General features: G+C 35.0%; 1 protein-coding gene across 2 annotated transcripts; it reads right to left on the minus strand.

Moving 5' to 3' along the window:
- Positions 1-20,813: 20,813 nt before the first annotated feature.
- scrt (scratch) lies at positions 20,814-46,444 on the minus strand. 2 transcript variants are annotated; one of them, XM_067786703.1, is made up of 3 exons: positions 45,201-46,444; positions 22,715-22,951; positions 20,814-22,633 (listed from the first exon to the last, which is right to left on the minus strand). In XM_067786703.1, exons 1-3 carry the CDS (start codon positions 45,691-45,693, stop codon positions 21,207-21,209), a joined length of 2,157 nt encoding a protein of 718 aa, XP_067642804.1. In that variant the 5' UTR covers positions 45,694-46,444; the 3' UTR covers positions 20,814-21,206. The 2 variants fall into 2 exon arrangements, with proteins under 2 accessions (XP_067642804.1, XP_067642803.1); XM_067786702.1 differs by having other exon boundaries at positions 20,814-22,951.
- Positions 46,445-72,089: the final 25,645 nt, after the last annotated feature.

Raw genomic sequence — 72,089 nt, forward strand, 5'->3', positions numbered from 1 at the left:
TTTTTCGAGATAAATCATCCTTTTAATAATAATGATAACCTCTTATACACATATACAAACATCATTAATCTCTAAATTAAAATAAGGATATTTTCATGCATTTCAGTTGTGGCCATTTTGTTGGTACGCATGGCAAATTGCTTTCTTTTTATTTCACACGTAACGTGTTCATTACTGATACCAACCGAGCAAACATTAGAGTTACGTATATAAAGGTTATGGAAAGATTAGATGACTTCCCCTGTTCTCGAGACTCTAATCGGAATTGAATGCACAATAGTTCTATTAGCATTGTCGACTCGATAAGTAATGCAGTTCCCAAACGATTTTCTCGAGTCCAGATTACACTAGCTATCTAGCGTACCTATGTATATAAAAATTCTTTTACGTTCAGAACTCTGTTTGGGAGGAATGTTTCTCGTATTGCAGTTACTGCTGTACATTTTTCAAACTTAATCGATGTGGTTGGTTGATGTCATGATGAGCTGGCTATGTGGATATTAAATCATAAGTTGTGATGTATAGTCATTTTTAAAGCACTTCTTAATTTTTATTTACAAGAAAGGACTATTGATATTTTTGAGAAATAACAGAAATCTGTTTCAAAATTTTCAAAATCAATTTTTTGCCTTAGGTTTTGTTTCTTGATGTATATTGAAACGATTTTACATTATCATTTGTCAAACCGAGACAAACCGTTTTCGTGGTGACGAAAAATCGTTTCTATATACACCAATTATTCTCCAGGTCAAAAAATCAACAAAACGAAGTTAATCAATTTAATTTTTTGTTTTACTTATTTGCAAACAGTTCAAAATTGGCAATATTCCCTAATTTGGGCTGAGCATTTTAAACATTTCAAGGATGCTCAAAAATTTAAACTACATTATTTCGCTTTATTAAACATCAAAATGAACTTAAAGAAATGATAAAATTTCGTTTCTTATTAATGCGATGATAAAACCCTGTTTATTTGTGGGAGCTTATACTTTATCGCTGCATAATATAATGTAGTTTTCAAACAAATAAATTTTTTTTTTCTTTAAAACACTGCATAACAACTTGCCTGATTATTGGGTTATGTTCTTTTCTATTATATTATTCTTCAAAGACTATTTAGAACCTAAGTTTGAAATTTCGATCTCCGCACTAGACCACAAGCTATTGATTATGGACTGTTGAAAAACTAAATCCATTTGGAAGTTGGTTATTTTTTACTAAGTTCGCGTTCAAATTAAAAAGGGTTTCCATAGTGCAGTCCAGAAAGGTTAACAGCGTCCTAGTCCAATAAATCTTGAGGATTATCTACAAAGAGTCCTCAATAATTGAAAAGATTGCGTAAGGTGCTCTTCACGTTACATTCAAGCGTTCTCAGATGTTGATTAACTATTCTGAAAATATTTACAATATTTCACCTATTCAAACAAATTTAAGAAAAGCCAATCAATTTCTTCAGGACTTCTACGACAATTGCTTTAAAATTTTAGTCTTTTATTAATCATTCTATGTGAAAACAATTTTCATAGAAAAAGGAATAAATATTTAAATCTACCAAAGCCTATAATAAATTGTTTTATCTCCGCAGATCATAAGCAGGTAATTTCTCTTTCGACATCAATTGTTTACCTCGTCTTGGTGGCTCATGTCTTAATTCCAGACAATAGTTATTCGCACCCAGGCTTTTAGTCCTGTGTGTCAAGCTATTCGACTATTAAAAGTCTTATCGAATACCGTGAACGATTGCCATTATACGTGCAGTTTGCCAATTTATAGAAACAGTTAAAAACTCACGCCTCACTCATTATAAAAGAAGCTCGTCCTTAAACTCTTAGGAGGAAAATCGCACCAACTTTTTGTCAAACTATTATTTTAATTATTATTATGATACATATCTAAACTTTTCAGTTTGACCTTGTAGAATATTAAATGGATTGTTTCTTTTAATTATAAACTTAATCATTGTAGCTTCCGACATTTGTGGTTGCGTGATTGACTTTATTTACCTTTTTCTCTAATGAGTTTCAAAATTTTATTGAAACTCCCACAAACATACAAATGGATAAATAAATAAATGGAAAAGAAAAACATCGTCACATAGATGATAATTGATAATTATGGCTTCGTCTAGAACAGATAGGCAGAGGTTGATATACCGAATCTTACACTTAGTTTACATATAACGGGATTATCTTCATTTACGCACTTAACTCCTCATCGGTAATTAAATGACTAGATTTCCCATATAAACATTCCCTTCTGCAATCATAAACAATTTTTAGAGATATGCGATTTTTTCCATTTGTAATACTAGGTTCAAACACACACCAAATTGGCAATTTATACTATTTGGGCAATTTATTACGCAATTTGTCATATAATAAATTGTAATAATAAATTGCCAATTTAAAAAAAATTACGTAGTAAATTGTTTCAAACTGCAAATGCAACATTGTATAGTGTGTTTATTGAGTATATTTAAACGTCACTTACGCATGGCTGAACTATATGGTTGGCTCATCTCATCAGCTGATTTTATGTCTTTCGTTTCACTGGAGTAGGAATTGTCAACATAAGATGGCAAACTCAAAATGAAACCAAAACATTGAACACATTTGCTTACAACACACAAAAATTTCAAAGTTTTATGTTTTTATTCCATTTCATTCGCCTAATACCAACACGCACATTTTGACAGTCTGAACAAAGGTATGCTCTTGCTGTAGAGATGAGCCAACCAGCTATCAAATTACTATTGTGTAAGGTAAATCGAGTTGTATGAACACCACTCAATTTAAATTGAAATTGCCTCAATTTATTTTTCTGTTTGAACATAGTATAAGGTGTTATCTCCAAATAGGAGCACCAAATAAAGAGAAACTTGAAGATTTGGCAGGTTATCATTAGTTCCTGGGGATTTATGGTTTGAGCTTTCTTTGCGGTGGAGTGTCGATATGATATTTACTTTATAGTTCTATTGACAATTTCGCCGTTTGCTGCTTTCCTTGAGTTTAAACGTTTTTTCATATAAAAATTTCATTGATCGCGGGATATATGTACATACATAGGTGCAAGTATAGTAATACCTGTATGTACTGGGTATGTACATACATTACAATATACCTGAAACATCGCAACGGGCATCTCCCAAAAAGCATTTAGGTTTGAGAACGATTAGAAAATGAATCGAATTCTATTCTATATCTCTAAGGTAGGCGATTAGAGCACGATTTGCAAAACTGTCGAAAATTATAGCATTCTCGACAAAAAAAACTTTGTTTTCGACATCAAGAAAAAGGTTAGAATTCTAATCAAATTCTTACGTCGAGTTCTAATTGGTTTCTAATGTGAATTTTAAATTGAACCGCAATTAAATTAAATTATTTCAAATCATTTTAATTTTCATAGTTTTATTATTTTCAATACTTTGAATGGATTGTAGGCTTATAAATTTTTTATAATAATTCAAAATCAAATTTAAATGGAATTTTCGCACTTCGACATATTTCATTTATAATGCTAGTCAAATGGCAAGTCAACAGTTTGCTCATTTTCCCTCTTTAACTTTTTTATTAATTTTCATTTACTTTTCTTAATTATCACAATTGAAAAACTGACTATGCGACTACCAATATTTTCACACAACTTTTCACGCCTTTTTATTTCTTTTGTATAACACTAAGGATGATCATATCGTACAAATCATCGTTCTCAAATCGAGTTCTAACCTAGCTTTCCAACCTAGTTTTCAATTAGAGATGCGTTAGAGAACTACATAAGGACTTGAATGTAAAGTCACAATATTTCTCTAACGTTACTTCTAACTGTGTTTGCTGCTCAGTAAGCCAACTTTGCCAAGAGTCCATTTCCTGGTCAATTTTTTGACGTTCAACCAAAACTACAAAATAATTGAAAGTTCAATGTCAAAAAATCTAATAGAAAATTGTGTCGTATAAAAGCTGGCTAGTCGGTCAGAAGGCGGCAATAAAGCCAAAAAAAATTGTGTCATTTATGAACAAATAATTATAACAAACTCTCTAACACATCAAACTGCACACTGCCGTCAAAATTTTAAGCGTGCCAATATTCACAGAGGAGCGATCGCCTCGACTAAATTGCGAGTATAAATTAAACTCCAGCAAAATAGATCTGATGATTGCGATTTCTTAATTATCTAAGTATTTATTGCTTCAACCTCCGTTGATGTAGAATCGGTTATTTAACAACCCCACTCTTAGCCGGAAATAAGTTTCCTATAAATTTTTCACACGCATGTGCCAGTTCGTCTATTTTTTATAAGCAATTAATTTTCTTTGCCAAGAAGTCAATATTGATAGGCAAATTAATTAAAATCGCAGCTACCTTGCTGGGATGATGCTTTGCGACGTTTTGTCCCTTCGACATGCTCTAATGTATTTTCATATGTAAGTATACATATATATATATATAAATAACACCATTTAATCTTACTCAGCGCAATAATCGAAATCAATTGCGAACATTTACTCACACAAGGATGCCAGTCTATGTCGTCCTGCCGTTGAACGATTTTCCTAGTTTAATTTTCAAATGCACATTCATACATACATGGGTATGCATTTATATATATTTTATGTGTATAACTACTTTATATATCTTAATGTCTGTGCTGATTTACTTTAAGGTATTTTAGATTATGTATGTATGTATGTATATTCAAATCGCAGTATTCGAATTATAATATTTGTGTTTTTTAAAAAGGTACTTTATATAAACAGAACCCATTTGAATGTTATTTAACTCCGTGTTCCAATAGCCTGTGATCCAGATCCCGATAAAAATTAAACATGCAAATTCAACAACAATGTGATCCATATGAATCAATTTTTATTTAGAATTTTTATCGGGATCTGGATCACTGCCCATGGGAACGCGGGATATGATTGGTATACTTATGTATATGTATGTTAGTATTGATTAAGGCCTATCGATTATATAAACTAAAATAAATTCATTTGCCACGTAAACTAAAAAAAATTATAAAAAGTATGTAAAGTAGAGCATTAGAAACTTATTAGGCATCACGTACATGTCGTATGAGTGCAGCAGCTGAGATTCAGCAGGCCAAGCGATCAATGAGTTTTCGCTTATACTTCAAACAGTAAACATCTCGTGCGTAACTTCTATACTCTATTTCACAATTCTCCTTATACACCCATACCACTACAATAAATTTCCGTTTGTATTCGAAGCTCTTCTGTCCTAGTTCAATATAGAGACCACTTTATTCTTGTATTACACCGTCATACGAGCAGAATGTTGACCAGATTGAGCACATTTTTTTATTTAAAATTTTTAAATGCAGTTGGAAAAAACATCAGATGTATCATTAACAAATCAAAAGAGCAACTTAATTTGAGGCTAGAGGCCAGGTACACCAACTTCCGCGGTTACCAAAATATAAGAGTAATTACGAACTTGAAGGCGTGAATTTATTAAGGTGTAGGTCCCAAACCTGAAATATGTTTATAAAATTCAAAAAGAAAATAGTTTTTTTAATTAGTATTTTTTATACTCTTGGTATTCGCAAAACAGTGTCCTATTGAAAGGTGTGTATTTTTCGTGGAGTTTTATACTTCTTGATTCCTTAATCGTTGATTAACTGACTAAGCATAAATGTCTAGCAATAAAGCGCGCCAGTCACCCTAGCTAAGCTACAGCTGATCCGAATTGCAAAAACAAAGAAAGGCAGAAAATTTAACCCTTATATGTTTTTCACAACTAAGATGGTGCCTCTACCTTCCGACTCCGATATTTATATCTTGGGGACAGATCGTCGTATTCATCTATTCGCAAGAAATTACTTAACCAGAGAAGTACTTTTTAGGCTGTGTTTCGATACACTGACATAGCGGTGGGACTATAACTCTTCCGGAGAAATTTCCTCTCAAATACTCCTGGAATCTTCTTACCTACATTTCAGAGTTCACATCATCCCACCATTATGAGAGACTAATGGGGCGTGATCTTTGATCTCAGTTGCCTCATCAGTCCAAAGTAGCACGTTTTGGTAAGATTGAACATCCATTACGTTTTTGGGCTGGCATAGTTTTCACTGTTAACTGACGTGGTTGCCAAGACTAGAATGCCTCGTTCACTACAATACCTAAAAGAGACCATAGGTTTTGATATTCTTCCGGATTTGATTAATAAGTACATACATACTGGTGAAGGTCGAAACTGCAGAAGAGATTATGACAGTTTTTTCAGACAATCTATGCCTCATGTACATATAAGCATATTTTGTAATTTTAAGCTTCTACCTAATAAAACGAGGAAGAAATCACGAAACGCGTCTTGTACTTAAGATCTTTTATATGCGAGATACATGCTATATTGCTTCGATCCGGTCGGCTCCCAAATATACTCACCAAATTTTGTCATTATATCTCAAAAATTTACAGACAGACTCTCGTCATCCTGATCATTTCGGTATACTTATTGGTCTCTTTTTCTTTAAGGACTTACAATTTTCGAGATTTGGATCAAACTTAATATACCATTTCATTTTTATGAAAGGTATAAAAAGAGATAACTTCAACTGGTGGCTAAAACAAAATACGTATGTATGTGGTGTCGAAAATATGTATAAGTGCATAATTAAATTTTTATAATTAAAACAAATGTTGTGTATTTTCAAAAAGTGATTGCGTGTATTTAATATATATGTATGTATTTCTTATTTTGTGTTGTGTCAAGTCTTATTTTATGTTTAATAATAAATATTTTCATAAATTTGTTTGTACAATTTTAATAAAAAGTGTTAATTTTTTTGTCATTTTAAATGAGTTTAAATTAAATATAGATAGTACTAAATATGGGTAGGTTATAGTATATTTTTTTTTACTAACATTATTTTCAAGCAAACAATTTAATTATTCAAATATATTTATACGCCTATGTGTAAGTAAAGAAGCTTAAGAGATTAACTCTCAACCAACTACTTATTGATGTTTGCGAAATAAATAATTAAAATTTCTTTTAAACTTAAGGTTATATAAACTTTTAACAAAGTATTAACTATGTACATATATAAATATGTTATAATATATAAATATGTAAGAATAAATATGTTAATGTTTGCGTTTACAAGTGTAAACTGTGTGCTCTTTTGTCTTATCTACCGCATCTTTTTTTTTTTTTTTTTTAGTATACAACTAATTATGCATTATTGTATATGGTTGTATGAATATGTGTTTTCTGTATTGCTTAAATTATTCTAATGGCTTTTGCTTTAAAAAAAATGTTTAATTTATTTTTTTATGTGAGTATTACATTTTCACAATAGTTTAAACAATTGCTGGTTAAAAAAAAAGTGTTTATGATATTTGCCGCAAAAAGGGATATGCCTTATAAATTTAAGATATTTCACAAAACTGAGAATATATAACACTTGGGTAGAAAAATCTTTGGATTGACACTAAGATAGCGCCACTTCAATTAAATCCATATTATTGTTAGAAAATATGAAACTTCAAACGTCAAAATTGCATGTAATTTCGTTCCTTTTTTACAATGTACAACAGTTTAAGTGAAGCACGTTTTGCCAATTTTGAAAACTCAAAGCAATTTCGTGTATTAATTTATCCTTGCTTTTTGATGGAGAAAAATACCGTTCAAACTCAGCAATGGCTTAAAAGGTGTTATTATGACTCCGCTCCACCAAAATCAAGCATCTGTTATTGGTATGCTGATGATGCACTATGCTCTGGTCGTCTAAATGATGTAGTTACTCCACGAAATATATGTACATAAAATTCTGAAAATTGTTCGAAATATTGAAAAAATTAAACTAATTGATATCGTAAAGATATCAAACGATCATGTGTATCATATTTTAAACGAATGCTTGGGTGTGAGAAAGCTGTGTTCCAAATGGGTGCTGCGTTTGCTCTTTCACCAGGATAATGCACCGTGTCACAAGTCGTTCATAGCAATGGAGAAATTTTGTGAATTCAAGTTCGAATTGCTACTACATCCACCGTATTCTCCATATCCATATCCAACGACTATTATCTGTTCAAAAATCTCAAAAACTAGCTCCGTAGTCCGAAGAAGAAGTGATTGCCGAAACTGGATAGTAATTTAAGGGGCCTTGAGAATCGTACCACAGAAAATGTACTAAAATGTTAGAGAAGCATTGAACTGATTGTATCACTCTCAAAGATGACTATATTGATGAATAAAGTCATGTTTTGCCAAAAAAATTTTGTTTTCTTATTTAATCCAAAAAAATTTTTACCGTCGTCTTATGTATGCTATGACTATCATTCCCAAGAAAGCAGCTCTATCTCAAAATAAACGAATCGATGACTTAATTAAGTAACTGTTTAATAATATTTGTTTAAAATATCGATTACTAATATTTTATGTTAAGTATTGTTTGGTATTAGCTAATAATAAATTAATAATCGCATTATAAAAAAATGAGTATTGCTTTGGTACTTTAGCCGATGGCTTTGCTAAACTTTTGCCTCATAAAAACATTTGAAGCTGCAGTGGCTTCGCTTGTGGAGGTAAAAACTTTGCTAACTTAGATTTTAAATTCTTTTGTATTGCTATTCAATTTGTTTTGTATTTACTTTGCACAAAATTTTTATTATTTTAAGCTTAATACTGTCACATATTTATTGTACTATATACACCTTTTCTAATTATACAATTTATTTATTCTTACTCAATTTAATTATTTTCAATCAGTCATAAAGAATAATTTTTCAAAATTGATTTATAAATATTTTTAAAATTTACGAAAACCTATGACCGCTCAGAGCCTAGTTAGTCCAATTTTAATTAAGTATTGTTGTGCCTTTTTGGATTTTTCACTGCATATAAGCATGCATACATATGTATGTGTGCAAGTTAGTTTGCAGTATGAATGTATGCAATACAATATTTATACTAAATAACTCTTTACAATCCTTTTTGAGATCTGCTATGAAGCTGATTTTTGTTGGTTTCCTAAGACTCACTTGCAGAACGTCAAGTTATCTTTTTAACTCAGAGTTAGATTCTCATAAGTCATCAATTTTAACCAAATTTTAAAATAATCTCTGAGTTAAAGAGATGACTTTCTGTTAGACAAATGGTCATAAATATTTGTTAGTTTGTGGATTTCAATTATGGATGTCTTTATATAAGTTTAAATGTATGTTTATGATCTTACTAAATATTTAATTTACCATAACCATTTAACCATACAAATTTGTATGTTTTTTTTCATATTTACAATTTTTATTTAAAAACTAAGAAATGTAACTTTAAATGGAATTCACAACTTTACAAGAAATTATAAATATTCATGTCATGCAAACCGAAAGATTATAGCAAATTCAATTTCATAAATATTTGAAAATGTTCTCACTTTAGATATTATGTACATACATATCTATTTATCTACATATATTCGTAACAATATTTACGCATATTAATTGAATTATTGCTTTTGTTTATTTGGTTTTAGCAGTAGGCTAGGTTCTATTGACTAGAGAACACTCGATTAAATTCGTATAGGTTACATAAAAGTTCAACGGTAACTTGAAGAACCTGGACTAAGTATGTACCATTCTTTTTTATTTCGAAAACAATTCTTATTGATCATAAAAATAGTTTGGTGTTAGTTTAAGTGTGCTTATTTTGGTTGAGTATTCCTCATAGCAATTTACAAAAACTTTGACTCTTTTTTGAATCCTTTCCTTCGCGCCCTCTAAAAATAATCATAAGCGCGCTAGTTTCTTGATCATAAAAGACCCTTTCGGCGATAGTAAGTCTTGCGCTGCATGATTTTTTATTGAACCTCTTATAACTCAATTTTTTATCAGTTTTTAGTCTTCTTCAACTCGTATTTATAATCGAATTGTGTTCGCTTTATATTTTGTTATTATGTTTTCAATAAATTGTTTTGAAATGTAACTTTTGTTGAAAGCAATCACCTTCCAAATGCTATGTGGGATTTTTGAATAATACATAAAGGTTTCTGAAATATACTGTATAATAAAATCGAATTTGTAAATAAAGTTTATGTTTTGTTTAATGCATGAATACTGTGATTTATAAAAACGTCACACAGATCCTAACGCTGCTAATAACAAAAAGAATGGCGCGGGATTTATTAAATAAAATCAAATATAACTGCAATTAATATTTTTCAAGTATTAAATAAATTATGACATAGTTAAGAGTTACGAAATAATCTATAAGATTAATGGCGCTTTCCAAATCAAAATCAAAATAATCAAAGGCAAATACGATTATGAACCTACTGATTGCGCTTATTTAGTTTTGTCTGTGTACGTAAGCAGTGAAACTCGCTAATCACGATAGATGCCGCTCATTGATTGGATGGCTAGAAAAAACCGCAGTTTCCGTTTCCAAGTTTTCTACGCTAGTATCCATTTTCTGACGAGTTTTTCAGCCCTCTCGGAAACGCTCTGGCTGATATACATACTTAAGAAGCATACATCCATAAGGGGCAAATTATGTTAAATAACATTCAACATGCGTAACAGTCACCTCCACGAAGCGTGGCTCACTATATTACACCGAATAAATTATCTTTGCTACTCAGGTATACTGTCAGTCACTGAGGTGAGTTAGCGCTCTGATAATATTCAAACTTTTTTTAAGGCGTGTGAACGCTAGCCCCTTAAAAGCATTCTACATAGTTTGGACTCTAAAAGGTAAATATCGTTTTAAATCGGTTTATCAAAGGCAGTGTGTCCAAAGTAAAGATGAGAAACCAAGCAAAAAAAGAAAATCTCTTTGGATCTACATATATGGCTTAAATCGTTGCTGTTGCATTGACATGTAACAGTTTTTTTTTATAAAACTCTAGATTATTACGACGGGATTGCGAGCTATGGCCATCTACACTACAAAAATGTACGCAAGTCAACATAAACTCACATCTTAAATGGGTACAAAGGACGTCATATATTAATCCCCTAGAAAATGTTTCTTGGTTTATCATCATCGATTCACTTTATTTTTTAATTATGAGCTTGATCAGGCAGTTTAGACAGCAATGCATTTAAAGAGCAGAGCTTAAATTTTTCAAAATATGGCACCATACAACAGAAGTCTGTTATGGACTAAAGCGCTACCTCATAAATTTGATCCAATATCTTGAAATTTTGATTCCAAGATGCATTTTAAGATTAAATTTGTATAATTGACATAATTAATATGAATTTTAAATTGAAAATTTAATTCAAATTCATGATTGAAAAATATTTTTGTACATACATATGTTTTTTTGTATTTATTATTACAAAAAAATACGAGATTTTTTAAATCAAAGTGTTCACATGTTATGAATTTGAAGTTTTTAAAAAAGTTTAAGTGCAGTTTTTAACTCTAAAAATAATTATTGTTGTTTATACATACGTTAATTTTTTCTTAAATACTAGTATCTATGGTTTAATATTTAGATATTTATGTGTTAAGTTTGTATAATTGCTTTATTTTATAATTTTTTTTTTTAATTGATTCTTTTAATTGATTTCGTTTTGTTCGATGTTGAAGCACACAAGGGTATAAATAAAGGTTATATGTACCTATGTATAAAAATTAATAAGGTCGGCAGCGATTCACTTAAATAAAACCACATAACCATTTCCGTATGGCTCCAAAAAACATCCTTGTAGCTCTGGCTGACTCTCAACAACAACCATTTGGATTTCGAAAGAATAAAACAGAAAATAATCACAGCATGCATTGCATTTGTTGCTGTTTTATTGTATTTCATTGCTTTTTGTTGGTGCTTTCGCAGTGTAGTCTTGAATTTTTCTGCTTAGCTTAGTTAGTAAATGTCGTTTGGCTCCATTAGTCAAATCCCTTGAGCACCCTTGTACTACAATATACAGTAAAACGGAATGTACTTAAGCTGAATCGCAGATAAAACAAGTCAGAGGACTCATTTCACTTGGTTATGAGGGAATTGGATAAGGTGTTGAATTAGTAAATCTCTTAAACTTTTATTTTAGCGAGTAAGATTATTAATACAATTTTATTTGCCGAATAATTTATGTATGTACAAAATAAATTTATAGTAAAAATTTTGTAGGCCAAATTGTTTTGCCTTGATCAATATTTGCTAATATTTTACTAATTTATTGCACCTTTATCCCTATTTTTGTTGGTCAACCCATCTTAGAGTTACAGCAGAGAATAAACTCATTAGATAGCTCATATGGATAGCCAAACAAAAAGAAAATTAAATAAAAATGGGTAGAATAAAAAGAATATTTTGGTTTTTGTGCATTAGACTCTAGTGCCTAAAAACACACATATATCGGTATTTTCATTATACATATGTAATAGCATTTTCTTTTCTGGGTTGTTGTTCTATTCTAAAAAACAGGCAACGCCTTTACGGGGTATTTTGTTTTTTTGTGAAAGTTGTTGCCTGCTCGCAACGCAAAAGCGTTACACTTTTACCCTGTATAAAACGGCGGTGTCGCTCTTGAGTTCCACATCCCTGCAAAAATCGCGAGTACTCCATGCATGGACCATCCGAGTACTCCAAAATTAACCACAATTCATACAAAAAATATGGTCCAATTAACATTGCGATGTCCTCGGACTGAACCATATACTCCAGCTCCGCATTACATCAGAGTAATCCATGGAGTACCCACAGTCGAATAAACATTGTGTAGTGATTACAATCGTTAAAAACGAGCAATGATCGGCTTACAATGTGCTCGTGTAGAAACATGAGTTGGTCCATTGCTGCATTACAGTGGAGTATAATGGTAAGTACTCCAGTGGACCACATGATCCAACGTTTTTGCAGGGATATACTCTAGCTATCATCCGGTGGCAAAATCCTGAGCCAGATAAATAATTTTGCATGTAAATGCAACAACAACGATTTGAGCCAGATAAATCCAGATAGAAGTCTGGTTCAATTTGTGAGCCAGATAATTTGTTAATTACTTCCTTTTAGGTTGGCAACGCGGCCCTTAAAATACCTACTTTTTCAAAAATAGATGTCGCTGCTTAGCCTTTCGCCGTATGAGTTAAATGAAAAACAGCGGCGACATCTGCCTATAACATTTCACGTGTGCGAAAATTTCACGACATCTGCTTTTCAAGTCTCTCAATGATCCAGAGCATTCCTGTGAGAATTGAGCGTGAGCTGGAGCTGTGAAACTCACTGAAAGACGGCATCTGTTAATATGAGTGCACAGATCACCTACCAGATTGCGCATTCACGAGTTCAAAACTGCCTCGTTCTGCGCATCTGCGTCACAGTTGACTGTTTGAGCGAATGAAAGAAAGAGAGAAAAAAACAAGAGCTAAAGGAAAATGTCGTAAGAATTGCCCATAAAAAAAAGATGATCTAATGTTTATATGCGCAATGCGCAATCTTCTTGTGTGATTTGTGATATGAGTGGATATGGTGAGATGAAATGTTCTTTGTATGTACTATAAATGTTGACAATTTTCTGGGGTAGGAGTAACACTATTAAGGCTTTACCATTTACTTAGGCAACAATTTATTTCAGAAAAGAAAACGCTATAAGTTAATATGTTTGTGCTATTTAGAGAAGGAATTGGGGTGAATTTTAAAAGAGCAGAGTAAAAAAATAAAAAAAAAGTGTAATGCGCGATAACCTCCGAAGAGATCTAAGGCCGAGCTTCTCTTCCAATTTGCGTCGTGCTCCTATTTTTTTTCCTAAAAATTGGCGGGATGGGACATACTTCTTTCATGCCGACCCCGTACGGCATCTGCAAATCAGATGAGTATTCACTGAGAGCTTTTCATGGCAGAAATACACTCGGAGTTCTTGCCAAACACTGCCGAGGGGCGACCCCGCTTAGAAAAATTGTCTTCTAATTAAAAAAACTTGTTTCTAAAGTTTTTGATATTGCTTTTTCCGGGGCGTGAACCCAAGATCTTCGGTGCGGTGGGCGGAGCACGCTACCATCACACCATGGCGGCCGCAGAGCAGAATAGTTTAGTAAAATCAAGTTTTATTTTCTTGTGTGCACAAATGTACATATGTATGTGTGTGCACATACCTTTTAAATGATCAACTTGTGATTGGGCTAGCTTAAGGACTGGGTTTGCTTTGAATTTTTTTTTTTAATACAAATATGAAATTGACATTAGGGATAAATTACATATTTTACTTACTTTTATAACCTACTAAAAATTTAAATAAGTCTACAAATGAACTAAGAATTTTATTACTAAAGTAAGTAATAACTTGCAAACGAAATACTCCTACATACCTAATTACTATTTTGAGAAAAAATGCTGTTAAACAGCGACTAGAAGTTACACTAATTACATTAAATTATATTAATTATATTTTGTTATTTTATTTTGTTAAACTAAAAATAGAGTATACAATATTATTATACATCTTATTGTTTGGTAATTGACTAGATAATGTTCCAAACTTTTCACTAAATATGTCTGTGCAAACCTAGAACTGAGTTGTGAAACAACAAACAACTCAACAACAACAAACCCTTTTCTTGGCTTTCATACTTTGAATATATAAAAGAGTAGAAAGAAGGCAAACAGAGATTGGAAAATATAAAAATTATTTGATGAGAGTAAATTTCACAAGTTTTAGACAAGTTTATTTGCATAATTTAGGCGCAACAAAAAACGTTAGCTGAAACGTGCAAAATAATGCACTATGGGCCAATTAACATGATATTGTGGGTAAAGTGCTATACTAACCAAGGCAGAAAAATTAAATGTTTTTCTATTTTTTGCAAGTACATACATGTTTTTGAAATTTGATATATGCCAATTTTTGACATTGCTGATTCCCAATTTAAGACTTTTACTTAGGTTTGGGCACATATTGGTAGTAAAATCTTCGTAACGACGAAAACATTAGATTAATTTACTAAGATTGTATCGGTATTAAGCGCCCATTAGTCTTACATAATATAGACCTGACGAGAGAAGTGCCACTTACGGTTGTGTATAATGAGATTTGCATTTAACTTATTACCCAACACTTAACTTGACTCAGAAGTTTGTTGATTTTTTATTTTTTATGAAATGTCCAACCAACGTCTCCATTTTTAGATGCCATTTAAGCTTTATTTTGACATTTCTTTGAACATTTTGGTATTTTTTTGAGAACAAATACGTTTATCTGCCTTTTTTTATAATTTCCGGTAAAATTACGTACAATGGAGATTGTATGTGCAAAAGGAAGCATAACCGAGGCTAAGTTGCCAAGTCAAGCCAAATCACTTCAAATTATGCTATGTATGAGTAATGCTAAAGTTTTAATAGTCCGCCCTTCGGTGGGTCGTATAATTGACCTTCGCACAGATATAAAACAATTTATTTAGATTTTTATCTAGTATAAAATATTAAATAAAGATATTGCTAGAAAAAAAGTAGATACAAAATAGCTAAAAATGCTAATTTGGTCTGCCGGTAAACTGGACCAGCATTTCGTTTGAATAAAGGCTTTTACCAACTTCACACAGAAGCTTTATGAAATCATTAATACTTGTAATGAAATCATAAAAAGTTGCCTTTCACACGGCGCCACTTTCATTATTAACGAACATTTGTTACCGGCCTTAAAGATTTATTTAATTTTTTAAAGAAAATTAGTTAAAATAAAGGCAGCCTTTCGGCTTTGTAAATAATCAAAAACAAAAAAATGCAGGCGTTTTAACTCCTAAATATTAACCTCAAAGTCATGGTATGCTTTATCAAACTTTTGCATTTTGAAGGTAATATATTTTTATTGTAAATTGTGACAATTAAGTTCGTAAAGCCAAGCAAAGCTTTCTACATTATTCACTCCATTAGGCATTCAATATAGCAATAATTTTAAAAGGACATTTTTTTATTTCGTATTAGTGATTGAGCTGAATAAGCGTTTTTATATAGAAAACTGGAATAATTATTTTAGCTCTCTATGTGAAATTAGTATAAGCTAATCTCTTGATTTCTGAAATTTCATTTTGGCCATTCTACCAAGGCTTCTGGCCCATAGTGCAATGGTGTGGAGTTTGAGGCGTGAAATAGCTTACTTGACAAGCTCCCATACGTGCATACATACATATGTATGTACAACATGAGAGCCTGATTAAACGAGTATGGGTATAAATGTGTGCTTAATAGCTACATGCAAAACTATCCACACTTTCAGTCATTTAAATATTTAACTGGCCCAACCAACCAACTAAGCAACCGACCAGCCACGCCTCTGCTTGCCATGTCACGCTTGCAAATGCAAATTAGACAGTACTGCCAATTAAGTAAATCTGTTTCGACATTAAATGAGTAGCGTTGATAGCGCTTTCCTTCTCCTAATTTACTTTTTATAATTTTTTTTTTTAATATACGTACATACATATGTACATATGGTTTTTGTTGGACACTGTGTTGGCGTATAGTCGTTGGAGGAAACAGCGTATGTTTATGATATTCACTTGTACGTAGGTAAGTATGAAAACGTATGGTCAACAAATTTTTTGTTTTTGGAATTTTCTACCACTCAATGTCTGCGTACAATGTCATTTCTGTTGTTTTTGTGGTGATTTTAAGAGGCTAACAACGTGATACAAATAAATATGCTTTACGACCAAGTATGAAATACATACTTTGCCGCACTCTCGAAGTATTTGTATGTATTGCATGAACAACTTTTATGTGAAAACGACTAGCAAAGTTTATAAAATGTACATAAGGATAGTATGTTAATATCTATGTATGTATGTAAATAGATAAGTGTACATTTCCAAGTGGATGCTAATAACAATTATGTCTAATGATGATTTAAAATTAGCATTGCTATAATTTACATGCATACGCAACAGCTCACGCATACATACCTAAATTTTTACCATTAACGGCATACAACAAACACAACCAACAATAAGAGTTTTGATGCATACAGTAACTCCCATTTAAAATGGAACAGGTTACTATTTTATATATTCGCCCCTTTGGCTTAAAATATTATAGTTCCAACTTATGTACAAAATTTAGTACATTGGATTGAAAACCTGCTTACCGGCATAAAAATATTACAAACAAGTAATTTTCGGTAAAATTGGTACTTGGTTGATACTCTAAGCCGCCAATGTATCAAGCAAGCAAAATATTTAGAGAAGATAATATATATATCATATATATATATATATATATATATATCATTTATCAATAGGCCGATAAAAACAAAAACAATTGATAATATATATATATTTTCATATATACAAAAATTTGTATGCCTTCAGAAAAAAATGCAAATAACCTATGGCCACTTTTAAATTGATTCAAACTTTAAATTATTAAAAAAAGGGATTTCCCACAAAACTGTTTTATCGTTTTTTTTTTTTTTAATTTTAGAGTTTGAAATTTTTTCGAAATGTCTTTATACCAATTTTACATGCAATAATTAGGCAAGTTTTGTCCATTAAGACCCTCAAATTTTCTTGGTGTTTCGGATTTCATCAAGGCAAATCAAATAAGGTAGAAGTGACAGCTGAAATATTTTGTTGTTGCAGGAATTCTGACTTCAAAAAATTGTAAACAGGTGCATTAGCCCTTTATGGTATTTGGAATTCTTCTGGTTGTGCACCAGAGTAATCAAGGCGAAATACTTCAGCAAGGGTTGTATCGTAAACTCACGCTTGCCAACTACAACTACAATTTTGTGCTAATTTGAAATTAAGTTAAATCTTCATTTAGCGGATCATATAGATGTATATGACGACTATCATTCACAAACTCAAAGCATCCACGGGCCCAACAAAATTGTTACCACTGCAGTCGGTCTAGTACCAAAGGCGGGTTCCAGGTTCATTAACATCGTACACTGCCCATAAACGTAATATTCCCCTAAATGTTGCCGGCACGTTTTTGTAGTTAGGACTCGAAACTATTTGCGTTGACTATTAATCCTACCACCAGAAAAGTGGACAACTGCCACAGAACAACAGCGCGCTTGTCAGTGAGAAAATGTAGCTGAAATAGCACCCAACCAATAGCACTAAGCCACTGAAAAGACAGTTCATAATTAAATGGTAGTGGTGTTTATTCCCGTTAACGTTTCCGCTCTCTTCGACAAGTTCGGCATTCAAATTTTATAGGATTATCTAGTATACATAACTGCCTTTGAATTCGACTACGACCAGACATCACAAATACCGCTACCATAATATTTTAGAAAAAAAATATGTTTTTACTTTTTACTCCTCAAACGGAATATTGAACAAATTCTGCAGAAAACTTTTTCTTTGAGGAAAGTTGTGTGAAAAATGAAGCAATCAGAATTTCTTACTTTCGTAACACATGTAAATACTGGCAAATAGAGCTGAGTGAGGTTAGACTTCACATTTATTATTGAGCTATACATTATATAATATATTTTGATTTCAGCGGGTTAAAGAGAGAACTGTCATGATCACTATTACATTGTTAAATATATTATGCATTTTATTGTCAATGTAACAAATGACAATCAATGTTCTCTTATGAAGCAAGTGGCGCCATGTAGAATTATGTATGATAATTATTTCATTAAACAAAATTGTTGTCCATTAAGTTGCTTTATGAAATTGTTACTAAACTTTGAGAAGTTAATCAGAAAAACATTTTATTTGAAGCGATATTAAATAAATATTAGCCGTGTTGTTTTTTTTTTTTTGTTTTAACGCGTATACGTTTACGCCTATCCTCGCTTAGATAATGCTTAGGAGGCCCATCTAGCGGCAACTAGCTACAGAACATGTTGTACCGAAAAGCGCAGACCAAACCTCTGGTGGCCATAGTGTATAAGATATAGCTGAATCTGTTGCGATGAATAGTGGACACACACCATTTGTAAAGGTGATACATAGAATTATTTCAGTTGCATGTGAGTATAATGCGTATTTAAATTTAGGAGTACTAATTTTATGCGCAGCAGTTCCAGAAGAGTAGATAAAGTTTAACGCTTAGCAGTCCATATAACTTAAACTTTATATGGACTGCTAAACGTAGGTAGATGTAAAAAAACGCAGATATTATTCAGTAAGAGGGAGAGTGTGTACGAATCTATTGTTAGTTTAGATATTTTTTTCAGAAATTTAATCATTATGTCCTCAAAAGGTCCTTCGCTTTGCCTTATTTTAGATAATTTTGAGGATTAACTTTTCCAACGCATTAAATGTCAACATAATACTTATAAGGAATTTTTTTCGATGTTTTAGCTAATCTGTTTCTTTACTTTCTGAGTGACTGTATGATCGAACTTTTCATTTTTGTATACAACATTCTCATAATAACTGTTGGAGCACATAATTTATTTCACATGAATTTTTTGCAAACGATTTTTTCAGGGGGAAAAATATTTTCTTTAACACAGTTTTATTTAGCTTTCGATTTTCTTTTACATCGGACAGTTTTCGTTGCATTTTTTTGTATTCTTCATTGCAGGCATGCTTAACCAACGAACCGATATCATTTCGTTACGGTAATTAACGTTAATAAACGAAACAAAGTCATTTCGTTTCGTTTATTAACGTTAAGAACGTCAAATTAACGAAATGATTTCGTTTCGTTTTCTGCCATATCAAAACGAAATCAAATCGTTTATGTTGATTATTAATTTCAAACTATGCTGGCAAAGCTGATTGATGGCGGAGTCATTAATGGTGAAAGCATTAGCCAAGCTGATTGCAACTTTTCTCATGAATTTTGACAGTACGAACATTTCTCAGAGTATTTTTGACGTTACCACCAACGAATTACACAAACAAATTACATGGATTTTGTGTGTGTATGTGCGCTTGTTGTTACCACCTTAAGGCTTCACCATGGCTATAGCATTGCCAGTACAATTCAAACATAAAGTATCACGTTTTTGTTAACGGTTTTAACGTTAACGAAAGCTTTTCGTTTCGGTTAAAAACGAGATACAATTTATCTTGATAATTTCTTTATCGATAATATTTCGAAGTGTTTCAACGGAAACGGTGGAAATTTTTTGATAAACGATTAGCTTAACGTTAAGGTGCATCCCTGCTTCATTGTTTTGGTTATATATGTATATAACTATATTTTTTGTTATGTTACTTATTAAAAATTTTAAAACTTTTCCATTCTTATAGCCTAATTCGTTGTTTGTGAAACTTTGCTCAATGCTTTCATCAAAATGCTATTAAATATTTATTCGTTGCTCTGTGAATCACGAGTGAATTTACTGATTATTTTATTAGCATTTGTGATATTAATTTTATAGTTGTATTTCTTCTAAAGAGTGCTTTGAATTGAATGAGTTATGTATGTATGTATGTGTTATTATGATTTAAAAAATGTTAAATAAGTTTAAATTTGTAGCTAAAGCAAAAATTTAATAACTCCTGTAGACATCATTAAGAGGGGTTGATGAAATTTTAATGACGGGTTGGAAAGCGCTAATCTCAATAGCTATAATTTTAATCTACATATATGCAATTTTATGTAAGTAACGATGTATGAATGTATATGGCCAAGTGTTGTTTATGTTTTGTTGTTGTTATTTATACCTAGAAATGGTTCCTAATATCTGCTCATCTAATACGATCCTACCTCAAAACGTTGTTGCATTGTAAAACTACTACTTTTATTTTTGGTTTTGTATATTATGCTTTATTAAAATTAACTTATTTTTTTTTTTGGTTTAACTTCAGATGACTAATCTTTTAATTGCTTTTTTGTTAATTTCGTATGTGCATCATCGATTAAGAATAATATGTAAATGTTGTGGACGTTTTGTGATGTCTCATGTGTTCAGCTTGTGTTCAATTGTACAAATATTTACTAAATTAACAAATAGATATGTAAAATAATTATTAATTAAAATTATATTCTTTACAAAAAAAAAAAGAAACATTGAAATTAATTTAAATATAAATAATTGTAATTCTATTCATACTGTCACTGGTAATTTTTGCCGATTCCCATTAAGGGTTAATTTACAATGGTTTAGCTAGCTTTCAATGCGACTAGAAAACATATTTAGCGCACAATATATTTTTTTTTTGCAACAAAACCGTAACTTTTGCTCTTCTACTTCCCAACTTTTGCAACTTTCCTATTGCAAAGTATTTGATTTGCTCTTAAATATTACTTACAATTGCATCAAAGGGCCACTTACTGCTTTTTGTTATCCTCAGCTTCCCTTCTTGCTTCCAGTGTTGTTTCTTTCTTAGCCGAGGTAAGTTGTTTCCACCTTAACGATAGTCGCGCCTGCCGATGCTGCCGTTGTAATCGGGGTTGGTATCGTAAGCGCACTTATGCTGCCAATCTTTACTGCTGACGGTGTTGGCGATGTGCACATATAACGTCTGTGTTGCGCCGTCGGCGTTAATGGATAATCTTCAATGGAGGTTGGTGGTGACATCATGTCGTTGCTAGCATCGCTTGCATTCTCGAATTGCATATCTGCTTCGTCCTTGAGGCACGCCGATTCGAGATGCTTATTTAGGTACGACTTGAGCGCGAAAGTTTTGTGACAACGTTTACATTCGAAATTTTTATCGATCGAATGCGTTTGCATATGCGCCCTAAGGTTGGAACGATCCGCAAATGCTTTACCACAATGTGCGCAGCCATAAGGTTTTTCGCCTGTATGTGAACGTAAATGACCCTGAAGAAGCCAAGGGCGTGAGAAGAGTTTGCCGCAAACATCACAGCTGTGCGATAATTTGTGCGTAAGTAAGTGCATGGCAAGGGCGGGCATAGAGACGTACGCTTTGCCACAGGTATGACACTTTTTCGCCGATTGTGAGTCGAGTGAGCGATGTGTTTGTTTGTGGCGTGACAAATTACTCGATGTGGCATATTGTTTGCCACACTCGGTACATGTATACTTGGCTTTCTGTTGATCTTGCTGTATCACGGCTGCGGGATCAGTGATGTGTTTGCGCTTTGAACGACCATCGCTAACAAAAAAGGCTTCATAGGTATAGGCCACGGTCTTATTGGAACCACTGTTGCCATCTGTTGCTGACTGCAGAGATGTTAACTGGTTAGTAGTATTATTATTCTCATTTTGAACGCTACTAGTCGGTGAACTTGGCTGTCGTTCGCTATCAGCTGAACTCAACACGCTATGCAATGAGGCGGTGCTCTTCGGTCGTTGTTCATTTGCCACACCCGCTGCCAATGCCAAATCTGCAATGGATTGTGTGTTATGATACGAAATCGTTGCATCCTGTTGTTGTTGTTGTAACTGTATTGCTTGAGTTATGTGTTGTAATGGATGCTGATGATGATGCAGCTTATGAAGTTGCACAGGCGTTGTAGATGCTTGAGGAAGTTGCTGGAGCTGCTGCAATTGATGTGGCTGTGTAGGCGGATGGAAAGCTGTGGAAGCACTCAAATCAAGTATTGCGTGTGCGGCATGCAAATCTTCTTCAGCTGGTATACGTATGCTTTCGTATGGTGCACGCAAACGTTCCACAATTGGCTTATCATCGAGAGAATATGGCCGATATATGTCCTTCTTCTTTGGAGGTAGCGATAATGCAGCACCAGTACTAGTAAAGCACATGGCCAAAGATTTATTTCGCAAAACAGTTGATTCTGAGCTCGTTTGGTTTTGATACGGCATGTGGTCATCATTTTGTGATTCTGTTTTAATGCGAATCATGGGCGGACTAAGGCGATCATTACTACGGTCATTGTTGGACGCCGTCAGCGAACTGGAATAACTCGATGGAGAAGCAGAAGGTGATGAGGCGTTTGAAGGCGGCGGTGTATGAACGAAAGGCGAATATTGATGTGTCGCATGCGGTAGTGATAGGTTTTGATGGCCAGTTGTGACAACAGAGGCAGTAGCAGCGGCAGCCGCAACGGCTGTAGCAGCATTTGTAATTACAGTAACTTCTCCGTTTTCCATTCTTGGCAGGTATGCTGTATAGTGCATGGGTGATGCTTCATGACCAAAACCTGCAAGTACATAGAAGGGGAGAATGATGCATTAGAAAAGTGACCTTTTAACTCAACAGTTGTTCATTAAAATCAATAAACGTAAGGGTGAGATTTTGGTGAATATGAAAAATCTCTAGCTCAAACAAAGACTGCCTGAGAGCAAATCGACACACATAAAATATCTCCACGTTGGCAAACTGCCATTATTTACGAGCAACATATCCTTGGCATTTCTAATGAATGGAAAGGATTTATTCTAGTTTTAAACAAAAGAGTAAAATGTGTATTTAAAATTATGGAAGTTATATGTACATCTTACTATACACTAAAGCTGATTAAAAATGTACGCCATTAAAAATATGGGGGTTAATCTAGACTAATAAGCACTTTACTAATAAATTATGTATTTTTGCACCATACGATGGTGCTACCAAAGTGTTTATAAAAATTGTATTCCATTGTTTACAAAAAAAAAAAACAAAAAAAACGTGATATTTATACGTACACATATACCTAGATATACGTCAACTGCATGACAAGATTCTACATATGGCTTCTTTTATTGTTTTGGCAGGATGTTCATTATGGCGAAGGTTATCTCCAACGGGTTATAGAAAGAGACACCGTATGAGACCACAATAGTAATTTAAAAAATCAGGTTATCGGTTCTATTTGTTATTTTGACGCCTATGCCCGTCTTATCCACAATGTTATATTCAAGCAAAGCTTATCATTTTATAAACTAAAGCAAAATCATCATTGACAATCAATATAGTGTCACCTGTCAACTGAAATTCTGAAAATGCTATCATTTCTCCAGTTTCCGGGAATCATTGGTTCGAAAATGTGTAGTATTGTATATGTTTGGTATAATTTTGGCCCAGATATACCTAATATGGTCAGTTCAATCATACCTTATATCAGGTTTTTTTCCCAAAATTAGTGTATCCCCAAACCAAAAAGGAACGGTTTGCTGCGATCTTACCGCTCTTTTTCTTGGTTATTTTATGTTCAAATCCACCACACAAATATGGATACATTACTGTATCTGAAATTATGTATGTCTAATCCAAGCAGCGACCAAATTAAATTGTGGGTATCAGCATTATTGGGCTGATAGCTTCATGTAATGCGTTAAGTCGTGCTAGAAACTCTGCTCTTTCCGATCCATAAGAAACGCGATTCCGGAAGCCGCGCTAAATACCGCGGAATCAGCCTGATTCATATCGTGTGTACGGTTCCCAAGTATTGGACAAAAACCTGAAGCCAAAAGTGAACAAGCTGATTGGACCTTACCAGTGTTGCTTGAGACCTAAGAAAATCTTCTATTAGCCCCAAATCTTCACGGTACACACACGGTACACGGAGAAGCTCCGCGATATAAGAATCATCACGCATCCTAGCTTTGCGAAATGACGTTAAATAAACACCATGAGCTCCTCCAGAATTTGAAAGAACTTATTCGAGCCGTTTTGAACCAAGACAAATCGACTTCCTCTGTAGTTAATGAGCGCAACGCTCAAAGCGAGTTAGGGAATACAGGCGGAGGAATACTTGATTTGGGAGGACTGGCGTAACTTTCTGCGCCAAAGCCAAAGACGCCTGGGTCTTTCAGTGCTAAATAAATAAATAAGTTCATATTAAATACCTACATATGAAAAAAATTTAAGAAAAATAATCCATTCTTACAAAACATACACGGTCACCGTCTTAATGTTACATGGATGTGATCTGGCAAAATGGCATCACTTCGATGGATATTTGTAACTACAAACGAACATGCAAATGATTAGACTGGCTTTTTAAGAGAGTCACTTATCGTCGCACAGATATGAAACTTGCACAATCTATGACAATCACACATACACATATGAATCTGAAACGTAATTCAACAACACCACTGCTGGCTGAATTAAAAATATTGCTCTGCTTCGGCCAAAGTGCGTTGCGCGATTTGCTACGCCACAGTACTATGTGTATGCGGCATAACACCATTAAGTACATCCTAATATTTATTTGAAAAAAACGGCTTCAGGAAAAAAAGCAAAACCCATTTCCTATGTACGTACATTGAGAACAGGCAGGCGAATTATATCCTTTAGCCAGACATCAGATACCTACCGTCAGTTTACAGTTTTGTAGTTCATTGCAAGGAATGTGAAACAATTCACACTTCCAACAGGACTGTTGGCCAGGGAATGGATATGAAAGTCAATACAAGCGCAAAAGTTAGTGTTGTTAGCTTTGGAGAAAATATTTAGATTTACATGGTCATATGCTTACATGGATATGTACATATGTATATACATATGTATGCGTGTGTATGTCAGACTAAACTTTAATTAAGCAACTGCAGGGTTGTTATGAAGATTTATGCAAGTGACATGTGTCACATTCTGGGTCAACATGCGATGTGCATAACTCATGACAGGCTTAAAATTAAATATTTCAGCAGTGCAACAAATGTGACTAAATTCATGTACCTATATATATATATATATGGGCATGTATGTATATACATATATGTATTTACGGATTTGCATTTAAACGAACATTTGAACATCAAGATTGACTAAGATTTTTGATTTTTCAACAAATGACCAAAGAATATATTTTACATAATGCAAAAAAAAAAACAAATCATGACAAACTTTAAGCTAAACTAATAACCATTGGTACTTCGACAGTCGTTGAGTGATAACCATTGAGTATTTTCTATCCACTCAACAGATTCGGTTTTTTTTTGTCAGATTGCTGAAATTTTTTTGCACTTTTTGGTATGCTTTGTCAGTTGATGATTTGCTAATCAATATCAAAAAAAACAAATTACGGTTTCTGATATTGCGTTGTTCAAATGACGTAGCAAATTTTATTCGCGTATTTTGTTAGTGTAATGTAAAAAATATGCTACGGAAGTTTGCAATTCAATGATGCTAGACACATTTGCAACGTATTGTAACGAATTTACTACAAAGCCTCTTATTTGCAACCTTCCGCTAAGTTCGAATCACTAAACTGTTGAATAAATAACTCCAATATTTAATAATGCAAAATGGCCTTTATTAAAGTACTTCACAATAAATAACTCTACTATTACCCGACAGATAGCGTGCTTAATCGAAACTGATTTCAGCGCTTCTACCGTGGTTGCCTTTTATACTCTTTGATTTCCTCGTTGCATCTTCCAGGCGCTTCCATTTCTAGAATTTACTAGTTGGTTATCTGTTATAATTATAACTACAGATGTCGTGTATAGCTATCATATGTGCGTGTGTTTGTGAGCGAAACTTTCACAATTATATTGCATATCTCAGATAAGATATCTGCATGTTTTTGTGCGTTGTTTCTCCCTGCGTATACGTACATATGTGTAGTCATAATGATTGAATTATTGATGTGACTTGAATCACTGCTTAGCATCGGCTTAGAGATGATAGAATCCCTTAGTGCTGCTAATATTCGTTACAGTATCAATAAAAATTGTGTTAGCCGAAAGCGGCTCAAATGGGGCATTTAGGACAATGAAAATAGACAAATGCGTATAATACCATAATAAAAAATAAATATGTATATCTGGGATTAATAGAACTCTTTTCTAGAAAACTGTTCTCTAGCTGAACCCTGTAGTACTGCAGGTCTGCCACCAGGCAACCGAATTTTTATATACGTTGTAGCATGGGCAACACCCGCGTATACAAATTATTTGTCATTTTAACATTTCCATGTCATTGAAGGTGGCTTTCTGCGTGTGCAATCTAAAGACTTTGAGAAACGTCACACCCTTGGCCTTACAGCAGTGGTGTCCTGCCACTCTCTGCAGACTTTGATGTATACTTTTTCTTAACATACCCAACATTTCCATCTAAATGCTTTGTGAAAGTGGTTATCGGATTAGGTATCTTGTCAAAAAGGAACTTAAAAGAAGGGCGAAGAAGCTTCTTTTAGGCATAGGTACCAAATTCCAAAGCAGCCCTAAGGTTCTAGCAGTAGCAAGATAAATAAATCGAAAATCATTTTCTGTAAACCCTATTTCCATACGCTTTGTTAAATAACTACTGTGTGATATTTCTTGTAGCATTTTGGGGTATGTTGAGAAACAGTATATTCCAAAGTCTGCAGTGGAGATTAGACCCACGGCACAGAGCCTGTTATTTACTTCTTGTTTATTTCACTGTCTAACTTCTGAATTAAGTCCTGCAGAAAGTAGATGCCCTTTTTGGCTAAGGACTTAGGCATTAGTTTATGGCGATGCTATGCATTATACACAAGCCATGGTGGTGATTGCCTAGTTGCAGGATCGTGGTAAGGTTAGGGAATAGAACCAAGTAGGTAGTTGGTTTTTTTTAGAAGAGAGATTTTGAGAAAATTATTTGCAGGACTTCAGTAAAATACCCACACTTACTATGTGGTAGAGTTCTTAGTTTATGTGCGTAATCACAAGCAGTTAGGTTTGTTAACTCGGATTTTGTGTCCCTATTTGATGACTAGCCGTCTGGCCTGTTTAATGATGCAAAATTTAAAAATGTGTACCTTTGCTTTGAAAATTATGGTTTTCGAAAGCCTTTTTGCTATCGAATAGTGTTATTGACGTTAAGAACTTTTTAAGTACGCCCACTGAAATCGCAATGCCAATTTACGATGCTGGTTATACGTTCACGTATAACACGATACCAAAAAAGCAATTTTACGAAATGAGTATCTCGATCACGGAAGAAACGATACGGGCCCTGATGTCGTATGTAAAATTTTCCAGGCTTGGTACTATGGCATGTCATACAATTTTAATTGTGCTCATTTACATTAATCATGCCAAATAATAAAAACAATAAACGCACATAAAAAATTAAAAATCATAATAATAATAACTTGACGCGATATACATATGTACCTCCGAGGTGATTTGGGCCTTACATTTCTTCCAATGTTTGGCATGATACTTTTTTTGCATATAAATTGGCGGGAACTGCATGTTTTACGCTGACTTCAAGCGGAATATGTAGGTCAGATGAATTTTCGTTAAGAAGCAAAAATACACTCCAGAAGGTTTGCCAAACCATGCCGAGATACGACCCCGTTTAAAAAACTTGTATCTAAAGCAGGCATCGGCATTTAGTGGCACAATTGCGCACACTCAAATCACATGTATTCTTATTCTCTTTAGTTTAGTAGTCAGTGAGCATTTGGCACAGCAACATCGATTGTAAGCGTCGCTCGCAATGTTGACGAAAGTTATTAGCAAGCAACAAGCAAAGATCGTTTGTTAATTTTTTCAGTGCGCACAAGCGAAAAATATTTAATGTTGACCACCCCTTTTGCGCAAATAGAATCTATTTAATTTTATAAACCTTTTGCTTCCCATTGTGCGCATTAAAAATATAATAACAAACGATTTTGTCTTGTTACTTGCTAATAAGCGAATCATTGTGAATGATAACTAAGTGTGATATCTTCTGCATAGACGTCAAAATTCCAATGTGATTGGATCACCTGATTTGTATTTGACTATCGCTGTCTCATTCTGTATCTCTTTCTATCACCCGCTGAAGATAGGCGCCGCCATATTGAACACCCTGTAAAAACGCTAAAAAGTAGCCATATTGAACATCCTGTCAGGCATTTGACGGATAAGATATCACACTTAGTTATCATTCGCAATGAAGCGAATGAACTAAGCAAACCGAGGCATCACGTGATGTGCGCGATTATCGCACTCTCACTAAGGCATCTGCATTTCCAATTTGCCGACGCTTGATCTAAAGGCTGATCTGAGAAGAAAGTGCACTCATTTAATTTATTAATTCCCGAAGTGTATGATTCGAATCATTATAGGTTGAGCACTGTTGATACTGTGTTCTATTCTGTTGTTTCTATTAGCATTCTCATCGATAGAGTTCTCATACGTAGTTTTTGCTTTATTGCGAATTGAAAAATAAGAGCATGAAAAAAAGTTTACAGTTTAAAAATAAATATTTGTATTGAATGTCGCTAAAATTTACCAAGATCATTGTGTAATAGGTAAATAGTAATATTTTATTATATTTAGAAATATTATGTTACGTAAAGGCTTGGTTTTCTCCAAGAGTGTTTAGTAATCAAAACGGGTAATTAAAGCGACGTTAGAATGAATGAAAAAGTGTTTTCTAGTTCCGATTTTACATTAAACTGACGAATATAACTGTACACCTTACAGTGTCACCAATTTCTATAACAAAGTTTGGTTAACAACTACCTGTATGGCAATCTGTAATCAAATTTTTTGATTTTCGATTTTGAATTATTATTAATACCGAGGTATTTTGAATACCTCTCCCAATATTTAAGTTCTTTTAGAATGCGGTTGAAATTGGTAAACACGGAGTTTGAATATGGTGGAAACATAGTATAAGAGATAGTGACAGTCTGTGTGCAATCAAGGAGAGCACATTCGTTATCAGACTCTAACGTTGCTTAAAATATATTGCCTTTATTTATAAAAAAAAAAGTGTACGCAGACTACAGTATTTTACCGAAAAATTTTGCGTACAAAAAAGTCAATCTTATTAAGTTTATTCATTTGTACCTACCAATTGTAGATCAACAAATTTATGGCCGAAATAGGCAGTTTGTATTTGCAAACAAAAGATTGAGTAGCATTCCTTTTTATATCTATGTAAACGTAGATATGTATTTATTTGGGAAATAAAGGCCAATGAGAAGTATAAAACATAGTTTGCACACTGCAGGCAATCCATTTAGGCAAAAAAGACTCACAAGTAATAACATACGTAAGCAGTCCAACCAGCAGAGCTACAACGGGACAGCTGACTACTTATGAGCTCACAAAGAAATAAATAAAAAAGGAATAAAAGTTGAAAAGCAGCGGCTCAGAAAGCAACAAAAAAAGAATACAAATTATAATAGCAATGAAACTAACTGCAAGAGAATACACAAACAAACGCACATACAAACTGTAAGCGCAGGACGAAATGCAAAGCGGAAGCTGGTAATAGGATAAAGCAAAGGGCCGACCCAACCAAACCCGACTCAGCTGGCGCACTTTGACGCGACGCCACTTGAAAGTTCACAAACGAAGCTAACCCCTTTTTTTATAGCAAATCGCCGTCTGGCGTTTGTTCATAACACAGCATGGCAGACGACTACTTTCCCTCAAACCGGCTTCTCTTCCTACATGCCAAGCAACTTCAGCGAACCCTAAGTTGCTGCGAAATTTTATTTTATTTCCATAGTTCTGTTGCCATCCTGCCACTTGCTGCCAGCTTGCCGGTTCGTTATGGTTTTTGTTGGGTCCTTTTTTTATTTTTTTTTACCAGTTGATTTGTCGATGGATTATTTCGCTCAAATACGCAATTCGATGTTTGAGCGATTTGGTGGAAAATTTCACAAGGGAAAATTTCATCAATAGCAGCAATACCAAAACAAGCAATGAAATACCTCAAACATGTCTTTTCAATTTGCCTTCAAATTTTGAAATTTGTCAAACGATTAGCTTCGAAGCTGGTACGCCAACTTTAAAAATAATTTTCGTCTTTAAATACACCAAATAGGAATGCCAATTCGCTAGGCCACTGTACCATTTGTAAATAACAGTTCACAAAATAAAAAAATAGCAAGGAAAATAGTACTAATATAAGGGTGCTCTGAGAGTAACGAAGTTAGATTTGTAATTTTTTATATTAATTTTTTTTATTAATAAGATTGCCTCATATTACATCTATCTGTTGATATCATCCATTGAGTGGCCACTTTCTGAACGCAACGTTGAGTGATTTTAACACCCTAAACGGTAAGAATTTTACGTGAAGTAACTGATCATACATTTTTTACGCTACATCACTCAGCGGCTTTTTATTCCTTTGTGTCTGTGCGAAACTTATTTGATATTTTGAAGCATTGTTTATGAATACAGAAGTGTGAAAAATGATTTAAGAAGTAATTCACCGATAAGTTAGATAAAGTGAAAAACTTTTTTTAAATGCATTAACGCGTGTTTACATGTTTCAGAACATGTCGATAATTCATCACGGAATTCGAATCCATACACGAATATAATATCCGTTCTGAAAAACAAGTACCTCTAACCACTCGGCTAATATGCCTATGTTGAAATTTGTCCTTTAATCTTAGTTACTTTCTATACTATTCCCCTTGATTCACTTGATGTGAACCGGACATCTTCGATACGATCTGCCCAGTAAATATGGCAAATTGTTTGTATTGCAACATTCTTTTGAACCTTGAGTTTTGTCCCCTATCATGAACTTCACAATATTACACTATTGCAATTTTTTGAATACAAAACCGATTTCTTAGTGAAAAATTGTACAAATTTACAACGAATCGATCCCTAGTACCAGAAAAGGATCTGACGAGGGATCGGCAGGCCCCGAAGCATATAATCCACCCTTTTCTGTGTTCGAAAAGATTGTGACCTTAAATAGTTTTTCAATAAAAAAATCAATCTTATATGAGAAATTTTAGGGTCTGTTCTGCAGTTGTCCAATAAGTGATTTTCCTTAAAAACTAGGAATATATATTTATTCCATGAAACAAACTTTCAGTCACTCAAATGTCGGAAACATGTTTGCAAGATATTAATACAAATTGTGTTCGCTAAAAGCGTCCAACATCATTTAATCTGTTTCTAGTCAGCAGATATCGAAGCATTGTATACTTTGTCTCATTTATTCCCTCACCAATCGCACCCGTCGTGCTTTATCGATGTTGAGATGGATCTGGGAATATTCGACGGAAAGCTTATGAAAAGATTCATAGACCCCTACGATTTAGTGCCAGCGAGTACCAAGAAAATTTAAATGCAGACACGGTCATAGTTTAACATATCAACACTCATTATGGTGATCCCTACTGCGTTGGAAGGGAAAGGGATGATTAATCTGAAATCTTTTAGAATTTCCAACATGTGCAGATTGCAAAACGTACAAGTTACAACCGCTCGAAGTTTTAGTGCTATATACGACTAAGCGGTTAAGAGTCAAAAAGTTTATATATTTATATGGAGATCCAAACATAAGATTTATACTTGCCACCCTAGTAAGTATATAAAGATAATAAACGTACATATGCTCAATGTTATGCTAAGGACTTTCAACGTTTTTTTTATATTTAGACATTTTTTTAATCATGTCATCGCTTAAGAATGCGCAAGTGAGTCAAGAGAGGATGTGGCTGAGCTGATGAATTTAGATGTATAAACATAAATGGTGGGAGGGGAGAGGGCTCAAATTCGTAGACGGCAAGTGCTCATAATCAGAAACATAAGTTGCCAAAAAGGAAACGGAAATGCGTGTTTTACTTAGACACCTAAAATCTAAATGGAAATGAGGCGTCAGCAAAAAAAAAAAATTTGAAAACCTAACAAACCAACAAAATTATTAGAGAACATTACCAAAAGTAGTAGTTGCAAAAGGAGAATAAAGATAAATAAAAAACCACAGCTACAAATAAGAAGATATATTAATGTTTGAAAGGGAGACGCGGACAAAGTAATATAAATTTAAAGAAACATAATTGAGTTTCCGTAAAATGAACCATAATCATAAGCACATAAAAACAACTTTGCATATGAGAAACAACGTTTAACATATTCTAAATATGCAACAGTGAGTAAAATTTTTATTCACAAGTACATAACCAGATAACAATAAAATTATGAACATGGAGTTCTTCGGACTACCCTCTATCAGCTATTTTAACGAAAGTGAGTTGTTGGTGGTAAAATGATCTCTGACTGACTTTTCATATATGACATTAATGTCTTCATTAAAATTTATTTCAAATAGCATTAATTCTTGTCTTTAAAATTGCCCTTTACCAAAAAAAAATATTTTACAACAGCAAAAGCCTCCATAAATATACATTTTTATAATCAGCTATACTTGTACATAAGATACTAGAGGATAACATTAGGGTGACATGGTGTAAAAGAATTGAGATAAACATAAACTCCCGCATATCAAAATTATCAGTCTGGAAAAGATTTTTAATTGGCCATGTCCGCTTATCCATCCATCAACACTACTGCTTGAGGCAAATTAAGATATCAATTAATTAAGATATCTTAATACTTATAATATATCTTTCTCATATATTTGAAATATTTGCTAAGAATCTTCTCTTGGAAGAAATGCATTCATTGGGCCCGTATCGAGTTATGCGATCACGTATCGAAAAGCAATTTCACTCAAACGATAAATATGAATATTAGGGTGGAGTGATGTTGTATGAAAAAAAATTGTTTTCGTTTTTTTTTTAATGGAATAGCGATACAAAGTTGTCGTTCAATGAGTGAATTCAGTATTCAAAAGATTGTTTACTTGTCTTGATGTTTTGAGGTGCCCCAACCCAATTGAAAATTAGAAAAAAAAATTTTTTTTACAAGCTTTGATTTATTTTTTAACGAAATTATTTTTATGACTTTCCAGTCTATTATAAAACAAACTACTTTGTGATAGGTTAAAAAAAAGCCTGATGGGTTGTCTTAATGTTTTTTATTAAGAAAAATTACAAAAATTATTTTATAAAGGAATGAAAAAACTCAGAAATTAGTAGATTATTTAGTATTAAATTGTTTTTTTGTTTCAAAATTAGACATTTGCTGTCGTGATAATAGTCTTGCCCTTATAAAACCATCTCGTTTATTTTCTCCACAAACTGCACTTGAAGCTTCTGTCACCAATTAGATAACGCGCTCTACGGCTTGGGTATGGCATGGACAATCTTTGATATTCTGGCACGTAGTCAAACCACTTTTGACAATCTCTTTCAAGGTTTCGTCAGATAAATTAGAAGTCAGAGGTGGCTCAGTTATCTTACAGTCTTGCCACGTAATTAAGTCGGTATAACCTTTGGCATCGAAATTTAAAGCAGGCACTTTAAATGCACGAAGGTCTTGAGTATTATCTGCTCTTGCTTTCAAAATTCGCTGATAAGCCAGCTTACGTATAATTTCTCTGTCGTCTGCAAGTTTAGCAATAAGAATACTTTCTGGATGACCGAAATATCCATTTCCTCGGATCACCTTATCAATGATTTTCTTTAAATGCTCGTTCAAATATCGAGTTAGGCTTATTGTTTGCCACAGGTGCTTAGCTCCGTTTGTACATGAGGGATTACATTTTATTGTGAACCACATTGGACCATAAACTCTCATTACGAACGTAGCTAATATCACTAAATTTTCTTCGGGGTCTGTTTTAGTAGCATATAATCTTAAAATTCTATTTGCTGTTGTAAGCCATCTAGAATGGTTAAGAGCTCCAGGTATAATATTAGCTAAATCGGGAGAAAAAATGCCAGTGCTGATAGCTGTCATCACATCGTAAAGATATTTTTGGTCGGTACTCAACTCATTTTTAGTGACTTCAGGTAATAAGGAGGGAATGGTGGTAAATTGGGCAATTGGCATTGATTCACATTTTTGTAATTCAGATCCAATAGGACCTGAAAAGCATTTAGGCCCTGTAGTTTTTCCATCCAAATGCAATAAAAGATGTCGCAATGGTAACTCATTCGAATGTAACTGGCAGACAAACCATTGTAATGGTTTATTAAGTTCTTTTTCCATTAACCGAACAACACCTCCTTTGAAAGCTGTATTCACGACTGTACCATCGCAACCAACAACAACTAATTCATCCAAGTTCACCGATTTTTTTCTCAAATAATTTATTATGGTACTTTCAATACCTTTAGCAGTTCCCAACTCACACGTAACATGCCCGAAATAATCACTTCTGTAGTTCTTTTTCTATAAAATTTGCCTTTCTTCTGAATTCTTACCAAAGTTTTATCTTTTCTGCCATCAAAATAAATACCGCGTATACCTTTATTGCAATCTGAATCTTGTAATTCTGATCTGACTTTCGTTCTTTCACAGCGCAATTTTGAACGATCAATGACAGCACTAGGATCCTTTGATGTAATAATTCTAACATCTTTTAACACAGAAGAAGCTATAATAGAAGCTGTTCTGTCACAGGCGAGAGCTAATGATGGTAAATTTAATCTCTTTTTCTTTGATGGCGGAGCAGCTATTTGTTTTGGCGATTGATGATGGATAGAAGCTACGCTATTATTGCTTGAACTGGTACTTTCGATCGTTAAGTCATCAGGCAAAGAACGAGAACAAGACGGCTGGTTGTTACGTAGTAATTCTTTTTCTTGTCTTTTTATTTTTTTCATATTTTTTACTGTCGCAACCAAATCTACCCCGCCTATCATCATTTTTCTCGTAGTTCTTTGATCAATTAAGAAAGATACTTCTTCCTTGGGAACACGGCTGTCTTTTGAGCAAGTACATTTTGAGTTAATAAGTTTGCATTTGCAACTGCAAATATCAAATAACCTTTGGGACTCAGTAACAAATTCAGTTATCTTTTCTTGATATTTCTTGTTCGTTTGACGGCCCTGATAAGGTTTAAGTAAGCGTCTATATTTGTCATGGTAAGATCGAATAAGTTGTAGAACTCTCTTAAAGCTGACAGTGGGAAGCGACGTTTTTCGCCAGATATCTAAAATTTCCGTAGCCAATCTATCGGATATATCATGAACTGTCGGCTCTTTTGTTGTTTTGTCAGGTTTTAATTCGTATCTAATAAATAAGCAATACTTCATAACAATAAGTTGGTAATAGAGACACTGGTAACTTCTCTGGCAAACTAAACACAGGACAACATGTTGTTTGTCGTGTTTTGACTTGCGACATTTTACTGTAACAAAGAGAAATAATAGGTGTAATTCACATCGAAAATATTTAATTACGATCTGAATTGTATTTATCTGTAAACAGCAATTTGAAAATATTACTTACATGAGTGTTATTTCCTTAACGGCAGTGTTTAAAATCAATGTTCCTCACAAGTAGAATAACAATAACACGCGCGACGCGCTCACTTAATGGCGTTCGAGCAACGATTGACAAGTGCAGAGAAATCACCTCTCCTCCCTCACCTATCCCCGCACTATTCAAGGTCAAATTGTTGCCAACGGGAAGACACAGAATATGATTTAGCGTTAATTTGTCAATATTATACTTTAGTGTTTTTTGATAAGAAATTTTGAATTTCTCTGAGTTTATAATGTTGGGGGCACCTCTAAATGTATCATGTGCCAAATAAAATTTTGCATGTATATTTGTGAGCAATAACGGCAACTTTTTACAGGTATTCCAAAACGAAAATACCAAATATGTCAAATTATTCCTAAAAATGATGATAAGTCATTGATCTAACGATCAAGTGGTCTGATTTATTTTAATAAAACATAGAACGAAAACAAACATTAAAGAGTTATTAATAATTAACGCCAATTAATATTTAATATTTTAATAACATAAATCAGACTTCCTAATAAAGTTGTAATAAAACAACAAAAAAACTTAAGTTTTCATTTTTTATATATTGGCCAAAAAAGTTCCATTTCCAAAAATCACTTGTTTTTTTAACTCGTTGGTTAACGCCTTTGTGAACTTAGATAACACATATCGTATCTGTGTATCTAAATTTAACAGAAAACTATTCATTAAAGTATTTTTAGTCAGCGAAGAAACAGAGGTACTTGCTTGCTTCTCGCAAGCGGGGTTCTAAATGATCTCCACAATGCACTTAATTGAAAATATTTCACCAAGTAATTCATCCTGTCCACACCAGCACCATTTGTTTTGAAAAATACGATAGAGTAACATGGTTTTCACATATTTTTTTGTTTGTTTAAGGAATGAAATTGCGACAAGCCCACTACCCCACATTTATATTGCAGATGAAGCAGTCTTTTTTTCGTTTAACCCTAAACAGACATCGCCGCCATCCAAAATGGCAATAGACCGCGTTCCTCATACCATTGCTGTTTCGCAATGGAAGCGGTTCGCACGACTGCGCAATATGTTCCTGCAAGGCGCAATAATTCAACAAGGCTATATCATATTAGGCAAGGCTGCTAAGACCGTGTAAAATTATAGTTCCGACACACACGATTTTTGATGCACCATCATGCGCTGAGAGATGAGTAGATTGCATGTATTTGCATGGGGAATGACAAATACGGATCACCAGCGCCATCTGACTTGCAAAAGTAACCAACTTTCAACTTTTGTTGCAAGCAAAGCTTAAAAAGAAGAATTTGACACTCGTTTTGTCTATAAGTGCTTCCAGGCTTTGCTATTGAAATTATTTTTCCCACTCATTAGTACTTTTCTAACATTTTTCACTATTAAAAACTGCCTTGTAACAAATGAAAATATATTAGCAAGTATTTTTCTTGTATAGTGAGAAAGTTGTTAATAGTGCTTCGTGAGTTTTTTATATGAATGGGAGAAATAAGTTTCATCTGCTAAGTCTGAAGTTCTGAACATCTTGCGTGATTGTGATGATAAGGTGATGGCAAAGCGAAGTCAACCCAATTCAGCGTACAGCAAAATGTCTCGCACAATGGAAATTTGTGACGGTTTAGTTTTACTGACATTCTGCTGTACCAAAGCGCTGCGTGGGAAAATATCAGCTGGAGAAAAATCAGCTGAAGAGATAACACCACATTGTACTCATTTCTCCTTAGGTATTGTGAATAATGTTCTTTCGAAAATGAACTGAATAAAACACGAAATATATATTATATATGGCAAGCCGCTATTTGGCGCAACTTTAATATGAAACATGAAATGGGGACTATTTGGGGGAAAAATGTTCTGAAAAAAGGGTTTCTTTAAACAAAATTTAAGATAGGGTGGTTGCGAAGTAGCAACTGAGTTGGCATGCTATTTTGTCCGGCTTTCAAGATATCAAGCATTGAAATTTCTGTACCGAAAATTCTCTATTATGTATTTAGGGTCATATTGGACAGCAAGTTAAAGCATGTTGCACATTAAAACATTTAAAGACCGATCGTATGAGTTGTTGAAACATTTTCTATATAAACAAAGCTTCAGATATGGCCGACCAAATTACTACAAGGACATCTCGAAAAAAAATGTGTAAAAATAGCTGGAATGTGAGGTGGTGAAACAAATTTCATCCAAATACTACTTCAATAACGCAACGGGATTCCAGTCACAGTTATACTTCACTTATTAGGTACCTGAGAGCTATCCAATATCTATTTGCAACAATAATGCGGCAAGAAGGAGCATACATTAAATACACCAGACGATAGAAACAAAAATCAACCTGCAAATGTAACACCAAGCTTCGAAATTTATTTTCAAAACATAAATTTACATCAAATAATCTTTATAAATTAATTAAAGGGTATAAAGTCTTCGAAAATATTTGAAGCTAGAAAAGGAGACAAATGTTTTAAAAGTGCTAAAAATGAGAGCCATGATCTTGTCCTGAAATTTTACTGTATTTCTCATTGTATGTATTTAAAGCTCACGGTTTACAAAATATAAAACGTGAAACAGCTAACGACAAGCTTGCTATTATTTGATTCCCAATCAACTAACGTGTATTAATATCTGTTTTTTTTCTGGCTTTTATTCAGATCGGAACAAAGTAGACGAAACATTTATTTATATTTTCTTTGTGCAATTTTTAAGAGATTGTGGCATTAAGAGACAACATTTTTCCTATATTTTTTTAATAATTTTTTACTAATAATTTTTGACTTGGGAATTTTTGCAAGGTTTGCAAATAGCATTCAACGACGTTCATAAGTTACAGCAGACACAATGGATAATACACTTTTTGGTATTTCTCCTCTTAACTTTTAAACAAAAGCTCTTAAAGAAGTACCCCATATAAGAGAGGAATAGCATGCCAGCCGCGTGCATTAAAAATTTTAAACGGAAATGATGTAAATATGAACAAAACCACAAAATTTTCTGCCAACTCACTGCTCACAAATTAACTGGCTTGAGAAATGAAATAGAAAAGTGGAATGCTGGTTAGTTTGCTTCAAGTATTTTGGGTTTTCTTTCTTATGAAAGTCAACTTTTATTTCAAGGTTACGAAGCTATCCAGGAGGCACGTTTCAATTCCTGTTGGATTGCGGTTGGTACTCGTGCAAAGTTCAAGCGTTCCAGGAATTATTCAGCCGGCTAAAGCCCAGCTTTTTAAGGTATATGCGAAAGAGTTTGTATGTAAGTTTGCGAATGTTTACTAATATTCTAGCTACAAACTTGTTATTTGGTATATGATTTCTGAGCAGTTGAAATAATACGTCAACTTCGGTAATATGCTTACAAGTGTATTAGAAACAGGAGTTATATCCATTACTATACATTACATTATAGTTGATTTGGACATTTCCATATGTGTGCCTGCTCTTTTTTATTACCCAAACCAGGCGCCATATCGACTCATCTTAATAGAACGATCGTAACTTACACTGAAAGAAAAAACTGGTAAAATCAACCGAATTACGGGTCAATTCAACCGGTATTTCTGTTAATTTTTATCCATCGGAAATAGCTGTTGAATAAACTTCGCACAAATTGTTTTCTTAATTTCCGTTTTCACAGTTAAATCGACAAATGTAAGCAAATGCCCTTTTAAAAAAAAAAACTTTTCTCTTAAGATCTTGATGATGCCTTGATCACAGAATTCTCGGGGTGGTAATCGTAATGCGCTACCACCACTCCTAACTCTGATGTGTTAACTAACAATTATTAATGTCACTCTAAAAATACAAATGATGACTGTTAAAATCAGTGGCTGTTTATATTACAGATATATCCGTGGCACGATAGTCAAAAGAACAAAGGAGTGAGCGCCGTAAGCGTAAGCTTCCCTTTAAAATTAGCTGATGCATTTGCATAATATCGCCAGTTGTTCGTTGTTCAAATGACAAATGAAATCAGTTCCTTTAACAGAAAAATCAGTTAATTAATCGAGAATCTGTTATTTTTACAGAATTATTATTACTTTGTTAAAATGACGATACAAGATTGTCCTCTTGACAAAAAACCCGTTCAATCAACCATAATGCCATTAGTGGGTGCTTTCAACGAAGACAATTTTTGTTGATATTTTCAAAACATATTTCCGTCAAATGACTGATGAAATTTTTGTTCTTTGAACGGCGAGTTGCGCCAACTGCCAAATAAAATAATTATTCTTAAATTGTAAGGAAAATGACTTATCAAGTTTTAATTTACAATTCACTACAAATATTAATAGGAAAAATTGTACTCACAACCAACACTTTGATATGTAAAAGAACCGTCAGATAAGCCGAACAAACACGTCGAGCGAATATAGCGAACAAATTTATGCTCAATAATTTGACATAAAATCCCAACACGTTGAGGGGATCAAGCGCCCAATTTTACTGAACAACTCTTAATTCGAAAACAACAAAAATTGTTTTGTTAACAAGGACGCATTAATAAAGTTTGTATCTCTGTAGATTGGAATCTAAGTGTTCTTTGCCCAGTCCACAAGAAGGGGGATACTGCAAAATGCACCAATTATCGTGGAATCAGCCTTCTTAATATCGCATATAAGGTCCTTTCAAGTGTATTGTGCGAAAGATTGAAGCCCACCGTGAACCGGCTGATTGGACCTTATTAGTGCGGATTCAGACCTGGTAAATCTACCATCGACCAGATTTTCACAATGCGCCAAATCTTGGAAAAAACCCATGAAAAGAGAATCGACACACATCACCTCTTCGTCGACTTTAAAGCCACCTTCGACAGCACGAAAAGGAGCTGCCTATATGCCGATATGTCTGAATTTGGTTGCCCCGCAAAACTTATACGGCTGTGCAAAGTGACGTTAAGCAACACCATCAGCTCAGTCAGAATTGGGAAGGACCTCTCCGAGCCGTTCAAAACTAAACGAGGTTTCAGACAGGGTGACCCCCTATCGTGTGATTTCTTTAATTTGATGCTGGAGAAAATTATACTAGCTGCAGAACTTAACCGCACTGGAACAATATTCTATAAAAGCGTGCAATTACTGGCATATGCTGATGACATTGATATCATCGGCCTAAACACCCGCGCTGTTAGTTCTGCTTACTCCAAACAGGAAAAAGAAGCAGTAAAGATGGGTTTGATGGTGAATGAGGACAAAACGAAGTACCTGCTGTCATCGAGCAAAGAGTCAGCGCATATGCGCCTTGGCAACCACGCTACTGTTGGCAGCCATAATTTCGAAATAGTAAAAGACTTCCTTTATTTGGGAACCAGCATCAACACTAGCAACAACATCAGCACTGAAATCCAGCGAAGAATCAATCTTGCCAATAAATGCTACTTTGGACTAGGCAGGCAATTGAAAAGAAAAGTCGTCTCTCGGCGAACGAAAATCATACTCTACAAGTCACTTATCGTACCCGTCCTGCTATATTGGGCAGAAGCATGGAACATGCCAACAGCAGATGAAGCGGCTTTGGGAGTGTTCGAGAGAAAAGTTCTTCGAAAGATTTATGGACCTCTACGCGTTGGCGATGGCGAGTACCGAAGAAGATTTAATGATGAGCTGTACGAGCTATACGCAGACATCAACATAGTCCAGCGAATTAAAACACGCCGGCTGCGCTGGCTAGGCCATGTTATGCGAATGAAAGATGATGCTCCGGCCAAGAAAGTGTTTCTATCGGAACCCGCCTATGGAAGCAGAGGTAGAGGGCGACCCCCACTCCGTTGGAAGGGCCAGGTGGAAAACGATTTAAATTCCCTTGGTGTGACCAATTGGCGCCGGTTGGCGGAGCGAAGGAGCGACTGGCGCGCCTTGTTGGACGGCCATAACCGTTTAGACGGTTAAGCGCCAATTAAGTAAGTAAGTAATTTCTGTAGAGCGCCTAAAAAGATATATTCATTTACTTAAATTTTTTTTTCACAATTCGTAAAGGACTTAAAACGGTTAACTTTATTACAGAACAGATATTATTATGGTTTACGATTGAGGAATCAGAACTATTTTGCCCACACTTATCTTCAAAATATTTCTAGTTAGGGTAAGTAAATGACTGTACCGAGTTTTAACACTATTAGTCAACTCCACTTCGAGTTATGTCCCCTGAAACTCTGAAAAATGCTCGATTAACAACAGGCGTTGGCGCGCTCTCTTTAAAAAATGTTCATCTTTTGCAATTTTTTATTTAACTGAAACTTTCGGCGTAAAATTTAATTGATATAAAGTTATTTATCGACAATATATTATTTATTCTATTTGTCTACGACGCTTTTATAAATTTTCTTAAAATATTTAGTTTTTACTAGAAAACTTCACGGTTAAAGTGAAGCATGTGTGCCAAATTTGATGAATGTCTCGAGAGGTCTATTTTTCTGCGAGTTATAACGCCCGACACATAATAAAATTGAAGGTGGAAAAAGGGCGATTCCACGGACGTTTACAAAAATTTGTAATTTTATATTACATATTTAGGTTTATAAGAAAAATGTATGAACGGATCTTTATCACGATATCGATTTTGTAATATGGTTAGCTTGTGGCATTACGTTGTGCACAGAATTCATAAAAATCCAGAATTCGACACAAATCTCTCCCTCCTAACGAGATGTTATTATATAAAAAAAAAAACACTTTTCCATTTATAATAGACAAAAGTTTACAGATTTGCAAGTGTCCATACATCTTCAGTTATCAAGACGGCACGGTCTTTGCTGTGCTGAAGACCTCATACCTTTCATGAATGGAGCTAAACAATAAACTGATAAAATTTCGAAAATTCATGAAATCTGAACCATCACCGTTTAGACGATTAATTGCCAATTAAGTAAGTAAGTAAGAACCATCAGTTGTATGGGATATATGTATGTATATTATACTATATACGACCTATCTTAACCATTTTTTTAAACAACAATGTATAAATAAAAAAAAAAAAATACAAGGCGCGTTAACCTCCGAAGAGATTTTAGGCCGAGCTTTCTTCCAATTTTCGTCGTGCTCATTTTAACTTTTTCTAAAAATTGGCGGAAAGGGACCTACATGTTTTCCGCCGACTCCGAACGGCATCTGCAAGGCAGATGAATTTTCACTGAGAAGCTTATTATGGCAGAAATACACTCAGAGTGTTTGCCAAACACTGTCGATAGGCGAGCCCCGCTTAAAAAAACCCCTATACCTCGCTTAAAGCCAGGAAGAAATTACAACAAGTAAGGAAGTCTATGTTCGGGTGAAACCGAACATTACATACTCATCTGTACACTTGAAATGCTGTTGCTGTTTGTTTTGTGTGATTAATAGTGTTACAGGGCTGCGCAATAATGCATATACATATGGTTCTATTCTGAACTAATTTTCGCTTAAAAGGAGCAAAAAGGATGCAGTCTAACACCAATGACCTTGAGCGGGTAATAATGCAGTTTTCCTACTGTTTGTTTTAAAATAAAGATATAACAGAACAATAAATATAAACACACAAGTGCCATTGTGCTAAAAATCGTTATTACAAAAAAAAGGGCAGGGTTTTTAACGAAATTTTCCAACTTTTTCTAGAAATAGCTTATTACCTGCATCTACGCACTTTTACACAATCTTTTATATAAAAGAAGGCGCTTTAACCGATTTAGTCCCTTTTTACTGAAAACTTTTCCTGTTAAACACCGCCGCGGTGGTGTGATGGTAGTGTGCTCCGCCTACCACACCGATGATCCTGGGTTCACGCCCCGGCCAAAGCAACATCAAAATTTTAAAAACAAGTTTTTCAATTACAAGAAAATTTTTCTAAGCGGGCGCCCTTCTGCTGTGTTTGGCAAGCACTCCGAGTGTATTTCTGCCATGAAAATCTTCTCAGTGAAAACTCGTCTGCCTTGCAGATGCCGTTCGGAGTTGACATAAAACAAGTTGGTCCTGTCTTGCCTATTTGTAGGAAAAATTAAAAGGAGCATGACGCAAATTTGAAGAGAAGCTCGGCCTAAAATCTCTTCGTAGGTTATCGCGCCTTACATTTATTTTTTTTTATAAGGAAAATATGTGTACCCAATTCTGTTACGATGTGTAAATTTTTCTTCGCAAAACATTGAAAATTGCTTAGACAAAAAAGGGGCGGCGCAACACCCATTTTCAAATATTTTAGTGTTTTCCAATTTAGTGTTATAATTCAATTTAGAAAGTAAAATTCTGTTGATACAAAGCTCTTTTTCGCTAAGTTATAGCTTATTATTTTCGTCTACGACCCTTTTAAAAATCTTTTATATAAAAGTGGGCGTGGTGTTTAACCGATCTCGTGCATTTTTTCTAGAAATGTTTCCTGCTATAGGGAAAATTTTTGTACCCAATTTTATTACGATCCGTTAATTTTTCTTCGAGGTGTGGCTCCCGAAACACAGAAAATTGCTTAGTCATAAAAGAAGCGGTGCCACGCCCATTTTTTAATTTGAAGTTTTTCCTATTTATTGTTGTAAATCTACTTGTGAAATGAAATACCATTGATATAAAGCTCTTTTTTGCAAAGATATAGCCTATTTAATCGTCCACGACCCTTTTAAAAATCTTTAATATAAAAGTGGGCGTGGTCCTTAACCGATTTCGTAAATTTTTTTCCAAAGAAAGCATTTCTTATAGTAAAGGCAACCTCTCTGCCGAATTTTGTTACGATAGGTTTAACGATTTTTGATTTATGGTTAATAATATTTGTAAAATTAATTTTATCACCAGTGGGCGGTGCCACGCCCATTTAAAACAATTTTTTTTTCAAATTTTTATCAAGAGTCTCAATGTCAGTCCACACGTCAAATTTCAACATTCTGGGTGTATTATTTACTAAATAATCAGGTTTTTGGCGTTTTCCAAAATGTTATATATATAAAAAGTGGGCGTGGTTATCATCCGAGTTCGCTAGTTTTTAATACCAATCTATTCTGGGTCTATATAAGCTCGTTTACAAAATTTGGTGAAAATATCTCAATATTTACTCAAGATATCGTGTTAACGGACGTACGGACGGACATGGCTCAATCAAATTTTTTTCGATACTAATGATTTTGATATATGGAAGTCTACATCTATCTCGATTCCTTTATACTTATACGACTAATCTTTATCCAATCAAAGTTATAATACCCTGTGCACAAATTTGGGATTAGTTTTCATTCAAACTGACATATAGGCAGACGGACATGGCTAAATCATCTCAGCTCGCCATCCTGATCATTTCAGTATACTTATAAGTTTATCTATCTCTTCCTCTTTAAGACTTACACTTTTGAGATTCGTGTCAAACTTACTATACCATTTCATTTTCATGAAAGGTGTAATAACCGAAATAGTTGAAAGCGACGTCGGCTTTTTTGAAAAACAATGAATCATATCGTTTATAGAAATTGTGATTTGTAACTTACCGTTATAAAGAGTGGTCACACCACGCGTTGCCGCCTCTGGTGAGTGTGGTGGTGGACTTGGTGCTGTAGCACCAGCCGTCGGTGACGAGGGACCCCAGCACGTAGCTGTAGGCGATGATGCGTTACTGCTACTACAAGAAGTTAACAAAGTGGTCGTTGCAGACACCACAACCGTACGTTGTGATTGATCGTTTTCGCTTTTGTTATCTATTTCCTTAGATGCTGCAGCTAATGTGGCAATAGCAGCAGCTGCTGCTGCGTTATCACCCACTACATCGATCTCTTCATCATCATCAATAGTTGAACGACGCGATTTAGATGATCTATATTGTTGTTGTGGAGTATTTGGACTTGAAGATCGCACAATATTATTTAAATCAGTTTCATGTATTTTTTTCACATTCGAAACCTCGCTAAAGGCTGTTTGCGTGTCGTCGATGCGATCGAGCCAAGGATATGCTTTCCATTTCTTAGCCATTAAACAGCGTGGCATTGTAAGGCGGTGGCGGGGTAGTAATAACAATTAACGGGATTTTGTAATTGATTAAATTTAATAAGTTTATGAAGCTGATGCAGAAACTTTGTTTAGATAAGTAATAAGGGCTGCCCAATTAGCTAAGTATTTAGTTATTTAGAACAGTATTTCGAACGAGCTAAGCTAGTTTTTGGACTATAACATTGTTGTAGAAAAGAAGCGCAAACACCACACATAAAAATTTGGTTTAAAATGGTATTTCAAATGATATCGTCAAAATGTATGAAAGATTTAACAAAATAGTTTTTATAGTTTGCTCGACGAAATTTAATAACATCACACCAACTAAGGGTTAAACATTCGATTTTATTTAAATTTTAAGTTCTGTTTGTCACTGCTGCTGCACATATTAAGCAATTTTAGTTTTAATACTTGCCACAGCGTAGATTCCATTCGATGAGCTTTAGTTTTGTTTCGCACAGAATTTTTCAATTATTATAATATTTTGTTTTTATTTCTTCAAATTTCATCTATACTTTATTCGTTGTTTTTATTGCTTAATTTTAGATATAAAGTTGAATTGCTTAATTTTTATTGCTTTGCATAGTTTTCGTCATTAAAATAATTTTGTTTTATATATGTAGCTCGTGCTAAAAGCTTTCATTTATTGGGTTGGGGCCTTACTTTTTCTTCGTTCAAATACATACATAGAGTTAGTGTACATATATACATATGTATGTACGTTTTTACGTGTTTCTCTTGATGTTTGCTCTTGTTTATTCATTTCTGATTGTTGCACTTTTCTGTTGATTTATAGTTTACGTACAACTCTTCTTTGATGGCGTATCGATTTTTAATCCGTGATTCGTTAGTCAGCCGCGCGACGTTTTACATTTCAGCCACCCATTTGCTGCGGGTGAATTGTTGGAGCGGTCGCCGGAAAAATACGAACTCAAGTAAAAATATGGAGATTTTGAAAGTTTAGATTTTTAACGATTTAGCAATTGTTGTTTTTATTTAACAAATACATATTTCAAATCATATACACGCACATCTTTTTTTAACAACACACACTTTTTTAAGAATTCAACTTTTCTCTATCACTTCTTTTGTAAACTTTTAAAGGAATTTTAACAATTTTGTTGTATAAAAAAGTTTAGTTAAAAGTTAAGTTTTCGCCAGTTAAAAATAAAACGATGTATAGAATTGATTGAGGTGAAAAAAACTTAAGGATCCGTACAAGATAATATTATATAAGAGAGAAGAGAAATGCGAACCGAACGTAAGCAACCCTTGGAGGCTTATGAGAACCTGCGGTTGTCGAGCAGCTGCTTTTATACGCAAAACGTCGGCTAAAACGACCGATAGAGCGGAATTTCAAAGAAACGCAATAGCAAAGAAACGAAATATAGTCAAAACGGTCTAAAAATGAAACTGTTCCCAGCCAATGGGGTGCTTTTTCAACCCCTAGCAATCATTGCGCCAATATGAAGCCAGACAAAGGGGATTGAAGTGCGGCTGAGTGTTCGCACAGCAAACAATAATAACACCAAGCATACTTGAAGCGAAATTGAATTATAAAAATGTTGCGCTTCTAGTTAAGTAGAGCAAGAGATTTCGTGCTATGAGCTGTTGCTTCATTCAATAAAATATAGAAATGAACGAACAAGCAGTCGTGAAACGTACACGAAAGGACCATGAGCGCAAAATGAGCACGACAAGGAATCGTGTGGGAAAAGGTTACTCGTAGTCATTTACTCATAAGATTCATTGTTGAACATGGCTATAACACAGCAACAGCTAGAGCAACAGTCAAAGCAAGTATTGGCGGAAAGGACAGCTGCTGTTGGTATGAATATACAACGAAACAGGAATTGTGGCAGCAACAACGCATGCAGCAACAATCAGGAAGTGTATGGCACACTATGTTTATATGTATGCTACAAGCATTTCGTTTGCTTAACTGTTTCAACCACTGCCTCAACAGGCCATCATATATGTGTGTTTGTTCATTTATTTAACAATGGCACAAGCCACATGCTTGGACGATCAACAATGGGTTATTTTTCGATTTGTTGCATTCACTATATTGTTAAAGATACACATCTGCGCCGAGGGGCAAACTGTTTACAAGGTTGGGTATAGAACAGATGCTGAATGTTTCAAGTTCAAAAAGTACCAAAGATATGTTATGAGAATAGTTATTTGGTATTTTAGTTGGGGAAATTCGTGGAGGACATTCGAAATTGGAGTATTCTCACGACTTCTTTGCTCAATTCACTTTATTTTCGAATGGAATTTTTACGCTTTTAAACCAGAGTGTTTTTGTATCGAATAATTGTTATTATGGCAATAATATTGAAAGACTATTTATTTTGACGATTAATTGAACTATGAGAACCTACTTGGAATTTACATACTTTTAATCAATGTTACAGTTTTAGTTGTACTTTTGAAAGAAAATTAGTTTTTCAATATTTTTTTCTTGCTTCTTATGTACATTTATATGTATATATGTAGAACTTTACCGCTCTCGAACAATATTCTATAAAAGCTTGCAACTACTGGCGTACGCTGATGGCATTCATATCTTCGGCCTGGACATACGCGTCGTAAGTTCTCCCTACTCCAGACTGGAAATATAAGCGGAAAAGTGTTTGATGGTGAATGAGGACAAAACGAAGTACCTGCTATCATCAAGTAAAGCATTTTCACCTTGGCAACCCTGCCACTGTTGACAGCCATAACTTCATTTATTTGGGAACGAGAATTAACACAAACAACACCAGCAAGATCCAAGAATCACTGTTGGCAATAAATGCTTATTTGAACTATGAAGGTAATTCAAAAATAAAATCCTCCCTTCGCAAACGAAAATTGTGCTCTACAAGTTATTTATCATACCCGTCGTAATATTTGGAGCAGAAGCATGGATACTTACAACATCTAATGAGGCGGCTCCGGGAGTGTTCGAGGAAAAAGTTTTTCGAAAGATTTATGGGCCTCTATGCGTCGGCGACGGCGAGTATCGAAGAAGATTTAATGATGAGCTGTTATATGAATGAAAGATTATGATCCCGCAAAGAGAGGACTTTTAACGGCACGGGCCTACGGAAGCAGAGGAAGAGGGGGCCCTCACGTCGCTGAATGACCAGTTGGAAAATTATTTAAATTCCCTTGTTGTTATCAATTGGAGCCAGTTAGCATAGCGAAAAATCGACTGTCGTGTCTTGTTGGAGGGCCATAACGCTTTAAGCAGTTAAGCGCTAAAGAAATAGGTGAGTAGTGTATATGCGGCACATGATATAGCCGCCTTAATGGTACGTGGTGGGAAATCAGCCGCCAATTTTCATTGTTAAAAACGTTTTGTTGGATTTTTTTTAAATGACACCTGATTCTTAATTAAAAAAATATATAATCACATATACAGCTGAAAACACGAATATAGCAGTGAAAATTCTTAGTAAATTTTATCAAATATTTTCTACTTTGGTTATTGAGAAAAAAAAACCTCAATACATTTTTAACATTTTTTTCGAAGTCTTCCTTTCATAAGAAGTGCGCGCAATTGCAGTTTTCATATGGAAGATATGGCGGCCACCGTGGTGTGATGGTAGCGTGCTCCGCCTATCACACCGTATGCCCTGGGTTCGCACCCCGGGCAAAGCAACATCAAAATTTTAGAAATAAGGTTTTTCAATTAGAAGAAAATTTTTCTAAGCGGGGTCGCCCTTCGGCAGTGTCTGGCAAGCGCTCCGGGTGTATCTCTGCCATGAAAAGCTTTCAGTGAAAACTCATCTGTCTTGCAGATGCCGTTCGGAGTCGGCATAAAATATGTAGGTCCCGTCCGGCCAATTTGTAGGGAAAATCAAGAGGAGCACGACGCAAATTGGAAGAGAAGCTCGGCCTTAGATCTCTTCGGAGGTTATCGCGCCATACATTTATTTTTTTTTTATATGGAAGATAATCTGAAATAGCCTCTCAAAAAAAATATTGTCCAAAATATATGTAAATTTCGAGACACTTATAACTTGCATAAATGCACAAATTAGAACAAATTTGTTCTACTGAAATTGATTGTGCTATATAACAACATACTAAAAACAAAAATATGTATAATAAAAAACTCGAAACTTGTATGTGGATTTTTAAACACTTCTCCAATTTTCGTTTCTTTGTGTTTTATACTCAGCGTGATTTGCACACAGAGTATATTAACTTTGATTGGATAACGGTTGGTTGTACAGATATAAAGGAATCGAGATAGATATAGATTTCCATATATCAAAATCATCAGTATCGGAAAAAAAATTTGATTAAGCCATGTCCGTCCGTCCGTCCGTGCGTTAACATGATAACTGGAGTAAATATTGAGATATTTATTTTTTATTTTTTTTTAATTAAATTTATAATAAATTATAAAATTTAATTGAGTTACAGCGCTAGCTGTCAGGGCTATTGGCTGTGAAAATATTGAGATATCTTCACCAAATTTGGTACACTAGCTTATGTGGGCCCAGAATAGATTGGTATTGAAAATGAGCGAAATCGGATGATAACCACGCCCACTTTTAATATATATAACATTTTGGAAAACAAAAAAACTGATTTAGTAAATAATACACCTAGAATGTTGAAATTTGACGTGTGGATCTATATTGAGACTCTTGATAAATATTTGAAAAAAAAAAATTGAAATGGGCGTGGCACCGCCCACTTGTGATAAAATCAATTTTACAAATATTATTAATCATAAATCAAAAATCGTTAAACCTATCGTAACAAAATTCCGTAGAGAGGTTGCCTTTACTATAAGGAATGCTTTGAAGAAGAGTTAAAGATATTGGTTAAGGACCACGCCCACTTTTATATAAAAGATTTTTGAAAGGGTCGTGGACGAATAAAATAAGCTATATCTTTGCAAAAAAGAGCTTTATATCAATGGTATTTCATTTCCCAAGTGGATGTATAACAACAAATAGGAAAAACTTCAAATTTTATATGATGGGCGTGGCACCGCCCCTTTTATGACTAAGCAATTTTCTGTGTTTCGGGAGCCATAACTCGAAAAAAAATTTACATATCGTACCAAATTGGGTACACATATTTTCCTTATAGAAGAAAATATTTCTAGTAAAACTGGACGGGAGCGGTTAAAGATCACGGGAACTTATATATAGATATAAAACAAGTTTAAAAGGGTCATAGACTAGAATAGTGAGCTATAACTTAGCAAAAAATAGTTTTGAATCAATGATGAGACAGTTTTTTTTGAACCGGCGATGCCACTTGTTATGTAGAAAAGTAATTTATCTGAAATGAAATGTACAATTGAAGCTCAAGCTGAGTATATAATGCGCGGTTACACCCGAACCTAGACACCTTTACTTGTTGAAATTGGTTTGTGCAGTTTCAGTTACACATTTCATTGAAGCTTTTTTCCAAATTAATGAAAATGAATCCATGAAGAATAATCACGAATACCGTTTAAGCTACAAAGTTGTAGTTTTCTAGGAGAGCAAAAAAAAACCATGTATCACGAAAAGTATTGAATTAACTTCAGGATAATCAGGTTTTTCAAAAATTAACGCTCTGTATGTTATTCGGGACTACTAATTGAATAATAATAACCCAGTTAACATAAGGCTTAAGTAACTTTTCTTTTGGCCGGTATGGAAAATACTTAATGCACCACGGCTGCTATCGTCGCAGAAACCGTGTCTGCGTGGACTAAAACCCACCCCCATTTGGAGCCGCCGCCCACCCCGGAACTGCTTTCGCATGACTTCAAGGTTGCGTTCCACTTTTCTCCTTTTTTAAGATCCTTCGGTTGCTCCTGCGTCCAGGTCCAGCTTATTTGCTCTGAATTTGAAGTTGCGAATTTGTTGCCACTCTTCTGGATCGCTCAGAATTTTTGCTGGAATATTATCGACAGTGATTTGGCCATCGCGATACTGTGCAAAATATTTTTTGAAGTAACCGTACCTGGCGGCCACCGTGGTGTGATGGTAGCGTGCTCCGCCTACCACACCGTATGCCCTGGGTTCAAACCCCGGGCAAAGCAACATCAAAATTTTAGAAATAAGGTTTTTCAATTAGAAGAACATTTTTCTAAGAGGGGTTGCCCCTCGGCAGTGTCTGGAAAGCGCTCCGAGTGTATTTCTACCATGAAAAGTGAGTTTTCACTGACTCATCTGCCTTGCAGATGCCGTTCGGAGTCGGCATAAAACATGTAGGTCCCGTCCGGCCAATTTGTAGGGAAAATCAAGAGGAGCACGACGCAAATTGGAAGAGAAGCTCGGCCTTAGATCTCTTCGGAGGTTATCGCGCCTTACATTTTTATTTTTTTTACCCGTACCTGGAGAGCATTTGTGTAACACAGTACTTTATCTAGACAAAGCTTCTCGTGCTCCATGCTTCAAAACCTGTAATTAGTTTCCCTGTCCATCTGTCTGGTTGTTCGTTTTCCCACCATTCTCGCCACAAGGTAAACGCTTCTATCCTGCTGTCATTGCAAAGGACTTTCATGCGCTCTTGATCTTTCGAACGCTTTTCGGTCGAAGGGGAGTGTTCCATTAATCACTTGTCCTGAGACAGTGCCGAACGCGAAGGCTACTCTGAGCTGATGTTCGCTGTACAGCGTACAACGATTCTTCCTACGAAATGTGTTTGTCCACACTTCGGAATCGTACATTAACGTAGATAGGGTGGTGTCAATCAGCAGCTTTCTTTTGCCATCAGTAGGTCCTCCGATGTTTGCCATCATTTCCTAAATGCCTTCTTAGTCGCAGGCTGTGTTTGCGCCAGTTAGGCTGGAGTCTAACCTTGCTCCTATCTAAATTACTGTCTTCTTTGATGTCATATTTCCGGAAATTTTTCAAAGCTAACTTCTAGCGGTATATGATTTTTTGATTAGGAGTATCAACTACGTGTTTTCTGCTGCCAGCTGTAGTCCGCGCGAGCCTAGTCACCCTTTAGATTGGGATTTATGCCTGTTTTTCTATATTTCGGGCTGTAATAACTTCAGCTTTCCTGGACCAGGCTTGAGTCCGCTTGAGGCTCAAGCGGAGGACTAATGCATATCCTAAGTCTCAAGCATTGGTTCTTAATAGTGGCCGACCTTGGCAATCGTCTCTGCATATCTATCACTCACTAATCCATACAAACGTCTTAGTAGAAATGAAAATTTGTTTTTTATACATATTGGCGCATAACCATAGTCAAAATAAATTAGGTTTTAAATTTAATTGCAGCTTTTTTGACAGATAGCTCATAGAAAATTATGTCAAAAACCTGCAACTATTTATTAAATCTATTTTATTTTGACTATGACTATGCGCCAGTGTGTTTAAAAATATTAATGCCGAAGAAGCATATTAAAGAGTCAATATAATTACTAATCAACATTTACACGTTTTATTCCCCTTTCAGTTGTATAGTTGGGTGTCTATTATGTAACATGAAATAATATCAATCAACTAAATAAGCAATTACAACTTTATGCATACATACATACATATACAGACAGACTTATGCTTGTTAAGTTGCTTCTTTACTCCCCTTTAAAACTGTTCTCAGCATTGTTAACACTTATTCTCCTTTAAGTTGTTCCTTGACTTATTTTGGCGTACGCTTCTAATGATAATGAAACAACGAAAAATCCATCTTATTCCCAAATATAAAAGTTCTTACAATACAAGTCAGCAGTGGAAGTGCATACTTACATAAATATTGGGAGCAAAGACAAGAAGCAAGAAATAATTACGTGAATAAACATTCCAAATTCTTCCTGTTTAATTCTGAACGGCGTTGCGATATTGCGCTGATACCTAAGGTGGGAGTGCTGATGCATTGTGGCGCAATGGCGAAAGTGACGCCAATAACACTGGTGACTTCAGTAATTCAAGTGATACATTGGATGGTTAAGCTGCAAACAGCCTTTTGCTGTACATTAATACAAAATAGAAATTTTATGAAACGGTTCAGTTAATTCAGTAACGAAAAACATGGAACGGAGAACACCAGTCCTGATCAGTCCTTTCATCCTCTTAATTTGTTTTCACAAAATGGTTTATAAAGGTGTGTTCTATTTGCTGTTCACTTGTAAGAGAAACAACAAGTTATCTTGAAAATTTCAAATTTTGCACATATACATTTGTATATGATTGATAAAATAGTATCAAATAGTTTTTAATGCGAACATACTATTAAATTGCACCAAAACTGTAGTTAGAGAAATTTCATCCGCACATTGAGTGAATAACGATCATGACGTTAGTTTCATATTAACAGCGCACGAAAATTGGAGCGCATAACCCACCCTATCCCAGATAACCAAATGCGTTAGTAATAGCCACCTCTGATCTTATGCACACATTTGCAAATGATGCAGATGCCCGTGTACATACCTTGAGAAACCTCTACATACAAACATACATATGTATGCGTTCAGACATTTGACTGTTTTACAAAAACACTCATTTTCTTTTTCAAGGCATAGCTAGATTGTGGTCCACGCTTATTTTCCAGAATTTTGCTGTATTCTTATTTTGCCTAATAAAGTTTACTCAATCGCTGTGTTCCAATATTTAAATATTATTTCTTTAAGAATTCTCCCATTTTTTTCAATTTGCGATATCGAAAAAGTACGCATAGTTATAAACTAATTTCGCCAATTTTCAATACCAGACGGCTGGATACAAAAAGTGGGCGTGGCTTTAAAACGACCATTTTCTCAAGAACAAGTTATTTATTATTTTATATTATCATCATCGAAATCGCTCCAAATTTCGTAAGGGTTAGAAAAAAACAAGTAAGGAAGGTTAAGTTCGGGTTTAACCGAACATTACATACTCAGTTGAGAGCTATGGTGACAACATAAGGGAAAATAACCATGTAGGAAAATGAACCGAGGGAAACCCTGGAATGTGTTTGTATGACATGTGTATCAAATGAAAGGCATTAAAGAGTATTTTATGAGGGAATGGGCCATAGTTCTATAGGTGGACGCCATTTAGGGATATAGCCATAAAGGTGGATCAGGTTGACTCTAGAATGCGTTTGTACGATATGGGTATCAAATGAAAGGTGTTAATGAGTATTTTAAAAGGGAGTAACCCTTAGTTCCATAGGTGGACGCCGTTTCGATATATCGCCATAAAGGTGGACCAGGGGTGACCCTAGAATTTGTTTGTACAATATGGGTATCAAAAGAAAGGTGTTAATGAGTATTTTAAAAGGGAGTGATGCTTAGTTCCACAGGTGGACGCCGTTTCGAGATATCGCCATAAAGGTGGACCAGGTGTGACCCTAGAATTTGTTTGTACGATATGGGTATCAAATTAAAGGTATTAAGGAGGGTTTTAAAAGGGAGTGGTGGTAGTTGTATAGGTGGTCGCCTTTTCGAGATATCGCCATAAAGGTGGACCAGGGGTGACTCTAGAATGCGTTTGTACGATATGGGTATCAAATGAAAGGTGTTAATAAGTATTTTAAAAGGGAGTAATCCTTAGTTCCACAGGTATACGCCGTTTCGAGATATCGCCACAAAGGTGGACCAGGTGTGACCCTAGAATGCGTTGGTGCGATATGGGTATCAAATGAAAGGTGTTAATAAGTATTTTAAAAGGGAGTAATCCTTAGTTCCACAGGTATACGCCGTTTCGAGATATCGCCACAAAGGTGGACCAGGTGTGACCCTAGAATGCGTTGGTGCGATATGGGTATCAAATGAAAGGTGTTAATGAGTATTTTAAAAGGGAGTTATCCTTAGTTACATAGGTGGACGCAGTTTCGAGATATCGCCATAAAGGTGGACCAGGGGTGACCCTAGAATTTGTTTGTACAATATGGGTATCAAAAGAAAGGTGTTAATGAGTATTTTAAAAGGGAGTAATCCTTAGTTCCATAGGTGGACGCCGTTTCGAGATATCGCCACAAAGGTGGACCAGAGGTGACCCTAGAATTTGTTTGTACAATATGGGTATCAAAAGAAAGGTGTTAATGAGTATTTTAAAAGGGAGTGGGGCTTAGTTCTATAGGTGGTCGCCTTTTCGAGATATCGCCATAAAGGTGGACCAGGGGTGACTCTAGAATGCGTTTGTACGATATGGGTATCAAATGAAAGGTGTTAATAAGTATTTTAAAAGGGAGTAATCCTTAGTTCCACAGGTATACGCCGTTTCGAGATATCGCCACAAAGGTGGACCAGGTGTGACCCTAGAATGCGTTGGTGCGATATGGGTATCAAATGAAAGGTTTTAATGAGTATTTTAAAAGGGAGTTATCCTTAGTTACATAGGTGGACGCAGTTTCGAGATATCGCCATAAAGGTGGACCAGGGGTGACCCTAGAATTTGTTTGTACAATATGGGTATCAAAAGAAAGGTGTTAATGAGTATTTTAAAAGGGAGTAATCCTTAGTTCCATAGGTGGACGCCGTTTCGAGATATCGCCACAAAGGTGGACCAGAGGTGACCCTAGAATTTGTTTGTACAATATGGGTATCAAAAGAAAGGTGTTAATGAGTATTTTAAAAGGGAGTGGGCCTTAGTTCTATAGGTGGACGCCGTTTCGAAATATCGCCATAAAGGTGGACCAGGGGTGACCCTAGAATTTGTTTGTACAATATGGGTATCAAAAGAAAGGTGTTAATGAGTATTTTAAAAGGGAGTGATGCTTAGTTCCACAGGTGGACGCCGTTTCGAGATATCGCCATAAAGGTGGACCAGGTGTGACCCTAGAATTTGTTTGTACGATATGGGTATCAAATTAAAGGTATTAAGGAGGGTTTTAAAAGGGAGTGTTGGTAGTTGTATAGGTGGTCGCCTTTTCGAGATATCGCCATAAAGGTGGACCAGGGGTGACTCTAGAATGCGTTTGTACGATATGGGTATCAAATGAAAGGTGTTAATAAGTATTTTAAAAGGGAGTAATCCTTAGTTCCACAGGTATACGCCGTTTCGAGATATCGCCACAAAGGTGGACGAGGTGTGACCCTAGAATGCGTTGGTGCGATATGGGTATCAAATGAAAGGTGTTAATAAGTATTTTAAAAGGGAGTAATCCTTAGTTCCACAGGTATACGCTGTTTCGAGATATCGCCACAAAGGTGGACCAGGTGTGACCCTAGAATGCGTTGGTGCGATATGGGTATTAAAAGAAAGGTGTTAATGAGTATTTTAAAAGGGAGTGGGCCTTAGTTCTATAGGTGGACGCCGTTTCGAAATATCGCCATAAAGGTGGACCAGGGGTGACCCTAGAATTTGTTTGTACAATATGGGTATCAAAAGAAAGGTGTTAATGAGTATTTTAAAAGGGAGTAATCCTTAGTTCCATAGGTGGACGCCGTTTCGAGATATCGCCACAAAGGTGGACCAGAGGTGACCCTAGAATTTGTTTGTACAATATGGGTATCAAAAGAAAGGTGTTAATGAGTATTTTAAAAGGGAGTGGGCCTTAGTTCTATAGGTGGACGCCGTTTCGAAATATCGCCATAAAGGTGGACCAGGGGTGACCCTAGAATTTGTTTGTACAATATGGGTATCAAAAGAAAGGTGTTAATGAGTATTTTAAAAGGGAGTGGGCCTTAGTTCTATAGGTGGACGCCGTTTCGAAATATCGCCATAAAGGTGGACCAGGGGTGACCCTAGAATTTGTTTGTACAATATGGGTATCAAAAGAAAGGTGTTAATGAGTATTTTAAAAGGGAGTGGGCCTTAGTTCTATAGGTGGACGCCGTTTCGAGATATCGCCATAAAGGTGGACCAGGGGTGACTCTAGAATGCGTTTGTACGATATGGGTATCAAATGAAAGGTGTTAAAGAGTATTTTATGAGGGAGTGGGCCATAGTTCTATAGGTGGACGCCATTTAGGGATATAGCCATAAAGGTGGATCAGGGTTGACTCTAGAATGCGTTTGTACGATATGGGTATCAAATGAAAGGTGTTAATGAGTATTTTAAAAGGGAGTAATCCTTAGTTCCATAGGTGGACGCCGTTTCGAGATACCGCCATAAAGGTGGACCAGGGGTGACCCTAGAATTTGTTTGTACAATATGGGTATCAAAAGAAAGGTGTTAATGAGTATTTTAAAAGGGAGTGGGCCTTAGTTCTATAGGTGGACGCCGTTTCGAAATATCGCCATAAAGGTGGACCAGGGTGACTCTAGAATGTGTTTGTACGATATGGGTATCAAATTAAAGGTATTAATGAGAGTTTTAAAAGGGAGTGGTGGTAGTTGTATATGTGAAGGCGTTTTCCAGATCGCGACCAAAATTTGCACCAGGGTGACACAGAACATCATCTGTTGGATACCGCTAATTTATTTATATATGTAATACCTGCCAAGATTTTAAGGGTTTTTCGCGCTGCGGAACTTTTTCATTTTCTTCTACTTTATATGGTAGGTGTTACAACCATTTTATAAAGTTTTTTATAAAGTTATATTTCGTGTCAATAAACCAATCCAATTACCTCACCATGTTTCATCCCTTTTTTCGTATTTGGTATAGAATTATGGCATTTTTTTCATTTTTCGTAATTTTCGATATCGAAAAAGTGGGCGTGGTCATTGTCGGATTTCGTTCATTTTTCATACCAAAATAAAGTGAGTTCAAGTAAGTACGTGAACTAAGTTCATTAAAGATATGTCGATTTTTGCTCAAGTTATCGTGTTAACGGCCATGCGGAAGGACAGACGGACGACTGTGTATAAAAACTGGGCGTGGCATCAACCGATTTCGTCCGTTTTCACAGAAAACAGTTAACATCATAAAATCTATGCCCCTACCAAATTTCAAAAGGATTGGTTAATTTTTGTTCGACTTATGGCGTTAAAAGTATCCTAGACAAATTAAATGAAAAAGGGCGGAGCCACGCCCATTTTGAAATTTTCTTTTATTTTCGTATTTTGTTGCACCATGTCATTACTGGAGTTGAATGTTGACATAATTTACTTATATACTGTAAAGATATTAAATTTTTTGTTAAAATTTAACTTTTAAAAAAAAATTTTTTTAAAAGTGGGCGTGGTCCTTCTCCGATTTTGCTAATTTTTATTAGGCGTACATATAGTAATAGGAGTAACGTCCCTGCCAAATTTCATCATGATGTCTTCAACGACTGACAAATTACAGCTTGCAAAATTTATAAATTACCTTCTTTTAAAAGTGGGCGGTGCCACGCCCATTGCCCAAAATTTTACTAATTTTCTATTCTGCGTCATAAATTCAACTCATCCACCAAGTTTCGTCGCTTTATCTGTCTTTGGTAATGAATTATCGCACTTTTTCGGTTTTACGAAATTTTCGATATCGAAAAAGTGGGTGTGGTTATAGTCCGATATTGTTCATTTTAAATAGCGATCTGAGATGACTACTCAGGAACCTACGTACCAAGTTTCATCAAGTTACCTCAAAATTTACTCAAGTTATCGTGTTAACGGACGGACGGGCGGACGGACGAACGGACGGACATGGCTCAATCAAATTTTTTTTCGATCCTGATTATTTTGATATATGGAAGTCTATATCTATCTCGATTCCTTTATATATGTACAACCAACCGTTATCCAATCAAACTTAATATACTCTGTGAGCTCTGCTCAACTGAGTATAAAAATAAAAAAATATTCGGCACCACTCCTACTTTCCGAACCTTTAACAAATTTTGGTTATCAGGTGTTGGTAATAAATTATCACGTTTATTTTCCATTTAACGAAATTTTCGAGAAATTACGTGCTAAGTCTGAATTGCTTTTTATATTTACGAAAAAAAAACATCTTAGCTGATTGTTACGGTTTCGCTTATGCAATATAACTCAGGACCATGAGACAATCCATTCTGACGAGGCCGTGGCTCAACTATATGTTTGGCTCATCTCTACAGTAACAACATACCTTTGTTCAGATTATCAAAATCTGAGTGGTGGTGTTAGGCGAATGGAATGGAATGAAAAAATAAAACTTATCAGTTTTTGTGTGTTGCAAGAAAATGTTGTCAATGTGTTGGTTTCATTTTGAGTTTGCCATCTCCTTTTGACAATCCCTACTCCAGTCAACTGAAAAAAATAAAATCAGCTGATGAGATGAGCCAACCATATAGTTGAGCCATGGACGAGGCCATAATGTACAATCACTCAGGGGATATATATAAAAAGCTTTATTGTGTCCAAATCCTCAGCTTTAGATTAAGTTTTTTTAAATATTATTCTAAACCAGTTTAATGTTCATCATAGAGAAGACTATATCTGTGGGATATTCAAATGCGAAAAAGGCTGTTGCATACGAAAATGCGCTTAAAATATTTTCCAAACAACAAAAAGTGTTAACACAAAAGGGAGATTTAGTTTGCAATTTGGTAGGTAAAATAGTCCAACTTTGAGGCAACAGGCGTTTTACGTTGAATAAAGTTTCTTTGTTTTGTTGCAACTAAGATCGACCGCAAGTATCACACATTTGCTGTGCTGTGCAAAAACTTAAATTTTGACGCTGTCAGCAGCAGAAGCAACAACAACAAAAACTTCTACTCCAAAGTGCTGATATCCTGGCGGTTTATCAAAGAAATAAATCTCTTTATTTCTTCCAAAGAGCTCTAACTGAATTGGCTTGAGAAGAATTGGGAAGGAGCGAACGCGGCAGCTTTTATGTGGGTTGCTTGTTGTTCTAATGTATGTCTATATGTTCGCCCTTCTATGCATGCATGTGTGTTTGCACATGTATCTGCATGTGCATGTGTTCATATGTATGTATATACATATGAGTCACTACTCTTCCTGCCACTACATCAGCTTTTTGGTTGAGGGAGAATTGTGTTAAGGAAAGAGTTTCAAGTTTGCGGCCGGATATGGCAGTGATTGACATTTTATACTTGTGCAGGTACTCCCTGATGCATGGGAATGTTGAATATGGATTTTCGCAAGAAATATTTCATTATACTTAATGCATCAGGATTTTATAAGATAACCGTTGAATATAAGAAATTGTATATATGTGCGTTTGTTTGTGCATAACTACATTGTGCCAATAACGTATGCATCTATTGTATCAGAAAACTTACTTCGCCCTATGATGCATACACAATCATACCAACAATATTTAGTAGGTGAAAGTGCGAAACAGCATAAAACAAATCTGCATTTTTGCGTAAACAGCATATGTGCTAAGTATTATGTAAGGATGTTACCATCAGCATTTGAACAATTAATCTCGTTAATACTGAGAGATGGGCTTCGAAAGTGTTGAAAAAGTTGAACTCAACCGATAATTTTTCGTTGACAGGCCGGAAATTCATCGATGAAAAGTCGGGAACTAATTGACAAGCTTTCTTATCGATGCTAATATAACGACATTTTTGATAACAAATCGATATCTCATCTGTAACTTGTCGATAGTACAACTATAGTAATCCGATAACAAACACTAATAACAGCTCGATAACGAATTGATAACATGCCGTGCGGTTTCCGCTGTGACTTATAATCTTTTCCTTCATTTCATTACATCCCAGTGTATGGACTACACTCACGCTTACATTCTGCAGTGTTCCATGTAGTACATATACCAACCCCACACAACGCCTAAACTTAATCTACGCGTACATTCTATATTCCCCCATATACTAAAGAATACTCTATACTTGCACTTACTTTCTGGATACCCTCATACGGTAAGCAATGCGGTTTACACATCCAAAATATTGTTAAGCTATTTGCGCGATTTTATGAATGTTTGATAGGCGGTTTTACATGTTCGTCGGTTATATACATAGATATGTGCAATACATTTTATTAAGTTTACATGCAGCGCTTGTATTAACGTGCCTGGATTTGAGAGAATACACAAGTGTAAAGAACAATGTAAATAGAAATGCGATGAGCACTTAATATGAAAATTGATAAACGAGTGCACATGTGAATGTAAATATGTATGTATGTAAATATTTGCGTAAAAGTATCTGACTTTAGATGTCTTTCTTTTAAACGAAATATGAATTGAGCGCTATAACATGAGCAAAGGAGCATTTATCATTGAATATTTGGTCCATATTTAAATAACATGCCGATTCCTTTTAACCTTATGATAACAATGTTGTTCCGCTGAGATAGGACTTACATTGGCTTTTTCCAGTGCTTCACTTTGGCAGATGAGATCAAGGTACGGCCGCACCTTCATCTTGCTACACAAAGTTTGTGGAACATGAAGCGACGCAAAACGATTAGATATGCTTAAAGCTGGAGACATTGGTGCTTTATCGGTAACCGTATCGGTAACCTTATAACAGCTGATTCGACCAACCTTATGAGAATCAATGCAATCGATTATTGGTGCCGCTAAGGTCGTAACCGTATCGTAGCCAACCAATTGGGTTTTGGTTTACCGTCGTAACGATAAACAGCTGATTACGTTAGGGATACGGATGCAGCGATACGACAAACGGCACCAATGACTCCAGCTTAACTTATAGCTCTGCTGAAGTGTTAAGACAAAGTCATGCGACAAAGGTTTTATGTTATTTCGGTCTTAGGCCAGTGCTTCATTTTGACATATTCGTTTGTTTAAATATGGCCTTGCTGGCTTTATCTTCGATTTACGTAGCACACTCTACCCATAGTTTCAACTTTGATAGATAAGCATGCAATTTGCTGATAATATCTATACTTTTTGCATTTCACAAACACTTTCAGTGTCCAGTCAGAATATCCTCATGGGTGCACCGTCCTCTCTTTTTAGTGTAAATAGTAGCTTTATAAGTTTAAGGTCGTAAGACCCACGCATGTCCTTCGGCACCTTGCAGCCTCGTGCTTGGTTCCAAACTTTCCTACTTGGTCCATCATGTGCAACTCTCGCTTTCTTTCAATTTTGTCCAATCTGATTGGGACGTCTGCGGCACAAGCCTTTTTAGCTAGCTCATCCGCTAATTATCCCGATCTCTTCTGTGGATTTTTTATGCTCTAAAATACTTTTAGATGTTGTTCTATGCGAGATTATCGCTTGCTATTTACGCTAGTTTATGAATGATATGTACCCCCTCTAATTTGTTGGTATATTTTTTTAATGCTTATCACCAAGCAAAGACTACATAGCATAGTAAGGGACTAACAATCGCTATAAATACCCAATGATTGATAGAAAGCGATAGGCCCCATGTACACCCATCATTCTTTTTCATGCAAAAAATGCCTTCCAGGCCTTCTCCACTCTGTCCCCGACATTTACTTTCCACGACAACTTACTGTCTAGAATGATTCCTAAATATTTTGCATAAGATTTCTCCAAGAGGGGTTTATCTCATAGTAATGTTTTTGGATGCAGATACGAAGCAAAAATACTTCGGAACATCCTGCCTTCAAACAAAATTTTTACTGTCAGCAAATCTATAAATATGCAAATATACAAAATTACGTTCCAAATAATTCCAAATATACCAAAGGGGTTCTCTGGCTATATGGTCATAATCCAGCAAAAAACGTACAAACACAGAGTTACCCATGCGTAGCGGCAATACTATACTTATATCATATATTGAAGTCCTTTGTCAAAGCCAAAGGAAGAATGGGTTTTTGCTTTCTACACTAAGGCATTTTTCACGCCAACGATGCTGTTCACAACCGTGCAAACGCAAATTATGGTACCGGTTTACCACCTGGTCCACCTGGTCGCCTTCTGCTGACCATAAAATAAGTAAAGCGTAAGAGGAAGGGCCGACTACATCGATTACATGTTTCTTGGAGGACCGATAGAATACATTCGGAATATACATTCACTAGACACAGATTCGCTTAACACATTTGTTTAGAAGGAAACGCAGATTCGGAATTATCCAGGTCGAAATACGCAAAATCCTTCACCACCTCGATTAGGTCACGACCAAACACCACCACTACGGGATCCCGTTTTCACGAAGGCGGAACTGAAACAAGTGAACTGGAAAATAGAGGCAACTTTTCTTTCCGGGAAGTGGACCAGAGACCGACCTATTCCAAACATTTAGATTATGGTGCGATTCTCTTAAATTTGGTACAGGCCAAATTTTCTTTCTGGCAAGAGGACCAAGGTTCGAGCGATTTGTTTGAAATTATTATTTAGGCAGCTTTTCTTATATATAAAGTACTCTTATTCACTGAGCTAGCTCGCACATGTAAATATTGATTGAAAAAATTGTAGAAATATTTCCATCAAATTAGATATTCTTACTCATTACATTGAAATTTATTTTTTTTTTTTTTTTCAATTTTAAGAAGTTTTTTAGGTAATGTTTTTTTTATTTTAGGTAGTGTTTTTTCTGAGTATGGGCAAAGCGATATCATAAGTTAGAAAAAGTTCTTTTAATTAGAAAAAGGGTTTTCTAAGCGGGGCACTTCTTGGCAGTGGTTTGGCGAAAACTGGCATGAACAGCTTCTTAGTGCAATTACATCTACCTTGCAGATGCATTTCGGAGTCGGTTTATAATATGTACATAGGTCTCGTCCTGCCAATTTGTAGGAAGATTTAAAAAGGATCACGACATAAGTTCGAAAGAAAGACCGGTATAAATATTTTCAGAGGCAAATGGCGCCAACCATTCAATTATTAATTTGAAATGGTGTGGAGGTAGCGAGCTCGCTTGCTTTGGCCTGAACTTGTACCCAGACGTTCGGTGTGAAAAGCGACAAAATACACTAGAAAGCTTAATAAAAATAGTACAAAAATTAGTTTTGATGTTGTTTCGGCGGGACTACGACGTTCGGTTGAAAGGCGAATCACACTGCGACCACACCACTGCGACCTGCTGTTCACATCTGCCACAATGAGCAACTGCGTTGACTCCAAAATTAGTTTTGATATTACTTCGAAAAGTGTTAACATGACTCTATATTGTTTTGTGTGCTTAATTTTTCTTTAAATGCATGTATTTTTGAGGTTTCTGTTTTTGACAAGGCGAAAATGGCCGCCGTGGTGTGGTGGTAGCGTGCCCCGGCTACCACACCGAAGATCCTAGATTCAATCCCCGAGAGAGCATTATCGAACATTTAGAAAAACGTTTTTTCAATTAGCCAGGTTGCCCCTCGGCAGTGACTGACTTGGCAAGCACTCCCAGTGTATTTCTGCCATGAAAGACTTCTCAGTGAAAATTCACCTGAAGCCGTTCGGAGTCGGCATAAAACATATTGCAACGAATATTAGCAGCATTAAGGGATACTATCATCTCTAAGCCGATGCTAAGCAGTGACTTGTATGCACATCAATAATTCAATCATTAGTCTACACATATGTACGTACACGCAGCGGAGAAGCAACGCACAAACACATGCAGATATCTTATTTGAGATGCTCCGAAAGTATGCAATTATAATTGTGGAAGTGTCGCTCACAAATACACCCGCATATGAGAGCTATACACGTGCATCTGTAGTTATAATTATATAGCAGTAACTAAGTAAATTCTGGAAGAGCCTAGAAGTATGCAAACGAGAAATCGCAGAGTATAAAAGGCCGCAACAGTAGAGGCATGACAATCAGTTTCATTTAAGCAAGCTATTGGTTGTGACGTATCAGTGTTATTGTACTTTAATAAAGGCCATTTGGAATTATTAAATATTGGAGTTATTTATTCAACAGTTTAGCGATACGAATGTTAGTAGAAGGTTGCAAATAGGAAGAATTGCAGTAGATTCGTTACAATATCTATGGACCCGTCTCGCCACTTTTGTAGGAAAAATTAAAAGGAGCACGACGCAAATTGGAAGAAAATCTTGGCCTAAAATCTCTTCGGGGGTTATTGCGCCTTGAATCTATTTATTTTTATATTATTTCGATGTTGTTTGATATTGCTGATTGAGCTAATTTCCAGAGCTTCATTCAATGTAAATGTTATTTAAAAGTTTAATAATTCGAATACGAGCTTAACGCCTTAGCAATAATTTTTGTTATTATTATAATTATGATATATTCTTCCTAATTGAAACGAATTTTCAATTAGAAAGCTTGCAGAGAGAGATCAGCGATTTCCGTACAAATTTTATTGTAATAAAATTTTATTGCATTTTTGTGATTGTAAAAATTTCAATAAGGGAGTTCAGGATTTTGTGCAAATGGTCTAACACCACTGCATTGCAAAATTTCCGTAGCGTTTATTTTAAATAGCGATCTGAGATGAGTGCCCAGGTACCTACATACCAAATTTCATCAAGATAACTCAAAATTTACTCAAGTTATCGTGTTTACGGGCGGACTGACGGACGAACGGACGGACGGACATGGCTAAATAAATTTCTTTTTTCACCCAGATCATTTTGATATATAGAAGTCTATTGCCGTCATCCAGTGGGTTTTACAGCTCCGGCTTACGCTCAATTCTCACAATAATGCTCTGGATCATTGAGAGACTTGAAAAGCAGATGTCGTGATATTTTCGCACACGTGAAATGTGATAAGCAGATGTCGCCGCTGTTTTTCATTTATCTCATACGGCGAAAGGCTAAGCAGCGACATCTATTTTTGAAAAAGTAGGTTTATGAAAGGCAGCGTTTCCAAACTAAAGACAAGTAATTAACAAATTATCTGGTTCAATATTGAACCAGACTTCTATCTGGATTTATCTGGCTGAAATCGTTGTTGTTGCAATTACATGCAAAATTCTTTATCTGGCTCAGGCTCTTTGCCACCGGATGATAACTTATACCTATCTTGATTAGTTTATGCCGTTACGGATTACCGTTATGCGAACAAAATTAATGTACTCTGTGAGCTCTGCTCAGCTGAATATGAAAAGGTTGCTCACCATCCGTTGCATATATTTGTTATTACAACGTTTCCAAAGTCAAATACAAAAAATTCTGAACTCCCTTAATATGTAACCAATTTTCAATCAGCGATTGCAAATTAAGTGAGTATCTAATGAAAGGTATTTTGAGCAGCATTTCTATTGAAATATTTTTTAAGATTTCTGTCACATAGGCCCGGTTTTTCATTACAAGTTCAACTCAGTTGGTCAGTTAAACTTAAACTTATTCTGCAATTTTTTTAGTCTACATTAACTGAAGTTTGAGCTGAGCTTAATCGGCGGAGTTTAATCTGCGTTTGTTCGAAATGCGAAAAGTATTTGGGCTTGAGTACCATTAGAGCTCATGTTGATAACTTGGCATACTTCTAAAAGCTCAAGAGTTGTTTCGAAACAGTGGCTCAACTCGAGAATCATAGCGTACTCATGAAAAGAGGGCATTTTTTATAAAGCAAAAAATGCTGTTACTTAAGTTGAAAAAATTTAATTAACAACTTGTGGTTCTTTAACTGGACTCAAATGTGATATTCCATACTACAGCATTTTCATGAAACTAAAATGAAATATATATTATTTAATAAATAAATAAATCTGACGCGATAATCTCCGAAGAGATTTAAGGCTGAGCTTCTCTTCCAATTTGCGTCATGCTCCTTTTAAGTTTTCCTACAAATTGGCGCGTCCGGACCTACTTGTATTATTCCGACTCCGAACGGCATCTGCAAGGCAGATGAGTTTTCACTGAGAGCTTTTCATGGCAGAAATACAGTCGGAGTGCTTGCGAGAGGGGCCTATCCACTTAGAAAAGTTTTCTACTAATTGAAAAACCTTGTTTTTTAAATTTTGATGTTGCCTTGCCCGGGGCTGGAACCCAGGCTCTTCGGTGTGGTAGACGGAGCACGCTACCATTACACCACGGCGGCCGCCTATATAATTTACTTTTGATTAATTGCGCTTCTTTACTGCTATCAACCAGGTGTTCATTTCTCATAATAACAGCTGTTGGTTTTGGTGGTACCACCTTGGATATTTTCTTTTAAACTCCAACTCAACTCGATATGCAATGTAGGATATCAACTGCAGAAATGTGTTGAATATTCATTTGAGAACTGTACATTTCTCTAAATCTCTCGAAATTAGGATACAAATTGCAAAACATTAATGACGTTGGAGAACAATTCGAGAACTATCTGGTTTAAAAATAATTAAATAATGATATTGGAGATCACTTCCGGAACTAGATATATATTTCGCTCGAGAAATTTTTTTCCATGTTTGTCCAGCTGTTGCCGTACTTAAAAATATATAGATAATAAAAAAAATAATAATGTTGCCGCAAAAAAACATACCCCAAAGCGGCCTTAAACTGTGACTGAAAAACTGCTCAGTAGTTTAAGTGGAGTTTGAATTTGACTAGATCTTAAGCAAACTTCATTTAAGCTTAACTTAACCAACTACTGAAAAACCAGTTGTAACTTAAACTAAGAATATTCATTAGCATATATATCCACAACTAGCTCCAAATTTAATATACTGTGTCGTTACACCGAAATTAATAAAAATAAGCTTAACGGAAAAAACAAAACATCAATTTAGCCGCAGAAATGAAAATAACAAAAACAATGTGTTGACCATAACTGCAACATATGTGGTTTTGGGCAACAGCAACAGTAGCTGTTATAGACTTTTGGCAGCCAAAATGCCAAACTGGGCCAATAAAAATTACCACTGGAAAACACCGGCTGGAAAAAAGGATTGTAAATTTATTGCAGCAATTCTTTTTTGCGCCGCCGCTTGCACATTTGTAATAACAAATAGTTAAACATTCCCTGCAGCATAAATCCCAAGCACAACTAGTCAACCAACTGTATTTTTTATCAAGGATCTGGTAACTTTAACGTGTGGCTATCGTACGAGATGCGATCGTTAGAATACTATCAGAACATACAGAGTGCGCAGAATAAAACTATCCCAACAATTTACAGAACCATCATAGCAGCTTTTCGGAGTTGACGTTTCTGAACTGGGAACTGTTGTTTTTGATTCCCTATTTAGCTCTCTTTAATTATCTTAGTGCATACTTTCTACCCCTTTGTAACTTACATTAATAACATACAAGTTTTAAAAAACACAAATCAAAGTTTTACGAGTCAGTTTCAAAGTTTGGCTACTTACGTATCGCATCATTTTGGATATTGTTAAAAAAAAATTTAAATTTGGACCTTATTTTGCTTTGAAACTTGCTCTTGTTGTTGATGTTGGGGCAGAGCTTCACCCCATCAAATAGGTGCGATCATTGACAAATTGTAATCAATATCCTCTAACGTGAGACCGGGAAAGCTTACAGTTCCAACAGGGTTGAACCAAATTGGGTTGAACCACATTGCATTTGAAAAGATGACTGATGTCATGTGGGGACAAGTAAAGTGCGGGACGTACATTGGGTATATCGGGGTGAATTCTGGATAGGTAAGAGTTCAACTTGTTACAGTATCCAGACCAAAGTTGTACCAGAGTAGCGCACAGTTGTTAAGGTTGTACCGGCGAGCGAAAAAGCCCAATATCTTAAAACTGAAAGCTAAGGGGTTTTCGAGGTCGCTGGTCATGAATTAAACATTTTGTTTAAAAAATTTTAAATGACGGATAGAAAATGGCGGACGACCTTTCGAAAAAATAATCCGATTTAACCGAAACTAAGTATGTTAGCAGTGTAGAGGTCGCTTATCAAAAATCAAAACTAATTTTTAGAATGTTCAGCCATCAGATAAAACTTGTATATGTTTAAGATAGAGGTCTCATAAAAAAATTCACAGCACAAAAATTCAAAAAAAAATTGAAAAAATCAACCTTGATATAGCCCAAATTAAATTTAAATTTTATTATACAAGAATAAATAAAACTATTAATATATAACCAAAAAACCTTCTGTTAAGGGCATGAAAATCCTGACGCAATTAATATTACAGCTAATTTCATTGGCTATCTATCAAAGAATATAGATAATACAAAAATATTGGACGTAGCTTGGAGCCCCATATTGGCTTTAAAACCCAATCCCAACCAAAACATTTTTGTTTTGGTTCGCTTAATCGTGTGCAATTTGGAGCAAAGAGGATGAAAAATGTTCTGCATTTTGTTTAAAGTTCTATTTATATCCAATGTAGAAGTAATAAAATACTATTAAAATTATTCGCTCAATGGCAGAACTTATTAAACAAACTGTAAATAAAATTATTTAGAAATATCTTCTATCAGCATTATACAACTTTTCCCATTTTTCCTGCAGACTATACACTAAACACATTTATCGGCATAGGACTGTGCCGACTCATCATGAATGAGACTGAGGGCCTGTTTAAGCTCATCATGAACAAACGGCTGAGTTTTTATGCGCCGGTTTTCTTCATAGTGCTTACGGATATTACTCTTTAAGTGCCTCGGCGGAGCCTCTTCAAGGACTAAGATCTGATTTTGCATTTGCATCATTCAGGACTATTGTGTGCGAATTTTAATATTGGAAATTATAAGAAGTACGGCGTCAAAACCAAGCGAAATGTTTATTCGGCGCAGGGCCTTAGTACTTTTTCTGACTGGTTTTTCATTTTTACTGCATGGCATTTACAGGCGCTGGGAAGCGATGCACGCCAGGCAATACGTGCCGGTTTTCACGGATGTGTACATATATACATACATACGTTCATATATGCATAAAACTGTGTGTACAAACCGTGGCATGAGTTGTACTGTGAAAAAGTAATAAATTAAATTGTGTACTTTTATTATTGCAATTTTATTTGAAAAAAAAAACAGCATAATAATAATAACAAACGCAAGTCAAAAGCTACAATAACAACACACAAAAAATATCTAAAGCTACATGAAATAGAAATAAGTAACTTGTTCGTATATCTTAGTACATGGTGGAAAAATGAGATGAGTCAAGCAGGCCTTTTTCTACATAAAACCTCCTCTACCGCCAAAAGCTTTCATAACCTCATAGATCCTAACCAATTTTTGCTTTACAAGAGCCAACTGAAAAAAGCCAAATAAATGGTAAAACAAAAAATTACAAATAATAAATAAATATAAATGCACATACAAGTTAAACGGCCTGTCATAAATAAATACATGAAAATACATAAAGCAATATTCGAGTTTGCTTGTGTTTATAAAACTTTATTTTCTATATTTTGAAGGACGTCGAAATTACCGTCAGGTTTTAACAATTTCGCCGTCGTCGCCTAAATGGCCTCTATATTGATATTACTTATTATATATAGATGTACATTGTACATACACACATATGCATGTATATATTAATGTAGATAGGTATGTGTAGGTTGCTAGAAACATGTACGAATGTATAGAAGGTAAAGCCATGAGCCCCAACAGGTTAGAGGCACTTAGAATATACCCGCGGCAGCTATGCCTGTCGCAAGAGGCGACTGCAAATGGCTCAAGGGGTCGTCAGCGTAATTTATAACTTATCCAACCCAATTGTCAACCTCACCTGCCGGTGGCGAATCCTGTTTCTTTAGCCAGCGAGGCCTTCGCAACGTCAAGTTCCTCACAAAACTAGGGGTGCGGGCGGGATGTTCTTGAAGGCTCAATGTGGCCATATTAAATATTTACCGAGATGGTCAGTATATCAACATTCAAGTTGATATTTTAAAAAAATCTTTTATTTTGGTTTGCAATATAAAATTTATTTTTGTTTATTTTTGAGTTTAAATATTTTCCATCTAATTAAAATTTTCTTTTTTTGAAGTTATTCAAAATTTTAAGTTAACACGAAAACTCAATTAAAATTATTTTAAAAATTAAAGTAAAGAGTACAAAGTAGTTAACACTATATTTACTCCCCCTCCAAGAAAATTTGAAACAAACAAATTATTAATTAATATTAAATTTAACATTTTTTTGTTTTTTGTTGTTTAATGTATTTGTATTTAAATTAGTGTTAATAAGTATGTTTGCTGGTATAAGTAAATCAATTGAAATATTTTTAATAGTATTTTTGTATTGAATTGTAAATGTTTTATGTTTCTTAGAGATAACTTTAAAAGGTCCTTCATAAGGTGATTCTAAATTAGATTTACGAAGAACTTTAACAAAAACATACTCACAATTTTCTAATTGTTTAGGAACGAAAAAATTTTCTTTGTTATGATGAAAAACTTTAGAACGAACAAGCGAAAAATATTCTCTTATTTTATGAAGAGCGTCATTAGAAAAATCATGTTCTTTATTACTTTTTGAAATAATTAATTCACCAGCTATTCTAAGTGTTTGGCCATAAACAAGTTCAGCAGATGAGCATTTTAAATCTTCTTTAATAGAAGTTCGTAAACCAAGTAGAATGAATGGTAAAATGTCAGACCAATGAACCGAGTCGTTTGATGCTATAATTGCTGCTTTTAAAGTTCGATAAAATCTCTCTATCATGCCATTTGCTTGGGGATGGTAAGGAGATGTATGAATTTTATGAGAACCTAAAAGTTTAGTTAATTCTGTAAAAAATTTTGAGGTGAATTGTGAACCTTGATCTACTGTAATATTTAATGGTATACCAAATCGTGGTATATAATTTTGAATAAAAGTTTTTACTATAGTATTTGTTGAAATATCTTTAAGCGGATAAGCTTCAGGCCAA

This window comes from Eurosta solidaginis, chromosome 5 (genome assembly GCF_040869045.1).
Source record: "Eurosta solidaginis isolate ZX-2024a chromosome 5, ASM4086904v1, whole genome shotgun sequence".
NCBI lineage: Eukaryota > Metazoa > Arthropoda > Insecta > Diptera > Tephritidae > Eurosta > Eurosta solidaginis.

What these genes read in the sequence shown, in the direction of transcription:
- scrt (XM_067786702.1), bottom strand. Translation starts at nt 45,693, where the DNA reads ATGCCACGCTGTTTAATGGCTAAGAAATGGAAAGCATATCCTTGGCTC. An exon ending in TGTGACCACTCTTTATAACG is followed by an intron (nt 22,952 to 45,200) that starts GTAAGTTACAAA and finishes ATGTACTTGCAG; the next exon opens with GTTTTGGTCATGAAGCATCA.